Raw genomic sequence first — 72,089 nt, forward strand, 5'->3', positions numbered from 1 at the left:
GGATCAGATGGTGTGGTGTTTTGACTGATGTCACTTCCGGGTCGAACCTTGCTGTGATCATCAGTTTAACCTTCTTTACATGGGACAAATAGTGGTGTTAGGAGCCGCATCCATATATGATTATATGGTGTATATAAAATCGATATATTACCTTGGTAACTTTAAAAGATGAATGGTCTGGGTGACGAAGTTTGCCGGAGATCTACTTCCGTTCCGTGGAACGCATGGCTGGAGCGCACGCTGGATGGGTGCGCATGCGCCAGGCACGGTACCGGAAGTGCCGTGTCCATTTGATGGCGTAGAGGGAGACGTGAGCCGCAAGATGCGTTCCACTCACGGCACTTTCGGCATCGCTAACTAGTAAGGGGTGGTGACTAAAATATTTTGGGATAAAATCTCAAAAAGTAGAGGATAAATAAAATTATAAGGATAAAAATGGGGCCACTATATATAAAGAGGAACCATGGTATTAATAAATATAGAGTATGTAAAAGGAGTAGAGTTATTATATGAACATACATACAATGAATGGGGAAGTAAATTGGGAAGTACATTAGATATTGTATACACATACATATATAACCCAAGAATCTTCACAACTGGGTGTTGGATATCCATACAAGCTGTATCGTATGGTATATATAGACAAACTGTAAAAATCTAAACATATATATATATATATATATATATATATATAAAATATATACATATAAATACACAAACACATAACGAGTACAAATGGATAAAAAAAAAAATATATATGTATATAGTAAAATACACTTCTGTTGTGTACATCTTTCATACCAAATACAGTAAAATATATGAATAAATAATATAGTGAGATAAATGAATAATATTCGAGGATAATCATAAATGAATTATTAAAACTTATATTCAGGATTGATGAACCTCAAGTGTGGATTCAATGATCAATAATTAGTGTACTCCAGAGTTTCATTGAGTCCAAAAGGGGACAATGTATTAAGGCGATAAATCCAATACATTTCTTTCCGTGACAAACACTGATATGACTGGGGTATCCATTCGAGGGGAGTAACTTTTAGCAGTGCTGCGTCACTATTATGTGACTCCTGAAAGTGTTTGGGGACACTATGTGTGAGGGTCTGTCTTTTTATGTTCGAGCGATGCTCGTTCATACGTTCTCTAAGAGTCTGTGTTGTTCTTCCTACATAGAGAAGCTTACAGGGGCATTCTAGTAGGTAAATGACAGATCTTGTCCCACAGGTCATGGGTTATCATCTGGCAGCATTTACACCTTTTGGTGCCGCATTTGAAAACCCCTATCGTGGTGTCCCCATGATTAGTTTTTTTGTTTTTTGTAAAATTTGGGCACGACGGGGCCAAAATATTCTTGAGGGTGGGGGCCCTTCTGAACGTGAGGGTCGGGCCCCCACCCTCAAGAATATTTTGGCCCCGTCGTGCCCAAATTTTACAAAAAACAAAAAAACTAGGTTTTGAGGTTCATCAATCCTGAATATAAGTTTTAATAATTCATTTATGATTATCCTCGAATATTATTCATTTATCTCACTATATTATTTATTCATATATTTTACTGTATTTGGTATGAAAGATGTACACAACAGAAGTGTATTTTACTATATACATATATATATATTTTTTTATCCATTTGTACTCGTTATGTGTTTGTGTATTTATATGTATATATTTTATATATATATATATATATATATGTTTAGATTTTTACAGTTTGTCTATATATACCATACGATACAGCTTGTATGGATATCCAACACCCAGTTGTGAAGATTCTTGGGTTATATATGTATGTGTATACAATATCTAATGTACTTCCCAATTTACTTCCCCATTCATTGTATGTATGTTCATATAATAACTCTACTCCTTTTACATACTCTATATTTATTAATACCATGGTTCCTCTTTATATATAGTGGCCCCATTTTTATCCTTATAATTTTATTTATCCTCTACTTTTTGAGATTTTATCCCAAAATATTTTAGTCACCACCCCTTACTAGTTAGCGATGCCGAAAGTGCCGTGAGTGGAACGCATCTTGCGGCTCACGTCTCCCTCTACGCCATCAAATGGACACGGCACTTCCGGTACCGTGCCTGGCGCATGCGCACCCATCCAGCGTGCGCTCCAGCCATGCGTTCCACGGAACGGAAGTAGATCTCCGGCAAACTTCGTCACCCAGACCATTCATCTTTTAAAGTTACCAAGGTAATATATCGATTTTATATACACCATATAATCATATATGGATGCGGCTCCTAACACCACTATTTGTCCCATGTAAAGAAGGTTAAACTGATGATCACAGCAAGGTTCGACCCGGAAGTGACATCAGTCAAAACACCACACCATCTGATCCCTTATTGTTCTGACCCCATATTGTAGGTATAAAATGTCTGTTTGTCTGTTGTAACAACATTCTGCTCCTGATGAAGGGGACACATACTGTGCCCCGAAACGCGTAGAGCTCTTTGTTCCTGTTGTTATACCAATAAAAGGAATTTGCAAGAAGTACCAAGTCTGGAACTGCCGCCTCTTCCTAAAAACCTTTGAAGCGATCCAGGATTGGGAGGAAACTTTTTTGGGTGTCTTGAGCTTATCCCTCAAAAGTTCCTCCCTGTGAAGTGAGTGGAGAATATTATCATTTATATGTATTGTTTTATCCACTTATATGTTTAGGCCCCCAAGGGTCCAATATCTGGTAGTACCAGTTTTTTACCTGCACTTATTATATTTTTTTATATTTTTCTATTTTTTTCTGTATAAGATATTCACTCAGGATCTGAGTGTTTTATTTTATTATCCATTCCTTTTACTGCTTTTACCACGATCTGGTAAACATAAGGACTGATTTTAATACCTCTAGACCTACAGTGCGACTTTTTACTAACTTCCATTTATCACCGTTCCGTACTTATCTGATCACATTTTCCTTATAAATACGGCTATTGTCCTCTTTCTTCTTTGACTGGCGCCAATAATTGTGGTTTCTCCCTTTTTCTTCTTTATACCATATGCATGTGTTGAACCTGTTCACACCATTGACCACATCAGGCTGCCTATCTAATCACCTGACTTTACTCCTATACCTACTTTTTCCTACTTTTACTTCCTCTGGCGCCCTGCAATTAATTATATAGACTTCTTGGATTTAGTTCCAAACAAGTCTTGTGATTAACCCTCTATATATTTTTTTTCTCCTATACCTTTCTGGGACTTAGACATTGATGGTCTGTCTATACTGAGAATAAGGCAAGTTCCACATCTACAGTAGGGCGATCCGACAAGCTGTTGTGGATTCTCCGGATCCGGCATTGCCTGATACTGCCACCTGCTCACCAGACCCCATTGACTATAAGGGGGTCAGGCAGAGATCTGGCTGCAAATATGTTGAGATTCAACAGGAAGAAAACCGCTGCACGCTGAGTTTTTTTGTCCCAGACGATTCCCGACATTCTTTGCCAGAACGGATCACCCTTCCGTGAAACTAGCCTAAGTCATCAATATCAGATCGGCGGGGGTCCAGCACCCGACACATTCACCGATCAGCTGTTTCAGGCAGCCACTGATGCCAGAAACTATACAGTGGATGGAGCCTCGTGCTATTAGCTTTCTCCGCTGTACAGATTTAAGCACCAGCAGTGGGGGTGGTGGCTGTTGGACACTGACCAATCTGATAGTGATGACCTACCCTGAAGATAGGCCATCAAAATCTAAGTCCCAGAAAGCCCCTTTAACCACCTCCGGACCGCCTAACGCAGGATCGCGTTCCGGAGGTGGCAGCGCTGCGCACAGTCACGCATATACGCGTCATCTCGCGAGACGCGAGACTTCCTGTGAACGCGCGCACACAGGCGCGCGCGCTCACAGGAACGGAAGGTAAGAGAGTTGATCTCCAGCCTGCCAGCGGCGATCGTTCGCTGGCAGGCTGGAGATGTGTTTTTTTTAACCCCTAACAGGTATATTAGACGCTGTTTTGATAACAGCGTCTAATATACCTGCTACCTGGTCCTCTGGTGGTCCCCTTTGTTTGGATCGACCACCAGAGGACACAGGTAGCTCAGTAAAGTAGCACCAAGCACCACTACACTACACTACACCCCCCCCGTCACTTATTAACCCCTTATTAGCCCCTGATCACCCCTAATCACCCCTGATCACCCCTGATCACCCCATATAGACTCCCTGATCACCCCCCTGTCATTGATCAACCCCCTGTAAAGCTCCATTCAGACGTCCGCATGATTTTTACGGATCCACTGATAGATGGATCGGATCCGCAAAACGCATCCGGACGTCTGAATGAAGCCTTACAGGGGCGTGATCAATGACTGTGGTGATCACCCCATATAGACTCCCTGATCACCCCCCTGTCATTGATTACCCCCCTGTCATTGATTACCCCCCTGTAAAGCTCCATTCAGATGTCCGCATGATTTTTACGGATGCACTGATACATGGATCGGATCCGCAAAACGCATCCGGTCGTCTGAATGAAGCCTTACAGGGGCATGATCAATGACTGTGGTGATCACCCCCCTGTCATTGATTACCCCCCTGTAAAGCTCCATTCAGATGTCCGCATGATTTTTACGGATGCACTGATAGATGGATCGGATCCGCAAAACGCATCCGGACGTCTGAATGAAGCCTTACAGGGGCATGATCAATGACTGTGGTGATCACCCCATATAGACTCCCTGATCACCCCCCTGTCATTGATCACCCCCCCTGTCATTGATCACCCCCCCTGTCATTGATCACCCCCCCTGTCATTGATCACCCTCTGTAAGGCTCCATTCAGATATTTTTTTGGCCCAAGTTAGCGGAATTTTTTTTTTTTTCTTACAAAGTCTCATATTCCACTAACTTGTGTCAAAAAATAAAATCTCACATGAACTCACCATACCCCTCACGGAATCCAAATGCGTAAAATTTTTTAGACATTTATATTCCAGACTTCTTCTCACGCTTTAGGGCCCCTAGAATGCCAGGGCAGTATAAATACCCCACATGTGACCCCATTTCGGAAAGAAGACACCCCCAGGTATTCCGTGAGGGGCATATTGAGTCCATGAAAGATTGAAATTTTTGTCCCAAGTTAGCGGAACGGGAGACTTTGTGAGAAAAAAATTAAAAATATCAATTTCCGCTAACTTGTGCAAAAAAAAAAAAATTGCTATGAACTCGCCATGCCCCTCATTGAATACCTTGGGGTGTCTTCTTTCCAAAATGGGGTCACATGTGGGGTATTTATACTGCCCTGGCATTCTAGGGGCCCCAAAGCGTGAGAAGAAGTCTGGTATCCAAATGTCTAAAAATGCCCTCCTAAAAGGAATTTGGGCACCTTTGCGCATCTAGGCTGCAAAAAAGTGTCACACATCTGGTATCGCCGTACTCAGGAGAAGTTGGGGAATGTGTTTTGGGGTGTCATTTTACATATACCCATGCTGGGTGAGAGAAATATCTTGGTCAAATGCCAACTTTGTATAAAAAAATGGGAAAAGTTGTCTTTTGCCAAGATATTTCTCTCACCCAGCATGGGTATATGTAAAATGACACCCCAAAACACATTCCCCAACTTCTCCTGAATACGGCGATACCACATATGTGACACTTTTTTGCAGCCTAGGTGGGCAAAGGGGCCCATATTCCAAAGAGCACCTTTAGGATTTCACAGGTCATTTACCTACTTACCACACATTAGGGCCCCTGGAAAATGCCAGGGCAGTATAACTACCCCACAAGTGACCCCATTTTGGAAAGAAGACACCCCAAGGTATTCCGTGAGGGGCATGGCGAGTTCCTAGAATTTTATATTTTTTGTCACAAGTTAGTGGAAAATGCTTATTTTTTTTTTTTTTTTTTTTTTTCATACAAAGTCTCATATTCCACTAACTTGTGACAAAAAATAAAAACTTCCATGAACTCACTATGCCCATCAGCGAATACCTTGGGGTCTCTTCTTTCCAAAATGGGGTCACTTGTGGGGTAGTTATACTGCCCTGGCATTCTAGGGGCCCAAATGTGTGGTAAGGAGTTTGAAATCAAATTCTGTAAAAAATGACCTGTGAAATCCGAATGGTGCTCTTTTGAATATGGGCCCCTTTGCCCACCTAGGCTGCAAAAAAGTGTCACACATCTGGTATCTCCGTACTCAGGAGAAGTTGGGGAATGTGTTTTGGGGTGTCATTTTACATATACCCATGCTGGGTGAGAGAAATATCTTGGCAAAAGACAACTTTTCCCATTTTTTTATACAAAGTTGGCATTTGACCAAGATATTTATCTCACCCAGCATGGGTATATGTAAAAAGACACCCCAAAACACATTCCTCAACTTCTCCTGAATACAGAGATACCAGATGTGTGACACTTTTTTGCAGCCTAGGTGGGCAAAGGGGCCCACATTCCAAAGAGCACCTTTCGGATTTCACAGGCCATTTACCTACTTACCACACATTTGGGCCCCTAGAATGCCAGGGCAGTATAACTACCCCACAAGTGACCCCATTTTGGAAAGAAGAGACCCCAAGGTATTCGCTGATGGGCATAGTGAGTTCATGGAAGTTTTTATTTTTTGTCACAAGTTTGTGGAATATGAGACTTTGTATGAAAAAAAAAAAAAAAAAAAAAAATCATCATTTTCCACTAACTTGTGACAAAAAATAAAAAATTCTAGGAACTCGCCATGCCCCTCACGGAATACCTTGGGGTGTCTTCTTTCCAAAATGGGGTCACTTGTGGGGTAGTTATACTGCCCTGGTATTCTAGGGGCCCAAATGTGTGGTAAGGAGTTTGAAATCAAATTCAGGAAAAAATGAGGAGTGAAATCCGAAAGGTGCTCTTTGGAATATGGGCCCCTTTGCCCACCTAGGCTGCAAAAAAGTGTCACACATCTGGTATCCCCGTACTCAGGAGAAGTTGAGGAATGTGTTTTGGGGTGTCTTTTTACATATACCCATGCTGGGTGAGATAAATATCTTGGTCAAATGACAACTTTGTATAAAAAAATGGGAAAAGTTGTCTTTTGCCAAGATATTTCTCTCACCCAGCATGGGTATATATAAAATGACACCCCAAAACACATTCCCCACCTTCTCCTGAGTACGGAGATACCAGATGTGTGACACTTTTTTGCAGCCTAGGTGGGCAAAGGGGCCCATATTCCAAAGAGCACCTTTCGGATTTCACAGGTCATTTTTTACAGAATTTGATTTCAAACTCCTTACCACACATTTGGGCCCCTAGAATGCCAGGGCAGTAGAACTACCCCACAAGTGACCCCATTTTGGAAAGAAGAGACCCCAAGGTATTCGCTGATGGGCATAGTGAGTTCATGGAACTTTTTATTTTTTGTCACAAGTTAGTGGAATATGAGACTTTGTAAGAAAAAAAAAAAAAAATCATCTTTTTCCGCTAACTTGTGACAAAAAATAAAAAGTTCTATGAACTCACTATGCCCATCAGCGAATACCTTAGGGTGTGTACTTTCAGAAATGGGGTCATTTGTGGGGTGTTTGTACTGTCTGGGCATTGTAGAACCTCAGGAAACATGACAGGTGCTCAGAAAGTCAGAGCTGCTTCAAAAAGCGGAAATTCACATTTTTGTACCATAGTTTGTAAACGCTATAACTTTTACCCAAACCATTTTTTTTTTACCCAAACATTTTTTTTTTATCAAAGACATGTAGAACTATAAATTTAGAGCAAAATTTCTATATGGATGTCGTTTTTTTTGCAAAATTTTACAACTGAAAGTGAAAAATGTCATTTTTTTGCAAAAAAATCGTTGAATTTCGATTAATAACAAAAAAAGTAAAAATGTCAGCAGCAATGAAATACCACCAAATGAAAGCTCTATTAGTGAGAAGAAAAGGAGGTAAAATTCATTTGGGTGGTAAGTTGCATGACCGAGCAATAAACGGTGAAAGTAGTGTAGGTCAGAAGTGTAAAAAGTGGCCTGGTCTTTAAGGGTGTTTAAGCACTGGGGGCTGAGGTGGTTAAGTAATTTCCTATCATGATCATTCTAAATGTTCTCATCGTGTCATATGATGTCATATTGATGTCACAGTGGCATATGCTTAGACATCATGTCATCCAACTGTCTACTGAGCACATGGGCTATTGACTCTCACCTGAGCACGCATGTATATGGAAGTTGTAGGAGATAGTTGTCAGTCAATGTGTATGGCCATCTGTAGCACAGAACTCTCCTATTCAAACTCTGAATGCCCTTCGAAGCCCCTTAGACTATAGATCAGTGGAAAAATTAATGTCTGTCTCCTTTCCCATAATTCCTTTCATAGGGATCCTGATGGTATAAGTCTTGGATCAGATAACCTATGGATCCATATTCAGATCTAGTATAGTGATGTGCACAAAGTATATGTAACAACCCCACTAGATGTAAGAAGCAAAGATGATATTTTAGTGGCATGTACAGCAATGCAATACTGTCAATGGTGCAAAATATGCATTATGCATGGTGTGAACAGGACCTAACTGCATTTTGAAATAAAGTTGCACAAATAATCTGGGCTCACAAAGGACATTATATTCTATAGCATTACACACAGAGCAGATGTAAAAAAAAATGCAAAACAAATGCATAAAAAATACAGTGGGGTAATAAAGGTACCCATGGCGGTACCACAAACTTGATGAAATCCATCCAGACTTCATATTTGTGAAAAATAGCGTATCTGCCTATATAGGGAACTTAGATTGGGAGCCCCATTGGGGACAGCGAGATACTAATGTCTGTAGAGTGCTGCAAAAGATGTCAGCACTATATGAGTGAGCAAAATATAACATTTTAGATGTCTTTTACATCAACAATCATAAACTCTACCAGCTATGCTATAAAGGAAATTTAGTATAAAAATCTGTGAAATGTAATATATACATGATACATGACATATAGTAGTGTTGTATTGTTTATTAGGGATCCTTAATAATGCCTTAGGAGACCCTGGGAGCTTGATCATCTGTAATGGAAATTCCAGTCTATTGTCCTGCTACATTTGCAGTCCATCCAATTTTACATGTAGTTATACCAGTGTGCCATAAGAGGGCGATATAGTATCGCTGAAACTTAATGCTCTTCATGTCACAGTTACATACCATTTCCCCATTAAAAATAAATATTAATTCATTAATTACAATGCACGCTTGAAATGTTAATGATGTTAATTCACTGCTAGTTATGGAATCATGTCTGAATGTCATTCAGATTGCCGGCATCGAGAAGACCTACAAGGTGCCCCAGATCCTATTTCTTCCTTTGGTTACAGGTGCACTGAAGAGAACACAGGTTTAAATCTATATCCTCTCTACCCTGGGAAGGGTTTTCTTCTGCCCTCCTTGTCGACCACTACTGAGAACGAGCCGCCAAGTGGGGTAGAAGAAGTGATGACCACCCTAATAACATTTCTGGCCAATGACTTTAGATGTCAAACTAAAATTAGTATCTTTATTACACCAGTGACTACTGCCCCCTAATGGTCAGGCTATGAAGAATTTTGTATCTTGAATTTACCTTTTCTATGTTTTGTGGGTCCCATAATGTGCTACAGTGAAGCTTGAGTGAAGGACATGCTGATGATGTTCTCCAGAACTTCCTGTGGGGGATGAATAACATCACATGCATAAGCTACAGAATTATCTAATTCTGTCTGCCTGCAGCCACCACTAGGGGGAGCTAGGGGAAAAATGCATTAGTTCAATGTATAAAAAGTATACAGTGAGCTCCCTCTAATGATAGACAAAAAAAAGGGGTTACAGCCAGCTCACCTATATTATCCTGTGTAGCGGTGCACGGGGCGGACCCAAGCCAGTCCCGATATAAGTCCACATAGAAAGAAAAAGGCTCCAGCACCAGAGTAGACGCTTTAGCAATCCCGGTCTTTATTCACCAAAAATGTTCAGAGTAGATACAGCATACAGTGGCACTGGATCCCACTCACTCCCAGTAGATTTACGCGTTTCGAACAGTAGTGTTCTTAGTCATAATCCAAGGTGTTTGACCTGCTCCGATCTGAAATAGAGCTCATCTCCGCTGTCTCAACCTACAAGAGGAGGGGTTTGAGAAAACAGGGTGGACGCAGAATCGATCAGTAGCATGTGAAACACCTGTTCAAACACACAGACACCCGTGACATATATTATTCATTTCAATAATAGTAAAATAATATAAATCCAACATATTGGTGCAGTTTTTTTCTATTTTTATGATGTGATCCACCATATGGGTGCAGCCTGGGGGTTTTGCCTACAACATATATGCACATCAAGACTGATATTAAGTCAAAAAGCCCCTTGGACCATATTCACATAAAGAATTTGTCCCCAAAAGTCTGGATTGAAAACGCAACCACGGCAGATCCTCCCTATATAATCTATAGCAGGTATAACTGTTTATAGTGGACAAATAGGATCACACCGCAGGGACACTAGTATCACATCCAAAATAGGCACAAAAACTTTTAAAAAAATACCATGTGCTCATGCCGGGTTCCAGGAACTGGAATATTTGCAATAAGATTACCTATTGTATTGTGTTCCACCTCAGTTGGACAAAAATTATTTTCGCATGATTGGACTGGAGAAAAATTAAAAACACAGGATGCCCTATCTCCATCGGTTACTTGGAAATCTCTTCCCAAGTAAACTCCTTTTTACCCAGTTCACATCATGCAAATGGTCTTCCAACAGTCTTGAAGGAGTTCCCAGAGATGCTTAGCACTTGTTGGCCCTTTTGCCTTCACTCTGCGGTCCAGCTCACCCCAAACCATCTCGATTGGGTTCAGGTCCGGTGACTGTGGAGTCCAGGTCATCTGGCGCAGCACCCCATCACTTTCCTTCATGGTCAAAAAGCCCTTTCAAAATACTTTCAAAGTTTTCCCAATTTTTTCGGCTGACTGACTGACCTTCATTTCTTAGAGTAATGATGGCCACTCGTTTTTCTTTACTTAGCTGCTTTTTTCTTGCCATAATACAAATTCTAACAGTCTATTCAGTAGGACTATCAGCTGTGTATCCACCTGACTTCTCCTCAACGCCACTGATGGTCCCAACCCCATTTATAAGGCAAGAAATCCCACTTATTAAACCTGACAGGGCACACCTGTGAAGTGAAGACCATTTCAGGGGGGGGCGTGGCCTGTGAGAGCATGGAGTAAGACGCACCGCTCACTGCTCCTGCTAGAATCCTGCTCATTTATACTGGAAGCGCACTCAAACTACCTGAAAATACTTTACCTAGTGAGAGGAAGGTGTCCGGTGACTGCGGTGTTGAAATCGGGAGCCTGGAAATGCCGAGGAAATCGTCCAAATTGGTAAAACAAGACCGCCTGGAGATGGGCCAAGATGGCGCCGAAGGTGGAGAGGTGTCGGCGCTGCAGGAGACGGTGAGCCAGAGCGCGGCAGCTAAACTTAGCAAATATGCCAGACTTGATGGCGGAGTGGGCGATTCGGCTAGCGATAAAGGGACTGATATACCTACCTCCTCTGATCAGGAGGACGGTTCCATGGACGGCGACGATCCGGTTTCGGACGGTCAGCCGGTACTCAAATCTGCAGGCCCTGCAAAAGTTTCAGTAGGCCCGCGGGCTGATTCTGCAAGGGAGCCCACATTGAAAGATATAATGGCTGCTGTGGCAAGCTGCAACAGTACCCTTAAAGTGCTCACAGTACAAGTTGGCAGCCTGCGGTCTGATGTGTCTATAATCAGGCACGACCTGCACAAGATTTCTGAGCGCACTTCTGATTTCGAAAAGAGAGTGTCCTCATTGGAAGATGTTATTCAGCCTTTGCAAATGGCGTCTAAAACGAATGGGAAAGACATAGCTGCCTTATATGCCAAAGCGGATGATTTAGAGAACAGATCGCGGAGAAATAATCTGCGAATTGTTGGAATGCCAGAAAAAACAGAAGGGGCCAATGCTACAGAGTTTGTGGAGAAATGGTTGCACCAGTTATTCCATGAGAAGGGCCTATCTTCCCTGTACGCGGTTGAGCGGGCGCACAGAGTCCCTACGCGGCCGCTCCCGCCAGGCCGGCCTCCTCGTCCCATACTGGCGAAGATTTTGCATTTTAAAGATCGGGACACTATCCTACGCCAGTCAAGGGACAATGATGAGATGGTCCTGAACGGGGTCAGAGTGTCCATTTTTCCGGATTATTCCAATGAAGTGCAGCGGAGGAGGAGCAGATTTATTGATATTAAGAAAAGGCTCAGAGTGCTACAAGTTCCGTATGCCATGTTGTTCCCGGCCAGATTGCGAGTGGTGGCATTGGGATCCACCAGATTCTTTGAGGATCCTGATGAAGCGGCACAGTGGCTGGACGTCCACGAGTGGCAACTGAGGAGTAGAGCCTTGGACACTTGAAAGAAATAGTTTGTAGTTTGTGTTCACTTTATATGCATAGGATTACACCCTAATCTCACTTTAACGTTACACCAGTTAAAAAGTGTATTGAGTGTTGCTACCTCATGGTAGATCCTGATGCAGGAGTAGGAAGTTGGGGGATTGAAATGTATTTCCCAGTTGTGGAGAGGATTCTCTACCTGAGGGAGAGTGTTGGAATCAGTGATGATTACTGTTTAGCAATGGGCATGGTGCTTACAGATTGCCCTGTGTTAGAGTTGGATGTTGGGGAAATTGTTCAAAGTATCCTGATCACTGGGGAGGGGGATGGGTCAGAGATGGGTGCAGGGCGTGAATTATGAGAGAGTGACATGCGTATGGGGTGTGAGATTCAAATATGCCGTAATCTTTCATCATGACACAGGTGATTAAAGGGTTTCTGTCACCCCTCAAAACTCATTTTTTTTTTTTGGATAGTTAGATTCCTCATAGCGCGATATAGCAGAATATAATGCTCTTACTTACTTTCATGCGGCCGATTCTTTATAAAACGAACTTTTATAATATGTAAATGAGGGCTCTACCAGCAAGTAGGGCGTCTACTTGCTGGTAGCCGCAGCAGAAAACCGCCCCCTCGCAGTGTTGATTGACAGGGCCAGCCGTGATCTCCTCCTCCGGCCGGCCCTGTCAGTAATTCAAAAATCGCGCGCCTCGCGTCATTCGGCGCAGGCGCTCTGAGATGAGGAGGCTCGTCTCCTCAGCACTCCCTCAGTGCGCCTGCGCCGATGACGTCTTCTCTTTCGGTGATGTCATCGGCGCAGGCGCACTGAGGGAGTGCTGAGGATACGAGCCTCCTCATCTCAGAGCGCCTGCGCCGAATGACGCGAGGCGCGCGATTTTTGAATTACTGACAGGGCCGGCCGGAGGAGGAGATCACGGCTGGCCCTGTCAATCAACAAGAGGAGGGGGCGGTTTTCTGCAGCTGCTACCAGCAAGTAGACGCCCTACTTGCTGGCAGAGCCCTGATTTACATATTATAAAAGTTCGTTTTATAAAGAATCGGCCGCATGAAAGTAAGTAAGACCATTATATTCTCCTATATCGCACTATGAGGAATCTAACTATCCAAAAAAAATGAGTTTTGCGGGGTGACAGAAACCCTTTAAAGTGTTGAGCTGGAATGTGAGGGGAATGGCTGATGCACGGAAACGTCAGTGTATATTTCAATATTTGGGTCGGTTTCAGCCGGCTATCTGCTGTCTGCAGGAAACGCATTTGTCCAATGATAATGTGCAGTGGCTGAACAAGAACTGGGTAGGACATGTGGTACATGCAATCCATTCCTCTCACTCCAGGGGCGTAAGTGTGATCTTGCATAAAAGTATAAGGTATGAACATCTGCAGCAATGTGTGGATGCTGAGGGCAGGTATGTATGTGTTGTGTGCAAGATTGATGGGATCCAGGTGGTGTTGGTGTCAGTGTATGTACCTCCACCGTTTGCTTCTCCTTTGATACGGGATATTATGGCCTTTGTGGCGGACTTCCCTGGACTGCCGTGGCTGCTAGTGGGGGACTTCAATTGTACATTGACTCCTTAGATAGATGTCGGGTAGAAGGAGCCAGTGGATCACCGGGGAGTGTGGCTCTTAAGAATATTATGAGGGAAACCGGTATATTTGATGCATGGAGGCTGCGTAACCCGGATGAGCGGGTGTTTTCATGTAGATCTGCTATGCATCATTCATTATCACGCATAGATCTGGCTTTGGTTAATGATGTTATGCTACCACTGATAGGAGATGTTGTTTATCACCCTCGGTCGTTGTCTGACCATTCCTTGGTGCAGATTGATTTGTGCCTGGGCGTGCTTAGGCAGGGACCGAGGCTGTGGAAGTGTAACCCACATTGGCTGAATGTGCTTGGTGATTTGTCTGAGATTACTCTGGAGGTCAGGGAGTACTTTTCTATCAATGGAGGGACGGCTTCAATAAACGGAGTCTGGGATGCCATGAAAGCGTTTTTGAGGGGGGTACTGATTAAAGAAATTAGTAAGCATAAATCTAAATCCAGAGAGGCAGATGTTAAAGCCCATGTACAAGTAACAGAGGCTGAAAGGGAGTTTGGTAGATTCCCCAACATGGCTAATAGTGAAACACTAGCGGTAGCTCAGGAACAGCTGGGGTGTCACCTACTACAGGCCGCAGAGAGGAAACGCAGCTTTTATCGCCAAAGATCTTTTGAGGAAGGAGAAAAAGTAGGTCATCTGCTCTCAGTGGTTTCTCAGGCTCAGAGGGGTTCTTCCTGTATACAAGAACTAAGGGATGGAACTGGGAATTGTAGCCAGGATACAAAAGGGATATTAGATATTCTAAAAGGTTTTTATGTCTCTCTCTCTATGCTTCCAAGGCGTCCAGCTCGGAGGAGGCCTTGTCCACCTTTCTGGCTGAAGCTCAACTTTCAGTGTTATCAGATGAAGATAGAGAGAGACTAGAAGAGCCGATCACGCTTGAGGAATTGGAGGCTGCTCTTGGGGAGATGGCGAATGGTAAGGCGCCGGGGGGGAACGGCATACCAGTGGAGGTGTATAAAAAGTTGCAGGGGGTACTTCTTCCTGAATTACTTAAGGTCCTTGAATATTCTCTGGAGACGGGTTCGCTACCACATTCTATGCAGGAAGCAATCATTGTAGTTATTCCTAAACCTGGGAAAGATCCCAAATTTCCTGATTCCTATAGACCAATTTCGCTCCTAACAGCGAATGTGAAGCTCCTGGCGAAGGTCCTGGCGAACAGGTTGTCCAGGGTGATTCTGACTATAGTGCACCCGGATCAAACGGGCTTTATGCCTGGGAAATCGACTGCTATAAATATCCGCAGATTATATGCTAGTCTGAATATACCAGCTGATAATGGAGGAGATAGGGCCTTACTTGCGTTAGACGCCGCCAAGGCGTTCGACAGTGTTGAATTGAACTACCTATGGGAAACCTTGAGAGTTATAGGCTTTGGTGCTCGGTTCATCCAGTGGGTGAAGGTGTTGTATTCAAGCCCTAAGGCAAGAATCAGAGCTAATGGGGGGCTGTCAGATAGCTTTTCTTTGGCCAGGGGCACCAGACAGGGGTGCCCATTGTCACCCTTGTTGTTTGCTCTAGCAATTGAACCACTTGCAGCCCTTATCCGCCTGTCACCTCATATTGTGGGGTTTAGATATGGTGAGACGCAAAATAAAGTGGCAATGTATGCTGATGACACTATGTTATTTTTGGGTGACACTGGGGGCTCTTTGGATGCAGCCATGGCTCTAATAGATAGATTTGGAGGCTTCTCTGGGCTCCGGATAAATTGGCAGAAGTCGGCCTTGATGCCGGTAGACGGACAAGCTCTTTCAAGTGCGCAAGCCAATAGTTTGGTACCCTGGGTGGGGAAGTTTAAATATTTGGGGCTTTATATAACACCTAGATTGCTGGATTTTGAAGAACTTAATTTAACCCCCTTGCTAAATACTTTTAGGCTGAAGGTAAGGACATGGTGTAGACTCTTTTTATCGGTGGTGGGTAGAGTTAATCTCTTAAAAATGGTATTGATGCCCCAGTTACTATACGTATTGAATAATGCCCCTGTATGGATCCCTTTAGAGAGATTTAGGAAAATACATTCGATATTCAGAGATCTTATCTGGAAATATGGTCAAGCTAGGATTAAGCTGGAGACGCTGCAATATTCTAAGTCAGAAGGAGGTTTGGCTGTCCCTAATGCCTGGATTTATTTCTTAGCCTCCCAGTGTCAACATTTTAACCACCTCCCGACCGCCTAACGCACGGATGCGTCCGGAAGGTGGTTGATTCATTCCTCCTGGACGCATCCGTGCGTCATCTCGCGAGACGCGAGATTTCCTGTGAACGCGCGCACACAGGCGCGCGCGCTCACAGGAACGGAAGGTAAGAGAGTTGATCTCCAGCCTGCCAGCGGCGATCGTTCGCTGGCAGGCTGGAGATGTGATTTTTTTAACCCCTAACAGGTATATTAGACGCTGTTTTGATAACAGCGTCTAATATACCTGCTACCTGGTCCTCTGGTGGTCCCCTTTGTTTGGATCGACCACCAGAGGACACAGGTAGCTCAGTAAAGTAGCACCAAGCACCACTACACTACACTACACCCCCCCCCGTCACTTATTAACCCCTTATTAGCACCTGATCACCCCATATAGACTCCCTGATCACCCCCCTGTCATTGATTACCCCCCTGTCATTGATCAACCCCCTGTAAAGCTCCATTCAGACGTCCGCATGATTTTTACGGATCCACTGATAGATGGATCGGATCCGCAAAACGCATCCGGACGTCTGAATGAAGCCTTACAGGGGCGTGATCAATGACTGTGGTTATCACCCCATATAGACTCCCTGATCACCCCCCTGTCATTGATTACACCCCTGTCATTGATTTCCCCCCTGTAAAGCTCCATTCAGACGTCCGCATGATTTTTACGGATCCACTGATAGATGGATCGGATCCGCAAAACGCATCCGGACGTCTGAATGAAGCCTTACAGGGGCGTGATCAATGACTGTGGTTATCACCCCATATAGACTCCCTGATCACCCCCCTGTCATTGATCACACCCCTGTCATTGATCACCCCCCTGTAAAGCTCCATTCAGACGTCCGCATGATTTTTACGGATGCACTGATAGATGGATCGGATCCGCAAAACGCATCCGGACGTCTGAATGAAGCCTTACAGGGGCATGATCAATGACTGTGGTGATCACCCCATATAGACTCCCTGATCACCCCCCTGTAAAGCTCCATTCAGATGTCCGCATGATTTTACGGATGCACTGATAGATGGATCCGATCCGCAAAACGCATCCGGACGTCTGAATGAAGCCTTACAGGGGCATGATCAATGACTGTGGTGATCACCCCATATAGACTCCCTGATCACCCCCCTGTAAAGCTCCATTCAGATGTCCGCATGATTTTTACGGATGCACTAATAGATGGATCCGATCCGCAAAACGCATCCGGACGTCTGAATGAAGCCTTACAGGGGCGTGATCAATGACTGTGGTGATCACCCCATATAGACTCCCTGATCACCCCCCTGTCATTGATTACACCCCTGTAAAGCTCCATTCAGACGTCCGCATGATTTTTACGGATCCACTGATAGATGGATCGGATCCGCAAAACGCATCGGACGTCTGAATGAAGCCTTACAGGGGCATGATCAATGACTGTGGTGATCACCCCATATAGACTCCCTGATCACCCCCCTGTCATTGATCACCCCCCCTGTCATTGATCACCCCCCCTGTCATTGATCACCCCCCCTGTCATTGATCACCCCCCCTGTCATTGATCACCCCCCCTGTCATTGATCACCCCCCTGTCATTGATCACCCCCCCTGTCATTGATCACCCCCCCTGTCATTGATCACCCCCCCTGTCATTGATCACCCCCCCTGTCATTGATCACCCCCCCTGTCATTGATCACCCCCCTGTCATTGATCACCCCTCTGTAAGGCTCCATTCAGACATTTTTTTGGCCCAAGTTAGCGGAATTATTTTTTTTTTTTCTTACAAAGTCTCATATTCCACTAACTTGTGTCAAAAAATAAAATCTCACATGAACTCATCATACCCCTCACGGAATCCAAATGCGTAAAATTTTTTAGACATTTATATTCCAGACTTCTTCTCACGCTTTAGGGCCCCTAGAATGCCAGGGCAGTATAAATACCCCACATGTGACCCCATTTCGGAAAGAAGACACCCCCAGGTATTCCGTGAGGGGCATATTGAGTCCATGAAAGATTGAAATTTTTGTCCCAAGTTAGCGGAACGGGAGACTTTGTGAGAAAAAAATTAAAAATATCAATTTCCGCTAACTTGTGCCAAAAATTTTTTTTTCTATGAACTCGCCATGCCCCTCATTGAATACCTTGGGGTGTCTTCTTTCCGAAATGGGGTCACATGTGGGGTATTTATACTGCCCTGGCATTCTAGGGGCCCTAAAGCGTGAGAAGAAGTCTGGTATCCAAATGTCTAAAAATGCCCTCCTAAAAGGAATTTGGGCACCTTTGCGCATCTAGGCTGCAAAAAAGTGTCACACATCTGGTATCGCCGTACTCAGGAGAAGTTGGGGAATGTGTTTTGGGGTGTCATTTTACATATACCCATGCTGGGTGAGAGAAATATCTTGGTCAAATGCCAACTTTGTATAAAAAAATGGGAAAAGTTGTCTTTTGCCAAGATATTTCTCTCACCCAGCAAGGGTATATGTAAAATGACACCCCAAAACACATTCCCCAACTTCTCCTGAATACGGCGATACCACATGTGTGACACTTTTTTGCAGCCTAGGTGGGCAAAGGGGCCCATATTCCAAAGAGCACCTTTAGGATTTCACAGGTCATTTACCTACTTACCACACATTAGGGCCCCTGGAAAATGCCAGGGCAGTATAACTACCCCACAAGTGACCCCATTTTGGAAAGAAGACACCCCAAGGTATTCCGTGAGGGGCATGGCGAGTTCCTAGAATTTTTTATTTTTTGTCACAAGTTAGTGGAAAATGCTGATTTTTTTTTTTTTTTTTTTTTTTTATACAAAGTCTCATATTCCACTAACTTGTGACAAAAAATAAAAACTTCCATGAACTCACTATGTCCATCAGCGAATACCTTGGGGTGTCTTCTTTCCAAAATGGGGTCACTTGTGGGGTAGTTATACTGCCCTGGCATTCTAGTGGCCCAAATGTGTGGTAAGGAGTTTGAAATCAAATTCTGTAATAAATGACCTGTGAAATCCGAAAGGTGCTCTTTGGAATATGGGCCCCTTTGCCCACCTAGGCTGCAAAAAAGTGTCACACATCTGGTATCTCCGTACTCAGGAGAAGGTGGGGAATGTGTTTTGGGGTGTCATTTTACATATACCCCTGCTGGGTGAGAGAAATATCTTGGCAAAAGACAACTTTTCCCATTTTTTTATACAAAGTTGGCATTTGACCAAGATATTTCTCTCACCCAGCATGGGTATATGTAAAAAGACACCCCAAAACACATTCCCCAACTTCTACTGAATACGGAGATACCAGATGTGTGACACTTTTTTGCAGCCTAGGTGGGCAAAGGGGCCCATATTCCAAAGAGCACCTTTCGGATTTCACAGGTCAATTTTTACAGAATTTGATTTCAAACTCCTTACCACACATTTGGGCCCCTAGAATGCCAGGGCAGTATAACTACCCCACAAGTGACCCCATTTTGGAAAGAAGAGACCCCAAGGTATTCGCTGATGGGCATAGTGAGTTCATGGAAGTTTTTATTTTTTGTCACAAGTTAGTGGAATATGAGACTTTGTATGAAAAAAAAAAAAAAAAAAAAAAATCATCATTTTCCACTAACTTGTGACAAAAAATAAAAAATTCTAGGAACTCGCCATGCCCCTTACGGAATACCTTGGGGTGTCTTCTTTCCAAAATGGGGTCACTTGTGGGGTAGTTATACTGCCCTGGCATTCTAGGGGCCCAAATGTGTGGTAAGGAGTTTGAAATCAAATTCAGTAAAAAATGACGAGTGAAATCCGAAAGGTGCTCTTTGGAATATGGGCCCCTTTGCCCACCTAGGCTGCAAAAAAGTGTCACACATCTGGTATCTCCGTACTCAGGAGAAGGTGGGGAATGTGTTTTTGGGGTGTCATTTTATATATACCCATGCTGGGTGAGAGAAATATCTTGGCAAAAGACAACTTTTCCCATTTTTTTATACAAAGTTGTCATTTGACCAAGATATTTATCTCACCCAGCATGGGTATATGTAAAAAGACACCCCAAAACACATTCCTCAACTTCTCCTGAGTACGGCAATACCAGATGTGTGACACTTTTTTGCAGCCTAGGTGGGCAAAGGGGCCCATATTCCAAAGAGCACCTTTCGGATTTCACAGGTCATTTTTTACTGAATTTGATTTCAAACTCCTTACCACACATTTGGGCCCCTAGAATGCCAGGGCAGTATAACTACCCCACAAGTGACCCCATTTTGGAAAGAAGAGACCCCAAGGTATTTCGTGATGGGCATAGTGAGTTCATAGAACTTTTATTTTTTGTCACAAGTTAGTGGAATATGAGACTTTGTAAGAAAAAAAAAAAAAAAAATAAAAATCATCATTTTCCGCTAACTTGTGACAAAAAATAAAAAGTTCTATGAACTCACTATGCCCATCAGCGAATACCTTAGGGTGTGTACTTTCAGAAATGGGGTCATTTGTGGGGTGTTTGTACTGTCTGGGCATTGTAGAACCTCAGGAAACATGACAGGTGCTCAGAAAGTCAGAGCTGCTTCAAAAAGCGGAAATTCACATTTTTGTACCATAGTTTGTAAACGCTATAACTTTTACCCAAACCATTTTTTTTTTACCCAAACATTTTTTTTTTATCAAAGACATGTAGAACTATAAATTTAGAGCAAAATTTCTATATGGATGTCGTTTTTTTTTGCAAAATTTTACAACTGAAAGTGAAAAATGTCATTTTTTTGCAAAAAAATCGTTAAATTTCGATTAATAACAAAAAAAGTAAAAATGTCAGCAGCAATGAAATACCACCAAATGAAAGCTCTATTAGTGAGAAGAAAAGGAGGTAAAATTCATTTGGGTGGTAAGTTGCATGACCGAGCAATAAACGGTGAAAGTAGTGTAGGTCAGAAGTGTAAAAAGTGGCCTGGTCTTCAGGGTGTTTAAGCACTGGGGGCTGAGGTGGTTAAGGGTTGGATGGAATTTCAGCTTCCAGATGTGACGGGGAAGATACTGCAACACTGGCTGGGTAGTAGGGACCTTGGGGTGCAGGAATGCATGGGGGAAGAGAGAAAGTAACTCTTATAGAGCTCATGAAAAAAGTCTGGGCAAAGGTGAAATTGATCAGGGGTGTTGGTGGGGTAGGTGAGCTTTCCCCTGTTTGGAACAATAACTTGATGCCAGAATTAATTTCTCAGGAGTCCGGAATTGGGAATCCCATGGAGTAATGAGGATAGGTCAATTGATCGAGACTAATGTATTTAAATCATTTCAAGGCCTACAGCAGGAATTCAACATTCCTAAAGTTTGGTTCTATCAATATTTGCAATTGAGACACGCCTATGATGTCACAATGAAGAAGGGTTGCATTATAGCAAAAATGGATGTGGTCCACAAACTGGTTCTCCCAGCTGGAGGGAAGAGAGGTTTGATTTCACAGGTGTATACTCTGCTACTAGACAAATTCTTGGTAGGATTCCCTCTTATAAGGATGAGGAAATGGGAAAAGGATCTGGGGGACATATCTAAGGATCAGTGGGAGGATATACTGGAGGCAGTCCCCAGAGTGTCTGTAAGTGAACAGGGCAAGTTGTCACAACAATTTATCATCCACAGAGTCTATAAAACTCCAGTATTTTTACGTAAAATCGGTGTTAGAACTGACAACAAATGTCCAAAGTGCATGGAGGAAGGTGCTGATTTGCTTCATATGCTTTGGTCATGTCCAGTTTTAAGTAGTTTCTGGGATGAGGTGTTGACTTTGATCAATCGTAACTTGGAGTTGAGGGTGCAGAAGGACCCAAAGATCTGTGTGCTGGGATATGTGAAGGAGATTGGTGGGGGAGAGTCTGTCAAGGTGGCAGTTGGGAGACTATTGTATGTGGCCAGGAAGTTGATTGCTTTGAGGTGGATCCAGGGGAGTCCACCAACGATGGATGAATTTGTGAGAAAGGTGCATGATATGCTGACTTTAGAGAGGGGAGTGTTTGTTAGGAGAGGTTGTCCTCAGAAGTTTGAGAAATTGTGGAATGAATGGTTGTCTCACACTCATGTCGTAATATAGAAAGGTTTTGGGAATTCATGCTCTGATTCGTGGGGGGTGGGGGGGTCAGGTTGTTGGGGAGTGGGGGGGTCAGGTTGTTGGGGAGGGGAGGGGGGGAGTGGAGTGTTGGGGCTAAGTAATCAATAAATTCTGCAATTGTTTTTCTTTCTCTGCATCTATATTGTGTACAATGATTGATGGAGATGTACTAAGCATTTGGATATGTGATAATGTTTTATATATTTTTTGTACACGGAACGTGGGGGGGGGGGGAAGGAAAATGTGGACACAAATTGTCTTGTAATAAGCTAATTTTTATTTGAATAATAAAAACGATTTGATTGAAGACCATTTCAGGGGACTACCTCTTAAAGCTCATCAAGAGAATGCCAAGAGTGTGCAAAGCAGTAATCAAAGCAAAAGGTGGCTACTTTGAAGAACCTAAAATATGACATATTTTCAGTTGTTTCACACTTGTTTGCTATGTATATAATTCCACATGTGTTAATTCATAGTTTTGATGCTTTCAGTGTGAATCTACAATTTTCATAGTCATGAAAATAAAGAAAACTCTTTGAAGGAGAAGGTGTGTACTGTACATTATGCTGAGTTGACAAGTATACCGGCCGCACCCAGCCATTGTTATTCTTCAGCGCACTTTCTCTTTGCTCTCTTTTCCATTTCCCAATGTTTTGGGGCCTTCCCAAATTAATAAAAAATAAATAAATAAATAAAGGAAAAGAAACTCCTCCTCCTCCACCATTGCTTCCACCTACACCACCACGTCTACCGCCTCCTCAACCTCCTACTCCAGTTTGTCCTCCGCCTCCTAGTACAAGCTTTAAATTTTTTATATTCTATGTTATTTTAAGTCATTTCCCTATCCACATTTGGTTTGCAGGGTAATTGTCCAGATCTTACCCCCATTTTGCTTCTTTTTGCAGCCCCCTAGCCCTTACCATGACTATTTTACAGCCATTTTAGTGCACCAAATTTCTGGTCCCCATTGACTTCAAAGGGGTTTGGGTTCGAGTTCGGCTCAACTTTGACCCGAACTTGACCCGAAGTTCGGCCAAACCCAGCGAACCTGAACATCTACGGGTCCGCTCATCACTAATTGTTAAGTCCTGGAACAGATAACCTATGGATCCATATTCAGATCTAGTATAGTGATGTGCAAAAAGTATATGTAGTAACCCCACTAGATGTAAGATGCAAAGATAATATTTTAGCGACATGTACAGCAATGCAATACTGTCAATGGTGCAAAATATGCATTATGCATGGTGTGAACAGGACCTAACTGCATTTTGAAATAAAGTTGTACAAATAATCTGGGCTCACAAAAGGTATTATATTCTATAGCATTACACACAGAGCAGATGTAAAAAGCTGCAAAACAAATGCATAAAAAAAATACAGTTGGGTAATAAAGGTACCCATGGCGGTACCACAAACTTGATGAATCCATCCAGAAATTGAGCGTATCTGCCTATATAGGGAACTTAGATTGTGAGACCCATTGGGACAGCGAGATGCTAATGTCTGTAGAGTGCTGCAAAAGATGTCAGCACTATATGAGTGAGCAAAATATAACATTTTAGATGTCTTTTACATAAAAAATCATCAACTCTACCAGCTATGCTATAAGGGAATTTTTAAAAATACAAAAAAACTGTGAAATGCAATATATACATGACATATAGTAGTGTTGTATTATTATTAAGGATCCTTAATAATGCCTGAGGAGACCCCTGGGAGCTTGATTATCTGTAATGGTAAGTCCAGTCTATTCTCCTACTACATTTGCAGTCCATCCAATTTCACATGTAGTTATACCAGTGTGCCATAAGAGGGCGATATAGTACCGCTGAAACTTAATGCGCTTCATGTTTGGCACAGTTACATACCATTTCCCCATTAATAATTAAGATGAATTCATTAATTACAATGCACACTTGAAATGTTAATGATGTTACTTCACTGCTAGTTTTGGAATCGTGTCTGAATGTCATTCAGATTGCCGGCATCGAGAAGACCTACAAGGTGCCCCAGATCCTATTTCTTCCTTTGGTTACTGGTGCACTGAAGAGAACACAGGTTTAAATCTATATCCTTTCTACCCTGGGAAGGGTTTTCTTCTGCCCTCCTTGTCGACCACTACTGAGTACGAGCCGCCAAGTGGGGTAGAAGAAGAGAAGTGATGACCACCCTAATAACATTTCTGGCCAATGACTTTAGATGTCAAACTAAAATGAGTATCTTTATTACACCAGTGACTACTGCCCCCTAATGGTCAGGCTATGAAGAAGTTTGTATCTTGAATTGACCTTTACTATGTCTTGTGGGTCCCATAATGTACTACAGTGAAGCTTGAGTGAAGGACATGCTGATGATGTTCTCCAGAACCTCCTGTGGGGGATGAATGACATCACATGCATAAGCTATGGTCATGTCCAAACCATCAACGAACCCAACATTTAACCCACGAAAGATCTCCCTGAGCAGCAGATACTGGACATATCCATGGAAGTCACTGAACCGCTCCATGTCGATGTCCATGTCCCGGGCATTCTCCTCCTTGATGATCACCTTGGTCCTGGGGCTACGGATGAAGAGCCGCTCTACAGCCTTACGGACGTTAATGGCCGACCTGATGAAGACTCGTAGTGGGAAAGGCCTGAAGTGCTGTCCTAAGGTGAGGACAATGATTGTGTTTTCTCCTCCACCGACCTGGTCGATCTGCCGGGCCATGTATGCGTCCTCTTTGATGGAGTAGAAGGTTTTGCTGACAAATGGAAAAGTGTGTTTCTTCCACTGGATGTAGATAAACTTTTCCTGGTTTATTGCTAGAAGAGTCTTCTGCCAAGATTGCATCTCATCTTCTGTGTGGTTAAAATAATCTACAACTAAAAAGATAAAATAAGAGAGATAGATGGAAATACAGATAGATAGATAGATAGATAGATAGATAGATACAGGGGTGCACCACCAATGAGGCGAGGTGAGGCGATTGCCTCAGGCAGCTTGAAGTAGGGGCAAGAGGGGGGCAGCGGAAGGGGAATTATATGTTTCTGCGGTATGGTATTGGGAAGCACAGTGGGCACAGTATGTGGCGCTGTATTACCCTATATGTTTTAAAAATGTAATGGGGTGCACCGCAGTATTTCAGCGAAAATGGAGTGCCAGCGGCTGAAGAGGCGATCCACCAACCTCTTTTTATTTTCTAGATAGATAGACCGATAGGAGATAGATAGATAATACTAAGATGGAATACTCACTCTTAAGATTCTCAGCAAAGTGCCGTATATACTGCCGCACTGTGGAGTCCCCCATAAGAAGCAGTTTTTTCCCCTTCAGGAAGTCTTTCAGTTTGTCATTGTCCGTGAATGGCGACATCCGGCAGTGGACGGGATTCCACACATTGTGATGGAAATATCCGCTTGGGATCGGGTAATAGGACCCCAGGCCGCATCTCTCCGTCGGTGACAATATTTTTTCTATAGAAAAAACAAATATATATTGATTTCTGCTGATGTTGATGATCCATAGAAAATCAATAAAGAAAATAAACTTTGGCACTCCTTGAGATTTGTTTGATGTATTGTGCTTATCTTTATTTGGTTTTCATATGCAAAACAACTTTTAGCGGGTACATGTGACGTTTCGATCCTAACTGGACCTTTTTCAAACACTAGTTACCATGGAAAGAAAGAATGTAGATGGTAGCAGTATTCATTTATATTAGTTCAGACGATGCTGCAATCTTCAGATTAAAAAGGGCAGAGTCTGCTTAAAAGGGCGGTGAAGAATTTTCCTGCCATTACGACACACACATTCTGGGAAGACACGTGAAGAATGTTCTCATATGCTGCTATTCTACCTGCAGAACTGGCTTGGATCCTCATCCATGGAATTATTTATATGTTCCATAAACATGGCTGACCTAATTCCCTTTGCAGCTGCTGAAGGCCAACTGGAATCCCAATGTAATAGATAATAATAGGGAGCAAAGAGCGAGCTGCACGATGCCCAGAGGTAGGTGTACGTGTACTTACGGCCACAGTTCAGGACAGTTACTCGATCTAAAGCCTTAGAAATTTCCATGCCGATATTGGACCTAAAAAAAATAATAATCAACGAACAGTATAAGAAAAATATAGTAAAAGATTCCACAACCTACATCTACATTTCAAGGCGAGATCCACCATATTCATAACACAGTTACGGCATGGGATGTGCAGACTTTTGCAAAGGCCTCTCAATCCCCATAAAAGGTCTCATATGGAGTCCTAATCTGGACTATTTAACATTTTCACAGGTTCCCAATTCAAAATTTTGTTTAAGAGCCGCCGAACCCATCATAATAATAGCAACATCCGATGTGAAATAGGGAGTGGCCTAACAGATGGGGGTGTTGCCTCCAAATGAGGTGCGGTCTGCAAACAGGAACATGGTTTGTGCCATATTCTCCTTCTCCCCGATCCCAGATTGGAAAAGGTGGCAAGTATGATCAATAAGGTATGGGGAATGGCCTGATGGACAACAGCAGATCACGCTGATGATGGAGACCTGCTGTTGTCACCCACCATGTGCCTGGACCGTTGCTAAGCAACAACTCAAGCAATTTCAAGCCGATATCTTATTATGGAGAAAGAGCATAGCATTCAGACCCCATGGGTTCAGGGAAACATCAACTGATGTATGTTAAGCCAGTAGGGCGTGTATACTTTTTTTAATCCATTACACCTCGTGGTCACCTGTTGATCAGTAGCCGCTCCACCCTCGCTCAGATACGAGTGGTCTCGATTGACGGAGTTCATGTGGGTCAAGGCCTCGCACGGGTAACGCTTCGGCTTGACGCAGTAGAAGGCCTCGCGGTCTCTCTTGTCCACGTAATGGCAGATTTCCTTTTCCGTGTCCAACTCAAAGCCGCATTCGCTGTTCTCGTACTCCGTGGCGCTCGTGAAGTTTCCCGTGTACTTGATATTGGCAAAGCCCTGGTTTCCTCGCCCTCCATAGGGCAGAGGCAGCCTCGCTGGGGTGCATTAGTAATATAGATAAGTGTACAGACCCTGCCCAGAAGAGGGTGAATTTTACCAGGTAGGTCCCGTCCTTAGAGTCTGTGATGCTCCCGCTGGCGCTGCTGTTTGTATCGGGTGAGTATATTCTTGCCCTCAGGTAGTCTCCACCGTACGGTTTCCTGTTCCCCAAGTAGTCGTAGGCCGTCACCTTCACCTGCAGCTGGTCGCCGACGCAATACTCATCTTTGGGGTCGATGATGGCAGTCATGCTTTTTTCCGGGCTGGTCGCTTCATCGATGTCATCGATCGTCACCTGGGGAATCTGCTTGTCGATCTTGTCGAAGAGCTCTTCAATTTCGTCATCCGTTTCCATCGGGCGGGGCGAATCAAGGGGGGCATTGCGTGACTGACAGTTACACAACTGGAGCATGCTTATTTTGGAGATCTGAAACAGGAATGCAAAAACGTCACCATTTAAAAATCCTCGGAACCCAAAAATATTAATTTTGGTGGCAATTTTGCATATGTTTCTGGCTAATTTCGAGGGACAATCCCAAGAGGGTGGAACGGCTGGGAGATATGGTTGTAGATGTAATGGCAAAATTGCAATTTAAAAGAAGTGTCCCATGCTGCAGTCTACGATGTTTGAAGGGAACCCATCAGCAAGCAGGCTTCTTATTTTATAAATTAAATAAACCCCTCCCCTTTCTAGACCTCTCAGCCATTCAGTGAAGCTAAAACTGGGCTCATGACACCTAAGAATATGGAAATGTCCCAATACTCAATATTCAGGAGAGAGGGGGCTCATTTCCTACAGTTCCCAGCATATTATGGTGACCCCCACACCCTTCCCCCGGTACAATTTTTGGTGTTTTTAACCTAAATCGCTCCAATATGTCCAAATCCCTTGTACCGAATTATATAATTCTGTCTGCCTGCAGCCACCACTAGGGGGAGCTCAGGAGAAAATGCATTAGTTCAATGTATAAAAAGTATACAGTGAGCTCCCTCTAATGATGTCTGCAGGTATTACATCTTCTATAATGTAACCCTGTGCCTATGGAGGGGATATGGAGCCTTGTCACCATATCAAATTTTTGGGCCCTGGAGGTACCTGCACTTTTTTCTGGTTAAAAACACCAGAAGAACAGATGTCAGGACTGCCACCACCAGCACCGTTCTCATGGAAATCGTCATTTTCCTCCGTCCCGACATCTCCTGGAAAACAAGAAGCTGGAATATAATTGTGTAGTGGAAGAACCCTGACATGTGGATAGCGTACCTCATGATTGCATCTCTTGACACTGGACCAGTAGTTCAGTGGGCCCTTTCATAGTGGCACCAGTATCAGGCTGGGGGCCCATGGGTATCTTCTGCACCCAGCTGCTATACAAAAGTTCTGAAGAGATGTCTTACCTGCTCAGTATTTTGGAGCTTCACATAGGATAGGAGCATCTCTAGTCCACGACGACTGCAGTCACTGACATTGGGAGGGACCTCCAGGAAGGAGAGACAAGAACTATTGACAAAAACCTGCAAATATTCTCTGATCAGTTGGAGAAGGGAGACTTCAGGAGATGCTTTCGATTTCAGGATATTTCACACACCAAAATCTTATTTACCCCCTGGTTTCCTTTATATTCTATGGCTCCTGAGATAGGATGCAATTTAGTGGAGATCACAGATGCTCCCCCTCCATGGTGCCCTCCACAAATGCTCCCCCGCCATGGTGCCCTCCACAAATGCTCCCCCTCCATGGTACCCTCCACAAATGCTCCCCACCATGGTGCCCTCCACAAATGCTCCCCCTCCATGGTGCCCTCCACAAATGCTCCCCCGCCATGGTGCCCTCCACAAATGCTCCCCCTCCATGGTGCCCACCACAAATGCTCCTCCTCCATGGTGCCCTCCACAGATGTTCTTTCTCTATGGTGCCCTCCACCATGGTGCCCTCCACAAATGCTCCCCCTCCATGGTGCCCTCCACCAATGCTCCCCCTCCATGGTGCCCTCCACAAATTCTCCCCCTCCATGGTGCCCTCCACAAATGCTCCCCCTCCATGGTCCCCTCCCACAGATGTTCTTTCTCCATGGTGGCCCTCCACAAATGCTCCCCCCTCCATGGTGCCCTCCACAAATGCTCCCCCTCCATGGTCCCCTCCACAGATGTTCTTTCTCCATGGTGCCCTCCATAGATGTTCTCCCTCCATGGTGCCCTCCACAAATGACCCCCCTCCATGGTGCCCTCCACAGATGTTCTTTCTCCATGGTGCCCTCCCACAAATGCTCCCCCTCCATGGTGCCCTCCAGAAATGCTTCCGCTCCATGGTGCCCTCCACAAATGCTCCCCCTCCATGGTGCCCTCCACAAAATGCTCCTCCTCCATGGTCCCCTCCACAGATGTTCTTCCTCTATGGTGCCCTCCACAAATGCTCCCCCCTCCATGGTGCCCTCCACAAATGCTCCCCTCCATGGTGCCCACCACAAATGCTCCTCCTCCATGGTGCCCTCCACAGATGTTCTTTCTCTATGGTGCCCTCCACCATGGTGGCCCATCCACAAATGCTCCCCCTCCATGGTGCCCTCCACAAATGCTCCCCCTCCATGGTGCCCTCCACAAATTCTCCCCCTCCATGGTGCCCTCCACAAATGCTCCCCCTCCATGGTCCCCTCCACAGATGTTCTTTCTCCATGGTGCCCTCCACAAATGCTCCCCCTCCATGGTGCCCTCCACAAATGCTCCCCCTCCTTGGTCCCCTCCACAGATGTTCTTTCTCCATGGTGCCCTCCATAGATGTTCTCCCTCCATGGTGCCCTCCACAAATGACCCCCCTCCATGGTGCCCTCCACAGATGTTCTTTCTCCATGGTGCCCTCCACAAATGCTCCCCCTCCATGGTGCCCTCCACAAATGCTCCCCCTCCATGGTGCCCTCCACAAATTCTCCCCCTCCATGGTGCCCTCCACAAATGCTCCCCCTCCATGGTGCCCTCCACAGATGTTCTTTCTCCATGGTGCCCTCCACAAATGCTCCCCCTCCATGGTGCCCTCCACAGATGTTCTTTCTCTATGGTGCCCTCCACCAATGGTGCCCTCCACCATGGTGCCATCCACAAATGCTCCCCCTCCATGGTGCCATCCACAAATGCTCCCCCTCCATGGTGCCCTCCACCAATGCTCCCCCTCCATGGTGCACTCCACAAATGCTCCCCCGCCATGGTGCCCTCCACAAATGCTCCCCCTCCATGGTGCCCTCCACAAATGCTCCCCCCTCCATGGTCCCCTCCACAGATGTTCTTTCTCCATGGTGCCCTCCACAGATGTTCTCCCTCCATGGTGCCCTCCACAAATTGATCCCCCTCCATGGTGCCCTCCACAGATGTTCTTTCTCCATGGTGCCCCTCCACAAATGCCTCCCCCTCCATGGTGCCCTCCCACAAATGTTTCCGCTCCATGGTGCCCTCCACAAATGCTCCCCCGCCATGGTGCCCCTCCAACAATGCTCCCCCTCCATATGCTAGCGCATATGCAAGACGGCCTAAGAGGTGCTTCTACAAGAGGAATAAATACTTGAACACAGTTTCGTACGTACAACCATCATTGAATGCAGCGACAGGTCTACTAAGATGCCAACAATTTACTCTGCTCAACCATCTCACATAATAACTACTTGCTGAACAGGTCAGGCCGTAGGTGCGCAACCACCTGACACAATCATTGCGCACTCTATACGAAGCAGTAAGCAGACAATGTTATATACTACAACGATACCGCTGACCTTAACAGTGACAATATAACTACCTGTTATCGCTGCATTGTACATGTGGTACTATTCCAAAGAGTAACAACCTAAATCATTTAATAACACTATAACAAGAAAGCATGCATCCTTAAGGCTCTGCATTAACTCCTCCTATACTGCGGTGGAACATTTTAACGGATTTTTTTCAACAGAGCCCTGCCAAGGCTGTCTTCATTGAACCTGCCCATAAAAAAAAAAAAATAGCCAATGGGGATTTCCACCGGTGTCCTCCAAAGTATCTGACAACTATACAAAACCCCTTCAGGGGTCCTAACTATATATGTATCTAAAACTATCAATCTTTTATATATTCACTTAATACTGCTATTGTAGAAAAGAAAAATGTGTATAATTAAAACTATTGAGACTAAGGCGAGAGGTTTATCAGTTTTAACACAGTATATGGCAGTAAAGAAGATATGTGCTTTATGTTGTACACTGTGTTTGATAATAATGCTGCATGTTAAAAAAACGGAGCGGTGTGTAGTTTTCTTATTCTTATAATATCAACACTCCCATATATAATCTTTTTGTATATTCCCTTTGCACCCTATATGTTATTGCGGTGCATAGTGTAATGTGTTGCTGGTAACAGCAACAATATTTTCTGGGGGGTGGTTATTATCGGGGTGGTTATTATTGGGTGGTTATTATGGGGGTGGTTATTATGGGGGTGGTTATTATGGGGGTGGTTATTATGGGGGTGGTTATTATTGGGGTGGTTATTATGGGGGTGGTCATTATGGGGGTGGTTATTATGGGGGTGGTTATTATGGGGGTGGTTATTATTGGGTGGTTATTATGGGGGTGGTCATTATGGGGGTGGTTATTATGGGGGTGGTTATTATGGGGGTGGTTATTATTGGGTGGTTATTATGGGGGTGGTTATTATGGGTGGTTATTATGGGGGTGGTTATTATGGGGGTGGTTATTATTGGGTGGTTATTATTGGGTGGTTATTATGGGGGTGGTTATTATGGGGGTGGTTATTATGGGGGTGGTTATTATTGGGTGGTTATTATGGGGGTGGTTATTATGGGTGGTTATTATGGGGGTGGTTATTATGGGGGTGGTTATTATTGGGTGGTTATTATGGGGGTGGTTATTATTGGGTGGTTATTATGGGGGTGGTTATTATTGGGTGGTTATTATGGGGGTGGTTATTATGGGGGTGGTTATTATTGGGTGGTTATTATGGGGGTGGTTATTATTGGGTGGTTATTATGGGGGTGGTTATTATTGGGTGGTTATTATGGGGGTGGTTATTATGGGGGTGGTTATTATTGGGTGGTTATTATGGGGGTGGTTATTATGGGGGTGGTTATTATTGGGTGGTTATTATGGGGGTGGTTATTATGGGGGTGGTTATTATGGGTGGTTATTATTGGGTGGTTATTATTGGGTGGTTATTATTGGGTGGTTATTATTGGGTGGTTATTATGGGGGTGGTTATTATTGGGTGGTTATTATGGGGGTTGGTCATTATTGGTGGGTTGGTTATTATGGGGGTGGTTATGTAGTGGGGTGGTCATTAGCAGTGTGATTCAGCGGCGATATTGATCGTTTGATGTACTATCACCTACACACTTGTAATCCACTACTCTTACTATAACAGTAGTCCGTTCAGTGCTTTATTTTATAGCACTATGTTGTTAATAAACACTGTTTTCAAGGGACGAACAGTGTGTTATTATTATGTGATATCACCCCCCCCCCCCCATATATAGCCTTTTAATGTATTGACATTTGCAGCCTGTTTAGACTTGCGGTGTATGACGCTCCCCTGACGAAGCCGTAAGCAGCGGTGAAACATGTCGAGAAGGGGGAGTGTTTGCTGTTGTATTTTAGACAGGGAATAGCAGAGGGCACTGAACGGACCACTGTTATACTGACAGAGTAGCGGATTACAAGTGTGTAGGTGATCAATCTCGCCGTTGAATCACACTGCTAATAACCACCCCCAGAACATATTGTTGCTGTTACCAGCAGCACATTACACTATACACTGTGATACCATATAGGGTGCAAAAAGTGACTATACAAAAAGGTTATATATGGAGGTGTCGATATTATAATAATAAAAAAAAACTACCCACTCGCTCCGTTTTCAACAAGCAGTAACACAGTGTTACAACAAAAGCACATATCTTAGTACTGCCATATACTGGTGTAAAAACTGATAACCCTCTGCTTAGTCCTCATAGTTTTAATTTTACACATTTTTTATTTTCTATAATAGCAGTTTTAAGTGAATATAATAAAAGATGTACAGTAGTTTCGTTCGATCCGGCCCCGCCCGCAGCTGGCAGGTTGCAGGAACCAAATCCGCACAACCGCCCATGCTGTCACGCTTGTGTTGTGTGTTCGATTCCGCGCCCGCCCGCAGCTGACAGGTTGCAGGAACGAAAGCCGCACAACCGCCCATGCTGTCACGCTTGTGCTTTTTGATTGGCTGCTGGGACCGCCGATGTCCCGGCAACCAGTGACGTCACAGGTGCGGCACCTCCCCTCTTCCCGCCCGCTGTTTGAAATAACAAATCCACGTGTGTAGCAGCGGGGCGGGAGGTCGGGACTCAGGAGTCCAAGAAGAAAAAAAAAAGAAGAGGAGCAGAAGCCGGCTACAGCGGAGGCAAGTGTTGCACAACGCTGATGGGGGACACAATGGGGAACGCTGACATTGCTGTGCTGCGCTGATGGGGACACAAGCTGCTGAGGACACATACTGATGGGGATATTGCTGTGCTGCTGGGGACACTGCTGATGGGGACTTTGCTGTGCTGATGGGGACATTGCTGTTCTGATGGGGACACCGTTGATGAGGACACGGGTGTCCCCATCAATGGTGTCCCATCAGCACAGCAATGTCCCCATCAGAGGTGTCCCCATCAGCGATGATGGGCACACTGCTGATGGGGACAATTCTGTTCTGATGGGGACATTGCTGGGGACACCGCTGTTTGGCACACTGCTGATGGGGACATGGGTGTCCACATCAATGGTGTCCCCATCAGGATAAGCAATGTCCCCATCAGCGGTAACCCCATAATCGATGTCCCCATCAGCACAGCAATGTCCCCATCAGAGGTGTCCCCATCAGCGGTGATGGGGACACATGCTGCTGGGGACACCGCTGACAGGGACATTGCTGTGCTGATGGGGATGTTGCGGTGGACACTGCTGATGGGGACATTGCTGTTCTAATGGGACATTGCTGGGGACACCGCTGATGGGGACATGGGTATCCCCATCAGCGGTGACCCATCATCGGTTTTCCACATCAGCACAGCGGCGTCCCCATCAGCAATGATGGGGGACGCTGCTAATGTGGAAACTGCTGATGTGAACATTGCTGTGCTGATGGGGACATTTGCTGAGGACACCGCTGATTGGCACACTGCTGATGGGGACAAAGGTGTCCCCATCAATGGTGTCCCCATCAGTACAGCAATGTCCCCATCAGCGTCCCATTCTGATGGGGACATTGCTGTTCTGATGGGGACCACCACTGATTAGGGACACGGGTGTCCCCATCAACCGCGTCCCCAAAGGCAGTGTCCCCATCAGTGGTGTCCCCATCAGCTGCTAATGGGGGACTCCGCTGAATGGGGACATTGCTGTTCTGATGGGGTACATCATTAATGGGGACATTGCTGTGCTGATGCTGACATTGCTGTTCTGATGGGGACATTGCTGTGCTGATGGGGACACCGCTGATGGGGACATTGCTGTGCTGATGGGGACACCGCTGATGGGGGACATTGCTGTGCTGATGGGGACAACGCTGATAGGGACACGGGTGTCCCCATCAATGGTGTCCCCATCAGTGGTGTCCCCATCAGCACAGCTATGTCCCCAACAGCAGCGTCCCCATCAGTGGTGTCCCCATCAGCACAGCAATGTCCCCAACAGCAGCGTCCCCATCAGTGGGTGTCCCCATGATGGGAATATTGTTTTTCTGATGGGAATATTGTTTTTTTGATGGGAATATTTTTTTTTTTATGGGAATATTGCTTTTCTGATGGGGACATTGCTGTTCTGATTTGGCCATTGCTGTTCTAATGGGGACACCGCTGATAGGGACACGGGTGTCCCCATCAATGGTGTCCCCATCAGCCGCGTCCCCAACAGCAGTGTCCCCATCAGTGGTGGCCCCTATCAGCTGCTAATGGGGACTCCGCTGATGGGGACATTGCTGTTCTGATGGGGACATCGTTGATGGGGACATTGCTGTGCTTAAGGGTGACACGGCTGATGGGGACATTGCTGTGCTGATGCTGACATTGCTGTGCTGATGCTGACATTGCTGTGCTGATGGGGACATTGCTGTGCTGATGGGGACATTGCTGTGCTGATGCTGACATTGCTGTGCTGATGCTGACATTGCTTTGCTGATGCTGACATTGCTGTGCTGATGGGGACATTGCTGTGCTGATGGGGACATTGTTGTGCTGATGGGGACATTGCTGCGCTGATGGGGACATTGCTGTGCTGATGCTGACATTGCTGTGCTGATGGGGACATTGCTGTGCTGATGGGGGACATTGCTGTGCTGATGGGGACATTGCTGTGCTGATGCTGACATTGCTGTGCTGATGCTGACATTGCTGTGCTGATGGGGACATTGCTGTGCTGATGGGGACATTGCTGTGCTGATGGGGACATTGCTGTGCTGATGCTGACATTGCTGTGCTGATGGGGACATTGCTGTGCTGATGGGGACATTGCTGTGCTGATGGGGACATTGCTGTGCTGATGGGGACATTGTTTGTGCTGATGCTGACATTGCTGTGCTGATGGGGACATTGCTGTGCTGATGGGGACATTGCTGTGCTGATGCTGACATTGTTGTGCTGATGCTGACATTGCTGTGCTGATGGGGACATTGCTGTGCTGATGGGGACATTGCTGTGCTGATGGGGACATTGCTGTGCTGATGGGGACATTGTTGTGCTGATGCTGACATTGCTGTGCTGATGGGGACATTGCTGTGCTGATGCTGACATTGCTGTGCTGATGGGGACATTGCTGTGCTGATGCTGACATTGCTGTGCTGATGCTGACATTGCTGTGCTGATGGGGACATTGCTGTGCTGATGGGGACATTGCTGTGCTGATGGGGACATTGTTGTGCTGATGGGGACATTGCTGTGCTGATGGGGACATTGCTGTGCTGATGCTGACATTGCTGTGCTGATGCTGACATTGCTGTGCTGATGGGGACATTGCTGTGCTGATGGGGACATTGCTGTGCTGATGGGGGACATTGCTGTGCTGATGGGGACATTGCTGTGCTGATGGGGACATTTTTTGTGCTGATGGGGACACCGCTGATAGGGACACGGGGTGTCTTTGCGTTGTTTTGCTAAAGTTTTTTCTCTTTTGTTCTCAGTCATATCATGCTGATTACAAAAACGATCCATGTAAAATATATACATTTAATTTAATACATAACTGATTTTTTTTTTCCGGCCCCCGAATACTTGTAAAATCTTCAATGTGGCCCTCCTGTTGAAAAGTTTGGAGACCCCTGATCTAAGCTAATAGATAAGAGACTGGGCTGCAGTCACATCATGCCATTAACCATCTCAGACTGTACTGCTATAAGACTTGTTTACAGTGTAGATTATTGTCCGCATTACGGACAAGGATAGGACTGTTCTATTAGGGGCCAGCTGTTCTGTTCTGCAAAATACGGAATGCACGCAGACAGCATCTGTGTTTTTTGCAGACCGCAAAACACATATGGTCGTGTGAATGTAGCCTTAGGCCTCATGCACACGACCGTTGTGTGCATCCGTGGCCGTTGCTCCGTTTTCCGTGATTTTCTGCGAACCCATTGACTTTCAATGGGTCCGTTGAAAACTCGGAAAATGCACCGTTGTTCATCAGCGGCCGTGATCCGTGTTTCCTGTCCGTCAAAAAAATAGGACCTGTCCTATTTTTTTGACGGACAACGGTTCACGGACCCGTTCAAGTCAATGGGTCCGTGAAAGAACACGGATGCACACAAGATTGGCATCCGCGTCCGTGATCCGTGGCCGTAGGTTACTTTCATACAGACGGATCCGAAGATCCGTCTGCATAAAAGCTTTTTCAGAGCTGAGTTTTCACTTTGTGAAAACTCAGATCCGACAGTATATTCTAACACAGAGGCGTTCCCATAGTGATGGGGACGCTTCTAGTTAGAATATACTACAAACTGTGTACATGACTGCCCCCTGCTGCCTGGCAGCACCCGATCTCTTACAGGGGGCTGTGATCCGCACAATTAACCCCTCAGGTGCCGAGTTAATTGTGCATATCATAGCCCCCTATAAGAGATCAGGGGCTGCCAGGCAGCAGGGGGCAGACCCCCCTCCCTCCCTAGTTTTAATTTCATTGGTGGCCAGTGCGGCCTCCCTCCCTCTATTGTATTATTTTCATTGGTGGCACAGTGTGTGGCCCCCTCCCTCCCTCTATTGTATTATTTTCATTGGTGGCACAGTGTGCGCCCCCCCCGGCCCACCCTCCCCTCCCTCTATTGTATTATTTTCATTGGTGGCACAGTGTGCGGCCTCCCCTCTCCCCCCCCGATCATTGGTGGCAGCGTAGAGTTCTGATCGGAGTCCCAGTTTAATCGCTGGGGCTCCGATCGGTAACCATGGCAACCAGGACGCTACTGCAGTCCTGGTTGCCATGGTTACTTAGCAATATTAGAAGCATCATACTTACCTACTGCACTGTCTGTGACCGGCTGGGAGCGCCTCCTACTGGTAAGTGACAGATCATTAAGCAATGCGCTGCACAGACCTGTCACTTACCAGTAGGAGGAGCTCCTGGCCGGTCACAGACAGCGCAGCAGGTAAGTATGATGCTTCTAATATTGCTAAGTAACCATGGCAACCAGGACTGCAGTAGCGTCTTGGTTGCCATGGTTACCGATTGGAGCCTCAGCGATTAAACTGGGACTCCGATCGGAACTCCCCGCTGCCACCAATGATCGGGGGGGGGGAGAGGGGAGGCCGCACACTGTGCCACCAATGAAAATAATACAATAGAGGGAGGGGGCGCCGCACACTGTGCCACCAATGAAAATAATACAATAGAGGGAGGAAGGGGGGGGCCGAGGGGGGTCTGCCCCCTGCTGCCTGGCAGCCCCTGATCTCTTACAAGGGACTATGATACGCACAATTAACCCCCCTCAGGTGCGGCACCTGAGGGGTTAATTGTGCGGATCACAGCCCCCTGTAAGAGATCGGGTGCTGCCAGGCAGCAGGGGGCAGTCATGTACACAGTTCTTAGTATATTCTAACTTGAAGCGTCCCCATCACCATTGGAACACCTCTGTGTTAGAATATACTGTCGGATATGAGTTTCACGATCTAACTCATATCCGACAGTATAATCTAACATAGAGGCGTTCCCATGGTGATGGGGACGCTTTCAAGTTGAAATATACCATCGGAAACTCAGATCCGATGGTATTATAGGGACTCCTGACTTTACATTGAAAGTCAATGGGGGACGGATCCGTTTGCAATTGCACCATATTGTGCCAACGTCAAACGGATCCGTCCCCATTGACTTGCATTTTAATTCAGGACGGATCCGTTTGGCTCCACACGGCCAGGCGGACACCAAAACGACTGTTTTTTCATGTCCGTGGATCCTCCAAAAATCAAGGAAGACCCACGGATGAAAAAACGATCACGGACCAACGGAACTCCGTTTTGTGGACCGTGAAAAAATACTGTCGTGCGCATGAGGCCTTAATCAGATTTTTTTAAGCTGTAGCTCCTCCTATACTATTAATCAGAATTAGATGTAGCTCCTCCTGCACTATTAATCGGATTTTTTAAGCTGTAGTTACTCCTGCACTATTAATCAGATGTTTACAGTGGAAAACCCCTTTGATTTAGTTCCTAACTTATTATTACGGCCTCTCTATAATAAATAAGGAAATTAATTTGCAGAGCTGAATACGTTCTTCATCTGAGATTAATCCAAACAAGTAAACCTGCCTTGGACAAAGGTTATGTCATAAAATGCTCTAAACTGCCGTGTGTTTTATTACTATATCCCATATAAGGTCCAAAATATTTATTGCTTTTATAAGTGTGCAGTAAACCATATCCTGCGTCACTGCTGACATTTTTCTCACCTGCACATGGAAAATGTAATGGGTGGTTAGAGCTATATGCCCGATATACATACATAACAGCCTACCAAACAGGCAAATAACCACATGGAATAAAATGTTTATTGAAAAATAAATACAAATAACATAGTAGTCATATTACAGGGTAAGACAGAGCATAGCCCCGCTCAGCTGCTGCAAGTAAGGCTACTTTCACACTAGCGTTCGGAGCGGATCCGTCTGATGTTTCATCAGACGGATCCGCTCCGATAATGCAGACGTTCGCATCCGTTCAGAACGGATCCGTCTGCATTAAAACTTCGAAAAATTTTCTAAGTGTGAAAGTAGCCTGAGCGGATCCGTTCAGACTTTACATTGTAAGTCAATGGGGAACGGATCCGCTTGAAGATTGAGCCATATGGTGTCATCTTCAAGCGGATCCGCCCCATTGACTTACATTGTAAGTCTGGACGGATCCGCTCGCCTCCGCACGGCCAGGCGGACACCCGAACGCTGCAAGCAGCGTTCAGGAGTCCGCTCACTGAGCGGAGCGGAGGCTGAGCGCTGGCAGGCGGATGCATTCTGAGCGGATCCGCCTCCATTGAGAATGCATTAGGGCCAGACGGATGCGTTCAGGGCCGCTCGTGAGCCCCTTCAAACGGAGCGCACGAGCGGACACCCGAACGCTAGTGTGAAAGTAGCCTTAGGAGATACACAAGGTCCGAAGCCGGACCAGTATATACAGATCTGCCTATTCTAACAGGACACATAAACATTATGTCCAATGATTAGTAAAGATCATATAAAGTGACCGACTAACACACATCAATGGACGCCGCACTATATATATATATACGAACAGGGAGCAGTCAAAGTGATATAAAATACAGCAATATGAACAGGGACGTGGCTGGAGTGGCCGACCACTATACCACAAATGAACTAATAACTGTGGCAGTTCGTACAGAAAATGGTTAAATATCCATGATGATGCCCTGTGTCAGGCAAGACTATCGACGTGCGTTTTACCACGAAGCTGGCTCCGTCAGGATTTTTTTTATATATTGAGGGGTTCTCAGTCTATGGGTTATCGGGTGTGTTTGGTGGGCTACTGAGTTCAACCCGACCCCTATAACTGGTTGTCATGTTCTGAGGTTTTCACTCGTTACCCCCCACCATATACATACATATAACATGCTACGATGTGCACCCCCACACATACTATCTACCTATCTATCTATCTTGTATCTATGTATCTATCTATCTATCTATCTATCTATCTATCTATCTACCTATCTATCTATCTATCTTGTATCTATCTATCTATCTATCTATCTATCTATCTATCTCATATCTATCTATCTCATATCTATCTATCTATCTATCTATCTATCTATCTATCTATCTTGTATCTATCTATCTTGTATCTATCTATCTTGTATCTATCTATCTTGTATCTATCTATCTCATATCTATCTATCTATTATCTATCTCATATCTATCTATCTATCTATCTATCTATCTATCTATCTATCTATCTATCTCCTATCTATCTATCTATCTATCTATCTATCTATCTTGTATCTATCTATCTTGTATCTATCTATCTTGTATCTATCTATCTATCTCATATCTATCTATCTATTATCTATCTCATATCTATCTATCTATCTATCTATCTATCTATCTTGTATCTATCTATCTATCTTGTATCTATCTATCTTTTTTATTTTTCTACCTGTCTGCGCCGCTCTTCCCTATAACTGTTGCTTCACCCTCTTAGTTTCTATCCCTATCGGCTGATTTTACTACATTTATACATTTTACTTTGGTACAGGACAACGGATGTCAGCAGAAAAAACAACAATGTCAGTGGTGGCGAAACTATGGCACGGGTGCCAGAGGCGGCACCCAGTTAAATTGCCGTGTTGGCACTTTGCAATAAATAAGTGGGTTTTGGGTTTCAGTCTGGGCACTCAGTCTCTAAAAGGTTTGCCACCACTGCCCTATATAATCGGCACTGTGATGGGCTGGACACAAATCACATTTATCGAAACTAGTGTTGATCGCGAATATTCGAATAACGAATATTAATCGCGAATATCGCAACTTCGCTAATTCACCAATATTTCGAATATAGTGCTATATATTCGCTATATCGAATATTCGTCATTTTTTTACATCTGAAAACATGATTCCTCCCTGCTTCTTTCTTGTGGGTCAATGAGTCATTGGCCCACAAGCAACTTAAGCAGGAAGGAATTATGTTTTCATATGGAAAAAAAAATTACGAATATTCTAAAAAACTAATATATAGCAATATAGGGAATATATTCGTTATTTAGAATATTCGCCTTTTGTTTTCCAATCTGTACAGTTGATCGCATACTCCTCCTCGACAAGCGTCCCCGTCACCATGGGAACGCCTGTGGGTTAGAAAATACCATCTGATCTGAGTTTTCCCTGAGATCGTGAAAACTCAGATCCGATGGTATATTCTAACCCACAGGCGTTCCCATGGTGACGGGGAGGAGTATGCCAAAGTGGACTAACAGTACAGATTAAAAAAAAAAAAAGACGAATATTCTAAATAAATATATTCGCTATATTGCTATAACTTTGTTTTTTTTAGAATATTTGTCATATTCGTAAAATACACATATAGACTGCAATTTAGCTAATATAGTGCTATAGTATTTTTTTTAATAGTGTAAATTTTTTAAGTTTAGAAGAGACAAAAAAAATTTGACTATAAAAAAAAAGATTATAGCACTATATTAGCTAAATTGCAGTCTATATGTGTATTTTGCGAATATTCACTATATTGCTATAACTTATTTTTTAGAATATTTGTCATATTCTAAAACAAGAATATATAGCAATATAGCGAATATTCGTAAAATACACATATTAGTCAATAGCCTTATACAGTTAAAAAAATAAAAATAAAAATCGCAATACGCGAATAATTAAATCGCATATTTTTCGCGATAAATAGAATAATGACGAATATTTGACGAATATAAGATGAATATTCAATCGAATATTTGCGAAATATCGCAAAATTGAATATTGCAACCTCCCGCTCATCACTAAATTCGAAACAATCTATTATGACATTTCTAAAGACTCAAAGTTAAGTCTATTTTATTGTCGACACCGTAAAACCTACAAGACACACCGAGAATCGGAATTTCATGTCTCTCTCAAACCCATGGCGTGACTTGTGACTACTATCTTTATTACATGCTTTTTTTCAGTTTAACCCCTTCTTGCAATGGTAAGAGGTATAAGTGAAGGTGGGAATGTTCTTGTTTCACCGCCGATCGTCCTCGTCAACCGTGAACCATGTAAATAACTTTTTTCTGTTACATTGCACCATTATAACCTGTTTATAAAAATCTAAATTTCTATGTACCAAAAGGGCAAAAAACTGTAAAAACTGTACACAGCTCTGACGATGAAACTGTAGGATTGTTAGGGTCGTTGGCATGAAAATGACTGTGTAAATATATACAGTATATATAGAGTATATAGGAGAGTATATAGGAGAGTATATACAGTATATATAGAGTATATAGGAGAGTATATACAGTATATATCGAGTATATAGGAGAGTATATACAGTATATAGGAGAGTATATAGGAGAGTATATACACTATATATCGAGTATATAGGAGAGTATATACAGTATATAGCGAGTATATAGGAGAGTATATACAGTATAGATAGAGTATATAGGAGAGTATATACAGTATAGATAGAGTATATAGGAGAGTATATACAGTATATATAGAGTATATAGGAAAGTATATACAGTATATATAGAGTATATAGGAGAGTATATACAGTATATATAGAGTATATAGGAGAGTATATAAAGTATATACAGTATATATAGAGTATATAGGAGAGTATATAGGAGAGTATATAGAGTATATATAGAGTATATAGGAGAGTATATACAGTATATATAGAGTATATAGGAGAGCATATACAGTATATATAGAGTATATAGAGTATATAGGAGAGTATATGCAGTATATATAGAGTATATAGGAGAGCATATACAGTATATATAGAGTATATAGGAGAGCATATACAGTATATAGGAGAGTATATACAGTATATATAGAGTATATAGAGTATATAGGAGAGTATATACAGTATATATAGAGTATATAGGAGAGTATATACAGTATATATAGAGTATATAGGAGAGCATATACAGTATATATAGAGTATATAGAGTATATAGGAGAGTATATACAGTATATATAGAGTATATAGGAGAGTATATACAGTATATATAGAGTATATAGGAGAGCATATACAGTATATATAGAGTATATAGAGTATATAGGAGAGTATATACAGTATATATAGAGTATATAGGAGAGTATATACAGTATATATAGAGTATATAGGAAAGTATATACAGTATATATAGAGTATATAGGAGAGTATATACAGTATATTAGTAATATATAGGAGAGTATATAAAGTATATACAGTATATATAGAGTATATAGGAGAGTATATAGGAGAGTATATAGAGTATATATAGAGTATATAGGAGAGTATATACAGTATATATAGAGTATATAGGAGAGCATATACAGTATATATAGAGTATATAGAGTATATAGGAGAGTATATGCAGTATATATAGAGTATATAGGAGAGCATATACAGTATATATAGAGTATATAGAGTATATAGGAGAGTATATGCAGTATATATAGAGTATATAGGAGAGCATATACAGTATATATAGAGTATATAGGAGAGCATATACAGTATATAGGAGAGTATATACAGTATATATAGAGTATATAGAGTATATAGGAGAGTATATACAGTATATATAGAGTATATAGGAGAGTATATACAGTATATATAGAGTATATAGGAGAGCATATACAGTATATATAGAGTATATAGAGTATATAGGAGAGTATATACAGTATATATAGAGTATATAGGAGAGTATATACAGTATATATAGAGTATATAGGAGAGCATATACAGTATATATAGAGTATATAGAGTATATAGGAGAGTATATACAGTATATATAGAGTATATAGAGTATATAGGAGAGTATATACAGTATATATAGAGTATATAGGAGAGTATATACAGTATATATAGAGTATATAGGAGAGCATATACAGTATATATAGAGTATATAGAGTATATAGGAGAGTATATACAGTATATATAGAGTATATAGGAGAGTATATACAGTATATATAGAGTATATAGGAGAGCATATACAGTATATATAGAGTATATAGAGTATATAGGAGAGTATATACAGTATATATAGAGTATATAGGAGAGCATATACAGTGTATATACCCATGTTTTTACAGTAAAGATAGACAGTAACTACTCCATTCATCTTCTGATCATCCCTCTAAGGATCATCTCTGTTTACACCTCTATGGATACAAATTAACAATCCTGATAATAATAACATCAATAATCATTCAGATCCCTTCCCTGGGTGGATTACCTGAGCTCCGCTCCTCAGCCCAGTTCTCCTCTCTCGCTCCTGGCTGACATGTCCGCCTTCTTCCCGGTCACTGCTCTCTACCTGGATGCACAGGGCTTGTACTTTGTATATTATTATCAAGTCCAACCTGCTCAGGCAGCAGAGTTTACGTGTCCTGAAGATCACAGGAGGACTCGATCATCACAGAAAGACGCTGCTTAATAACACGGGAGAAGATTTAAAGGAGATGCAAGCCTTCACACACCTCCCACGAGAAGAAAAAGACATGTGCTGTAATAAGGACTATAAATTACACCGTACAGAAAACAACACCTAGGCACCAGAGGACTTACAGGGTGTGGGCATTGTCCAGCCAAGGACCCAAAATAATCTGGAATTAACATAGAGTGTTTGAGGACTTGCATCATTTAATTTACAGAACATGCCGACAACTGTGAAGATGTTTGTTTGTTTGTTTTTTATCTTGAAGCAAACAACAACTAGGACAAAAATAACAGAAAAAGTCAATGTGCAGAACTATTCACCCCCCCTACAGTCAGTACTTTGTAGAGCCGCCTTTTGCGGCAATCACAGCTCCAAGTCGCTTTGGATAAGTCTCCATGAGCTCGCCGCATCTTACCACTGCCCATTCCTACTTGCAAAACTGCTCCAGCACCTTCAAGTTGGATGGTTTGCTCTGGTGAACAGCAATTAGAGATGATGAGAGAATCGAAGCTGATGTAGTGGAATTCTATCTGAATTTCAGAAAAAATTTGATTCGCACCGAAGCCGAATTTCCTCCCGCTTCGTGGTAACGAATCACATTTTTTCCTAAAATGGCCGCTGCATGTGTGAGGACATGGAGCAAGGAACTCTGGGAAGGCGGGATCACCCGGATTGACATGCATGCAGCCAATCAGCAGCCAGCCAGCCCTGTGATGTCACAGCCCTATAAATAGCCTCAGCCATCTTGGATTCTGCCATTTTCCAGTGTACTTAGTGCAGGGAGAGGCGCTAGGGACAGTGCTAGGAAAGACAATTTATATGTGCAGAAAAAGTGATTTACCAGTGCAGGGAAAGATAATTCAAGGTGTAGGGAAAGGATAGGGAGGATTCATTCCACAGCGTTTATGTAGAACAGGGTCCAATAGGGAGGTTACAGTCTGGGTAATAGGAACAATCCTATTACACCTTGCTGCACTGACTGCCATTATACTGCTCTGTAATTCCAGCAAACCGTTCTTGTTATTAGGGTGCAAGTGCTGAGTGATACGGGAATTAACAGGGTTTATTACAAGGAAATATTTCTACGTCTTATTTGCCCTCGTGCGGTGCAGTTATATGTTCTAAAGCATTTTTTGGCTTTTATTAGTGGGAAGAAAAGAACTTATTAGCCGTTATGTGGTGAAGTGCGAAAATTACAGCCCTTTTTGTCATGTAATAATGGCATAACAAAAATATATTTGCCGCTCAGCGCTGCAGTTACCGTATATGTTTTAAAGCCTTTTGTGGCGTGTATTACCATAAAAACTAAAAATATATTTGCCGCTCAACGGTGCAGTCTATGCTTGAAAGCCTTTTGTGGCGTGTATTACCGTAAAAAGAAAAAATATAATTGCCGCTCCGCGGTGCTGTTATCTGTTTTAAAGCCATTTTCGCTGTGCATTAGTGGCAAAACCAAAATATATTTGCCGTTTAGCGGTGCAGTTACCGTATATCTTTTAAAGCCTTTTGTGGCGTGTATTAGCGGAAAAAGAAAAACTATATTTGCCACATTTTTATAATAGGAGGTGCAGTCTTGTGTACAGTATTTCTTTTTGTTTTTTTTGTTGGCTCATGTTTCAATACCGTGGCTTGCACTCCGTCTAGCTGATTGGGTGTGCCCCCTGCATTTGGTTTTTGTATTCAGCGGTCCGTTTGTGACGTGTCTTAGCGGAAAAAGAAAAAATATATTTGCCGCTCAGCGGTCCACTTGCAGTGTCCTGAAACACCCTGCTTAATGTTGTGATTGTGTTTCATGTAAACTGTACTTGTAAATGTGTTCTCATAAAGTTGCATAGGGAGGGGGAGGGGCTAACAGGCCTCCCAGGGCTGACTCCGCCCCTCACTCAGTGCAGGAAGAAGAAGGTCAGTGTGTCTTATCTGAGGACAAGCTGAACCTCAGCAGCCATTTTTGTGAGTTATCCAAACTCCTTACTTAGGCTACTTTCACACTAGCATTTAGTGCGGATCCATTCAGATAATACAAACGTCTGCATCCGTTCAGAACGGATCCGGTTGTATTATCTTTAACATAGCCAAGACGGATCCATCTTGAACACCATTGAAAGTCAATGGAGGACGGATCCGTTTTCTATTGTGTCATAGAAAACGGATCCGTCCCCATTGACTTACATTGTGTGCCAGAACGGATCCGTTTGGCTCAGTTTCGTCAGACGGACACCAAAGTGGAATGGAGACTGAACAGAGACAAACTGAGGCATTCTGAGCGGATCCTTTTCCATCCAGAATGACAGTGGGCACAAAGGCGGATGCCGGAGTCCCACTATGGTGTCATTGAGCATGATGGGTGTAAGGGCCGGGCCGACACAGAGGCTGGGGAGGCTCCAGCCTCAGGGCGCAGGCCAGCTCCCCAGCCTCTGGGCGGCAGGCAGGCCACTGACCACGTCGCTGCCGCTGCCGCGCCTGCCGGGCTGCCGGCCGCACTGGAGGACGGAGGGAGTAGTGAGCACTTGGCACTAACTTACGTGCTCCCTCCCTGCTCCGCCTCCTGGCTCGGCCGCTCCGTTGCTCTGGTCTCTGCTCAGTCGCTTGCCTGACTGGCTGCGTACAGCGCGCACTTTGACCTGACGCGCTGTACGGTTGGTTATGGGGTGGATGTCTGATTAATAACAAACATACATATCTAAATGGCGGGGGGGGGCTTGACTTGAGTCATCTACTGATCAGTGATCATCAGAGCATTAGAGCTGCAGGAATAAATAACATCTAAATGTCTGGTGGGGTAGATGGGGGGGTCGAGGGCTGGTGGGGGAGGGGGGGTTAGATGATTTAACCCAGCCCCCCTTCCCCCATCAGCCCTTGTCCTACCACCCCATCTACCCCACCAGACATTTAGATGTTATTTATTCCTGCTCTGATCAGTAGATGACTCAAGTCAAGCCCTCAACCCCCCCCAGCCATTTAGATATGTATGTTATCAATCATCATCCCCCACCCCCCCCACCGCTGCCTTCCTTGTAATTTGCTGGCCCCCAATATCCATTGTGAATCACAACCCATAACAGTGTCATCCACAGATCCCCCCATAACACTGTCATCCACAGATCCCCCCATAACAGTGTCATCCATAGATCCCCATAACAGTGTCCTCCACAGATCCCCCCATAAGAGTGTCATCCACAGATCCCCCCATAAGAGTGTCATCCACAGATCCCCCCATAACAGTGTCATCCATAGATCCCCCATAACAGTGTCATCCACAGATCCCCCATAACAGTGTCATCCACAGATCCCCCATAACAGTGTCCTCCACAGATCCCCCCATAAGAGTGTCATCCACAGATCTCCCCATAACACTGTCATCCACAGATCCCCCATAACAGTGTCATCCATAGATCCCCCATAACAGTGTCATCCACAGATCCCCCATAACAGTGTCATCCACAGATCCCCCATAACAGTGTCATCCACAGATCCCCCATAACAGTGTCCTCCACAGATCCCCCATAACAGTGTCATCCACAGATCCCCCATAACAGTGTCCTCCACCGATTCCCTCCATAAGAGTGTCATCCACAGATCCCCCATAACAGTGTCATCCACAGATCCCCCATAACAGTGTCATCCACAGATCCCCCTATAACAGTGTGTCATCCACAGATCCCCCCCATAACAGTGTGTCATCCACAGATTTCCTCATAACAGTGTGTCATCCACAGGTCCCCCATAAGTGTGTCATCCACAGGTCCTCCATAACAGTGTTCTCCACAGATCCCCCATAACAGTGTCATCCACAGATCCCCCATAACAGTGTCTCATTCACAGACCCCCCATAACAGTGTCATCCACAGATCCCCCATAACAGTGTCATCCACAGACCCCCCATTGAATGAAGGCAAGAAAAGTTGCACTGTAATTTATACCCGTATCTGTTTTGCACTTGGAATTTTGCTCTCACTCCTTTGGAGATAAATGACCACAAAACTATGCCGTTTTTGATGCAAAACTTGCTAGTTTTTATTCTGTCTTGTTGACAGGATTGTGTTTATTCATATTAAGATTATGTGGTTATTGTCTTGTTTTTGCACTTTATTTCTATCTTTATATGGATCTAAAGAGGTTGTGCATTTGTTTACAGCTATAGTTAATTGGTACATTAAACTGTGCATATTTATGTGTGTTTGCAACAGTAAGTATTTAGTAAAGACTCCACAAGTTGGGGGGGGGGGGGGGCAGGGCCGTAGATAATTATTTTTCCTGGGGGGGTTCAGCTTTCTCAAATTATAAGAGTCATCATCCACATCCAGAGATATCTCCCCCCCCCCCATAACAGTGTCCCTGACAGTGTCCCTATTGTAAGACGGACCCGCCGTTCCTTATGTAAGTGACTAAGTGAGCTACTTGTGCAAAGTATATGTACAACTACTATCTAATAATCTATCACTAACTTACTGGGACTGTCAGGACTCCAGATAGGCTCCAGGCTGGCTCCCGCTCTTCAAACACTAAAACTAGGCGGCCGGCGGCAGCGTAACGTGACGTCACTCACTACGTGACGCTCCTCCCACTTTATTAATGAAGGCGGAGCAGGCGCGTGACGTCGGAGTGAGTGACGTTACGTGGCCGGCCGCCGGGAGACGGAGTCACGGAGGCGGCGCACAGGAGCAGTGGGGGTGGACTGAATACACTGTCTACAGTATGTGTCTTTGTGTCATAGTTACCATCTGTGCGGTCGCTGGTCGGACACTGGTGTGGGGCTGGCAGGCGGAGCACAGGGGTGTGAATCACTGTGAAAGCTGCCGTTATGTAAATGACTGTTACATACCTTGATGATCTGTGGATCAGCTTCAGTAAAGTACTGGAAGTTTTTTAGAAGTGTGCTGGCGTCACGAACCAGGGGCCCAGCTGCAAAAGCACCTAACACCAATTATCATCAAGGGCACCTCAACTTCCCTCTGGCTGGTCTTCCCCGCAACCGAGAGTGCCCCGGAGGATTTCGTGCTGTCTTCCCATCCGCTGTACGCCAGCCCAGGGAGGCATCTGCTGAGTACATGAACTATTGCACCCATCGGCCCACCGTGAGCCTCACATCTTTTCCCCTGTGGTTTGGTATGCTACAAAACGAATCGGCATCACTACGAACAGGATTCGTGAAATATAACTGTGTGCCATTGCCTTAGGAGAATAAGCCCCACTTGTTTGCCTAAGAGACTGTCAATGTGCTTTAATACAGTGCAAACTTTAAAAGTTTTATTGGGCTGCAGAACTGTTTAAATTGCTTAAAATTGCATGGACGTATGCTACAAGTCGCCTGCAATCAAATCGCTGCGTTAAGAGTGGAAAAATCGCATGTGTCCGTGTCACTATCACTGCTTGCTGTCAGTGAATAGACTTTAGCATTGAAGCTAAAATGGCCACCGGAGGCCTTCTTGATTAATTTACTGCGCCATCTTTGTGTAAACGCCTTGCTAGCGTCGGGAAAACTGAGTGTCACGCCCTATAGAGCGGGAAAAGAGAAGCCAATCCTCTTATGTAAAATAACTTATTAAAATTGTGCCAATACTATCGCTGCTGCTAATACTTGCAAATCAGCGCCGCCCCTCCTGCCTTGCAAACGGACCTTGGATGGAGGGCCGTGCCTGAGAACGGAGCGTGACGTGCGCACGTACGAAAAAAAGAGACGCGAGACTGCGTGAGGGTGAACGGAAAAAATAGGCAGATCAACATCCTTTCTCCTGAGAACAAATATAATAGTGAGAGCCGCTGGGAAGAAGCGACCTCAAGAGGGATTGTTTGGGAACATAATCTGCCTTACAGAGCGCCATACTGCTCTGTATTAAGTTGTCACAACGTCTCTTAAAGGGCCAGACACCTACGAAGTAGCGGTTGCCCATAGCAACGCAACGCAAAAAGTGTGTAAAACTATATTGAAGTCCTGTCACTGCCATTTCTGAACAAGGAGATAGTGTTCAGCCTGACCACAACAGGTCCCCGGCAGTACTTGCAGCTGGTCCTAGTGCATCACCAAGCATGATGCCTTTAACACTGCCTTATTTCTTTGGAGCACGCTGGTTCCCACGATACGCAGGGGAAGCTCATACTTTAAGGGAATTTAAAGAAAAACTGTTGTACCCCGTGTTCGCAGAACTGCAAATGGAAATCCTCCTTCTACAATTGGAAGGAGCGGCCCGCAGAGAAGTGAAATCCTGGCCCAGCTCAAATAAAACAACAATGGAGCAGATATTTGAACGACGCCGGGTGAGTCACTTAGAGACTTTGCCTTGACCTTACAGGAAGCCCTGAGAGCTGTCATACAGGTAGACCCTCTTGAAGCAGAGGATCAAGATAAAACGCTAAGAAAACAATTCATTGAAGGTGTGTGGTGTAAAAGGACTCCTGTACTCCACTTTGAGTTTCAGTATAAAGCTTTATTTAGTGCGGTTCCAGTCAAAAAAACGTTTTCGGCTTAATAGCCTTCTTCAGTATAACTGGAAAGGCATACAAGATATCACAATAAATACGTGTACAGTGATTACAATACATATGCAAAAAAACTTACAGCATTGAATTTTTAAGGAAAATCGTACACTGTATATAGTGTTATAAATAGGTGCGGAATAGACATACAGCATATAACATATCGATAGAATTGTGTACAGAAAGAGGAAGACGTGTCGATATGGCATGTCAAGAGAGCGTCGTCTGTCATCCGGGGATCCTGTGGGGTCATCTCCATCGGGGTAATCCATGGTGGGTAGGTGGCTTTGGTCGTGGGTTTATTCTATGGTGAATCATTCCGTGCTCAACCCAATTTAAAGTGGGGTGATAGGCAGTAATGGTGGAATTAAGGAATGAAAAGTAAAATCTGACAAGGCACAAGAGAGCGGATCCCTGTAATACGTGTACTGTGGAGGTAAAACCTGTTCATGCAATTGGCTGGTCCAGCCCCATGCAGCATCCAATTGGTAAATGTCGCAAAGGACATAAAGACATATCGGTGCTCAATCTGATATAGCGCAAATAGATAAAACCCTATACTATGCATGTTCTAGGGTTTAAAAGTCATGCTGTTGTAACAAGCTAGTCTAGCCAAGTGCAATTACAGGTACTTAACAGACATGTTCATGCAGGGTAGCAAAATAGCAACAAATATACAGGTAGAGAGGCAATTATGTACATGCAATATTGATGCGGTATAAATCATTGTCTGTCCTTACCCGAATTGTTGCCGCAAGGTGTGTAAAGCTGGGTGGGGGTGGATTCCCTCAGTGGGTGGCAGAAAACGCTGCTCTTGGTTGGGCTCTATGTCCCTAAGGCACGTGGTCCGGGAGGCTGAGGCCTGTAGTCCGGGTAGCCATGCTGTATGCTGTGTCTCCGTTCCCCTTTATGAGGAGGTTCGGCTGCGCTGCATGATTGGGGGGCGGATACTGGCTGGCATACTTCCGGGTATGCCAAGATGGCGTCCGGAGCTTTCAGTGAGGATATGCGCATGCGCGTGTCGTGTCTGGGCGGACGTTGGAGCGGCCTGTTTCTTCTATCATTGCGCATGCGTCGGGTGTTGGATCTGCCAGCTTTTTCAATATTTGCGCATGCGCCAGGTCTCTTTGCCGTGTTAGTAGCTGTCTGTGCTGGGGAGGCGATGTGGCTGGGATTTAGGAGAGTTTGTTATAGTTACCTATACATAACGCTGTGGCTGGGATTTAGGAGGGTTTCTGTTATAGTTACCTATAAATGACCACCAGAAGGATGAATCTCAAAAAGGATATGATCTAGTCATCTCTTGTTAGTGAACTTGGATGAAGTTCAATATCTGCTCTAAAATCGGAATAGAGGTATCATTAGTATTGTATCTGTTGAAAGTAATGGTCCAAGTTTATAAAGATCAATATATATAAAAATAATTTATATAGAAATTCATAAAGAATTCAATATATACACAAAAAGGAGTGGTCTAGTTTTCAGTGCTCTATGCAGATAATACATGTAGTTGATTTGCATTGGTACAGTCATGCGGTTAAATTGCATTAATACAGTCATATATATATATATCAAATGTACATGTTGCATGTTAAATTGTAGACCATTTGCCCCGGATTCACCGTCGTTTGCAATTCCAAAATACTTTCTAGCAAAATTTACAGAATTTTACATTATATTGAACATATCGTCCGCCGGTAGTGTTCATATGATTAAGATAGATAGCCTGTTATTTGTGAACATTGATGAAGGGGAGGAAAGAAAGGATTTACGTTACTGTAGGAGCTATATAAAGCTCCCTATTTCATAATCCCGGTTGAGTCCCTTGGGTTCCAGCGTTTGCAGACGGTGGATCCACATGGCTTCCCTGTTCATGAGGAGACGTGATAGGTCTCCGCCCCTTCTGGGGACCGTTACCTGTTCCAATACTTGGAATCGCAGTTGGGCAATAGTGTGGCGTTTGGCCGCAAAATGTGCGGGAATGGGCAGGTGATTGTTTTCACATCGGATGTTGGACTTATGTTGGCATATCCTGTCCCTAATGGTCTGGGTTGTTTCGCCTACATAAGTTAGGCCGCAGGGGCATTTAATGACGTAAATTACGTTGGTAGAGTCGCAGGTGAAAAAACCTTTTATAGGGATCCCTTTCCCTGTTAAAGGGTGGAAGATCTTGTCACCTTTCGTGACGTGCGAGCATTGTGCGCAATGAAGGCACGGAAATGTGCCTTTGCGCTGTGTTTGTAGGAGCAACTGTCTCGGCTTCTTGATATTGGAGCCCACATCAGCCCTTACAAGCATGTCTTTCAGGTTCTTGGGACGTCTATTGCATGGGAGAAAGGGAAGTGAGAATGCCTCGATGTGTGGATACGCCTGGTGAAGGAGGTGCCAGTGTCTGCGTAAAATGTGTTGAATTTTATGCGAGAAGGGGTGAAATGTGTGTACGAACGGTACCCTTTGGGTCTGTTTCACCCGAACCTTCTGGCTAGTGTCACGGAACCATGAACCAGACGTACAACAAGAGATAAATGAAAATAAGAAGGCTTTATTGAAAATAAAGCTGTAAATCAAAAGTCCAAACGGATGGTGAAACCGAGCAGAGTCTTTGCGAAGCCAGAGGTCAGGAACCAGAAGGGTAGTCAGACGAAGCCAGGATCAGGAACCAGCAGGGTAGTCAGACGAAGCCAGGATCAGGAACCAGCAGGGTAGTCAGACGAAGCCAGGATCAGGAACCAGCAGGGTAGTCAGACGAAGCCAGGATCAGGAACCAGAAGCAGCAGCAGTCTTAGAAGCATGTGAACACAAGAGGACCAAGCAAGGAACTGAAGCCACAGACCTCCTATATATATGAGCTAGGCATCCAGCTCCTCCCAGGGGAAGGAGGAGTCGCAGGGTGGAAGGCTACAAGAAACCCAGGACCCAAGATGGCCGCCAGCACATGTCAAACGAAGGAGAGCAGCAAGCAGGTAAGACCATGACAGTACCTCCCCCTCAAGGGCCCCTCCTCCGCGGAGCACAAAACGGTTTCTGAGGGAAGCGTGCGTGGAAGGCTCGGAGCAAGGCAGGAGCATGGACATCTGCGGAGGGAACCCAGGAACGCTCCTCTGGACCATAACCACGCCAATGGACCAAAAACTGCAACCGACCGCGGACCAGGCGTGAGTCCAGGATATTGCTCACCTCATATTCCTCACGATTGCCCACTTGGACCGGACGAGGCCGAGGAACCGAGGAAGTGAAACGATTACACACCAGTGGCTTCAACAGGGAGACATGAAACACGTTGGAGATCCGCATGCCAGGAGGAAGCGCAAGGGCATAGGCTACCGGGTTTACCCTGCGAAGCACTCGGAAGGGACCAACAAAGCGAGGCGCCAGCTTGGGAGTGGGCACTCGAAGGTTGAGGTTGCGGGTGGACAACCATACACGGTCTCCGACCTGGTAGGAAGGAGCAGGCGCTCGTCTGCGATCAGCCTGGAATCTCTGGCGCTGCGCAGAGACCTCAAGGGACTTCTGGATCTGTACCCAAGAAGCACGTAGGACGGAAAGGTGATCCTCCACAGCCGGAATATCCTGGCGAGAGAATACCTCCGGTAACACGGCAGGTTGGAACCCATAATTGGCCATGAAGGGAGACGTCCCAGAGGAAGAGTTCACCGCCGTGTTCCTGGCAAACTCAGCCCAAGGCAGGAGGTCAACCCAATTGTCTTGGTGATCGGAGACATAGCAACGAAGGAATTGCTCCAAGGCCTGATTGGATCGTTCTGCGGCCCCATTGGACTGAGGGTGGTAGGCCGAGGAGAAGGAGAGATGAATCCCCAACTGGGAGCAAAAGGCGCGCCAGAACCTGGACACAAACTGACTCCCCCGATCCGACACAATCTCCTTAGGCAAACCGTGCAACCGGAAGACCTCCCTGGCAAAAATCGTGGCCAACTCTTGTGCAGAGGGTAACTTCTTGAGAGGAACACAGTGGCACATTTTGGAAAACCGATCCACAATCATGAGAATGACCGTATGGCCTCGGGATGCAGGGAGGTCCACAATGAAATCCATCCCCAGGTGTGACCATGGGCGCTCCCCGGTGGCTATGGGTTGCAGAAGGCCCAACGGAAGGTGCCGAGGGGACTTACTCTGGGCACAAACGGAGCATGCCACTACATATGCGGCGATGTCGGAACGTAGGGAAGGCCACCAGAACAGACGTGAAACAGCCCAGGACAGCTGATTCTTTCCAGGATGCCCCGCGGTCTTGGAGTTATGGTAGGTTCGCAACAACCGAGTGCGCAACTCCTCAGGCACAAAACATCTGCCGTTGGGTCTCCCAGAGGGAGCACCAGATTGAGCCGCCAAAATCTGCTCACCCAGGGGAGAGGTCAGGCTGGTGCGAATGGCGGCCAGGATCTGATTCGGAGGTATGACCGAAGTCGGAATCGACTCCTCCCTGGACAGCTCGGAGTACTGCCGTGATAAGGCATCCGCCCTGATGTTCTTGGAACCGGGTAGGTAGGAGACCACGTAATTAAAACGTGACAAGAACAGAGCCCATCTGGCCTGACGTGGTGTCAATCTCTTGGCCTCAGAAAGGTAGGTCAGATTCTTGTGGTCCGTCAGGATGAGAACCGGAACCACCGAACCCTCGAGCAAGTGCCTCCATTCTTTAAGGGCCTGCACGATGGCCAATAACTCCCTGTCACCAATCTGATAGTTGCACTCCGCGGAAGACAGTTTCCGGGAGTAAAACCCACAAGGAAGCAGAGGACCCTCTGGTGTTCTACGCTGAGACAGAAGGGCGCCTACTCCCGTCTCAGACGCGTCCACCTCGAGGACAAAGGGCAACCCAGGGTTGGGATGCGACAGAATCGGAGCCGACACAAAGGCGGACTTTAGGGCCTCAAAAGCTCGGATGGCCTCGAGCGGCCAGACCTGGGAATTACTGCCCTTCCTGGTCAGATCCGTGAGAGGCTTGGCCAGCATGGAAAAGTCCCTGATGAACTTCCGATAATAATTGGCGAAGCCCAAAAAGCGCTGCAGGGAACGAAGACCACTGGGCTGGGGCCACTGTAAGACAGCCGAAACCTTCTCAGGATCCATGGAGAACCCCTCAGCGGAAATGATGTAACCTAAGAAGGTTACCTGGGATCGGTGAAATTCGCATTTCTCAAGCTTACCGAACAGCTTGTTCTCTCGTAACCGTTGCAACACTCGTCTGACATCCAGAATGTGGGCCTCCATGGATTCAGAATATACCAAGATGTCATCCAAATAGACTACCACACACTGCTGCAACAGGTCACGGAAAACATCGTTGATGAATTCCTGAAAGACTGCGGGCGCATTGCACAACCCAAAGGGCATAACCAAGGATTCGTAATGACCGGTCCTGGTGTTAAACGCGGTCTTCCACTCATCGCCCGCCTTGATCCTTACCAGGTTATATGCCGCCCTCAGGTCGAGTTTGGTAAAGACCGTGGCCCCTTTAAGGCGATCGAACAGCTCGGAAATCAAGGGTATCGGGTAAGCGTTCTTGATCGTGATGCGATTGAGACCCCTGTAATCGATGCAAGGCCTCAACTCACCGCCCTTCTTTTTCACAAAGAAAAATCCAGCCCCTGCCGGGGACGAAGATTTGCGAATGTGTCCGCGTGAAAGCGCCTCCCTCACGTACTCCTCCATGGCCTCATTCTCCGCTACCGACAGTGGATAGACTTTGCCACGAGGAGGAACGGCACCAGATTGTAACTCTATGGCACAATCGTATGGGCGGTGCGGAGGTAGGGCAACCGCGCGCACCTTATCGAATACATCCCGGTACTCCTCGTATTCAGGAGGCAACAGAGAGTCCGAGGAAGTACACAGCAACTTGACAGACCCATGGATGCAACTAGCCCCACACTGCGGTGACCACGAGAGGATCTCGACCGATCTCCAATCGAAAGTCGGATTATGCTTCTGGAGCCAGGGGTACCCCAAGACCACCGAGTAGTGTGGAGACGAAATAACCTGGAGGCAGACCGACTCTCTGTGAACGGCACCAATGGCTATCCCCACTGGAAGGGTCTCATGATTCACGTGTGGCGGCAGAAGGGGTCTGCCGTCTATCGCCTCAAGAGCCAGTGGGGAACCTCGAGCCTGCAGAGGAATGGAATTGGCGGCAGCGAACACACTATCAATGAACAAACCACCAGCACCAGAGTCCACCAACGCCTGGGTCGTCACCGAGCCCCCGACCCAGGAGAGGACAACAGTGATCAGTGGTTTGTCAACACGGGAAACCGGGGACGAGGAGACTCCACCCAAGATCTGCCCCCGACAGGATCTCAGGGTACGAGCGTTTCCCGGACGGTTCGGACATGCCAACCGAAAATGCCCACCGAGACCACAGTACATGCATCGGCCCTCGCGTCTCCGGAGTGCCCTCTCCCCCTCGGACAGGCGAGCAAACCCCAGCTGCATGGGTTCACCCCCAGACAAGTCATCCCCAGGAGGTGTGGGAGGAGAGGGAGGCACGGGTGGGACAGCAAACGTAGGCACCAATCTGTTAGAAGACCTCCGCAGGTTCTCCTTAAAGGAAGGTCTCTCCCTGAGTCTGGTGTCAATCAAAATCAGGAAAGAAATAAGAGACTCGAGCTCAACTGGTAGGTCCTTAGCTGCAACCTCATCCTTCAAGACATCCGAGAGACCATGAGAGAAAGCAGCGACCAGAGCCTCATTATTCCAGCCCACCTCTGCTGCCAGGGTACGAAACTCAATGGCGTATTCAGCTACGGATCGTGAACCCTGTCTGATGGACATAAGGAGCTTCGCAGCAGAGGCAGCACGAGCCGGCACATCGAATACCTTCCGAAGAGAAGCAACAAAACCGGAAAACTCGGCAACCACCGGATTGTTGTTCTCCCATAAAGGGCTGGCCCAGGCCAAGGCCTTGTCCGAGAGCAGCGAGATCAAGAAGCCCACCTTTGATCTCTCAGTAGGAAAGGCATGTGGCAGCAACTCGAAATAAATGCCCACCTGGTTAAGGAAACCTCGGCACTGAGTTGGCTCTCCCCCAAAGCGCTGTGGAAGAGGGGCAGAACCGGTCATACCCCGAAACACCGCAGGCGCAACAACAGGTGTCGGGGTAGACTCTGGCGCAACAACCGGAGCGGCAGTAGGAGCGAGCCCAGGAGCGACAACCGACCCATCGGCAACGGGAGCGAAATGAGCCGTGCGTTCAAGCAGGGTTTGCAACGCCACAGCGAACCGACCCAACAGGTGATCCTGCTGATCAAGTCTGGCAACCAGCGTGGGTAGCGAGGATGGCCCTGTACCGTCAGAATTCATGGCTTGGTCCTAATGTCACGGAACCATGAACCAGACGTACAACAAGAGATAAATGAAAATAAGAAGGCTTTATTGAAAATAAAGCTGTAAATCAAAAGTCCAAACGGATGGTGAAACCGAGCAGAGTCTTTGCGAAGCCAGAGGTCAGGAACCAGAAGGGTAGTCAGACGAAGCCAGGATCAGGAACCAGCAGGGTAGTCAGACGAAGCCAGGATCAGGAACCAGCAGGGTAGTCAGACGAAGCCAGGATCAGGAACCAGCAGGGTAGTCAGACGAAGCCAGGATCAGGAACCAGAAGCAGCAGCAGTCTTAGAAGCATGTGAACACAAGAGGACCAAGCAAGGAACTGAAGCCACAGACCTCCTATATATATGAGCTAGGCATCCAGCTCCTCCCAGGGGAAGGAGGAGTCGCAGGGTGGAAGGCTACAAGAAACCCAGGACCCAAGATGGCTGCCAGCACATGTCAAACGAAGGAGAGCAGCAAGCAGGTAAGACCATGACAGCTAGGTTGTAAGCATTCTTTTATCACAGTGCTAGGGTAGCCCCTGTTGAGAAAGCGTGTGGACATTTCATTTAGTCTCATTTCTTTTGTTGTCGTGTTGTCGACTATGCGGGATATCCTTTGAAATTGTGATCGTGGGAGGGATTTTTTCATGCTGGTGGGATGAAAACTGGAATAATGCAGTAGACTATTACGGTCTGTGGGTTTTGTGTAGAGGTCAGTATGTAGAACACCATCGGGTTCCTTTGAGACTATGGTGTCGAGGAAGTTAATTGATGTGCTGCTGTGGTGTAGGGTGAACTGGAGTTCAGGCCAAATGGAATTTAGGTATGTGAGGAAGTCGTGTAATGATTCTATCGTGCTGTTCCATATGCAGAAGACATCATCGATGTATCTTTTCCAGGTTGTTATGTGTTGTTGAAATTCTGTGTTCGTATAGATGTGGTCTTCCTCAAACATAGCCATGTAGCAGTTAGCGTACGGGGGCGCCATGTGTGCCCCCATCGCGGACCCCACAGGATCCCCGGATGACAGACGACGCTCTCTTGACATGCCATATCGACACGTCTTCCTCTTTCTGTACACAATTCTATCGATATGTTATATGCTGTATGTCTATTCCGCACCTATTTATAACACTATATACAGTGTACGATTTTCCTTAAAAATTCAATGCTGTAAGTTTTTTTGCATATGTATTGTAATCACTGTACACGTATTTATTGTGATATCTTGTATGCCTTTCCAGTTATACTGAAGAAGGCTATTAAGCCGAAAACGTTTTTTTGACTGGAACCGCACTAAATAAAGCTTTATACTGAAACTCAAAGTGGAGTACAGGAGTCCTTTTACACTATATATCTGGTGTGGAACCATCTCCTAATACCCACGCTATCCAATTGGAGAGCTATCCAACCTTATAACGTCACAATTCATTGAAGGTGTTAGGACAGAAACCTTAAAATGAGTTCTATATTTAGTGATTGCTGAATAAATGTAGTCGTCTCTTAGTTTGCGGTATATAGTTTTTCACCGCTTCAACATTGGTTTCACAGTTGCAGCCCTGCAAACCAATGTTAAAGCGGTGAAAAACTATATACCGCAAACTAAGAGACGACTACATTTATTCAGCAATCACTAAATATAGGGAAATTTTCTACATTGAATAAACCGCAGGTATACCGCAGACTACTAAAGAGACTGTACTCACTAATTTATTGGCTGAAACTTAGAAACTTTGAACTAGGCACTGAATCTAAGATTGAAGTCCGCAATTTAATTATACATTAACCCTTAGTGTGATTTCATGTTATTGTTTTAACAATTGTATTTTATGCTATTTTAGTGTGATCAATTAGGTACCTTATTTGTTATATATATTACAAACCGGATTCCAAAAAAGTTGGGACACTATACAAATCGTGAATAAAAACTGAATGCAATGATGTGGAGGTGCCAACTTCTAATATTTTATTCAGAATAGAACATAAATCACGTAACAAAAGTTTAAACTGAGAAAATGTACCATTTTAAGGGAAAAATATGTTGAATCAGAATTTCATGGTGTCAACAAATCCCCAAAAAGTTGGGACAAGGCCATTTTCACCACTGTGTGGCATCTCCCCTTCTTCTTACAACACTCAACAGACGTCTGGGGACCGAGGAGACCAGTTTCTCAAGTTTAGAAATAGGAATGCTCTCCCATTCTTGTCTAATACAGGCCTCTAACTGTTCCATCGTCTTGGGACTTCTTTGTTGCACTTTCCTCTTTATGATGCGCCAAATGTTCTCTATAGGTGAAAGGTCTGGACTGCAGACCGGCCATTTCAGTACCCGGATCCTTCTCCTACGCAGCCATGATGTTGTGATTGATGCAGAATGTGGTCTGGCATTATCTTGTTGAAAAATGCAGGGTCTTCCCTGAAAGAGATGACGTCTGGATGGGAGCATATGTTGTTCTAGAACCTGAATATATTTTTCTGCATTGATGGTGCCTTTCCAGACATGCAAGCTGCCCATGCCACACGCACTCATGCAACCCCATACCATCAGAGATGCAGGCTTCTGAACTGAGCGTTGATAACAACTTGGGTTGTCCTTGTCCTCTTTGGTCCGGATGACATGGCGTCCCAGATTTCCAAAAAGAACTTTGAATCGTGACTCGTCTGACCACAGAACAGTCTTCCATTTTGCCACACTCCATTTTAAATGATCCCTGGCCCAGTGAAAACGCCTGAGCTTGTGGATCTTGCTTAGAAATGGCTTCTTCTTTGCACTGTAGAGTTTCAGCTGGCAACGGCGGATGGCACGGTGGATTGTGTTCACTGACAATGGTTTCTGGAAGTATTCCTGAGCCCATTCTGTGATTTCCTTTACAGTAGCATTCCTGTTTGTGGTGCAGTGTCGTTTAAGGGCCCGGAGATCATGGGCATCCAGTATGATTTTACGGCCTTGACCCTGACGCACAGAGATTGTTCCAGATTCTCTGAATCTTCGGATGATGTTATGCACAGTTGATGATGATAGATGCAAAGTCTTTGCAATTTTTCGCTGGGTAACACCTTTCTGATATTGCTCCGCTATCTTTCTGTGCAACATTGTGGGAATTGGTGATCCTCGACCCATCTTGGCTTCTGAGAGACACTGCCACTCTGAGAAGCTCTTTTTTTTTTATAAATTGTTTATTTTATTGATTTTTTAATCAATGAAAAAATAGTACAGGTACATTGTCTCATTGCACAATCGTAAGAGGCAATACAGGTACAATACTATGTTGCATAACGTCAGTATCAACAAATGTATTTTAGTATACAAAACATACATTTTGCATCTGAGGCCCATAAATGCACCAAGGGCTGAAACCACAAAAGGACATAAGACAATCACAATGACACGACACATAGGGGAAATTAAAGGAAGGGGGAAAAATAACAGTCTAACTGGTAATCAAAGGTCTTTTATTGTAAGTGATCAAAAGCGTCATCCCATGTTTGCCAGATCTTTGTAAATCTATCGACTGAGTTAGTAATACATGCAGTTAAGTATTCCATTTTTCTAACTTCTCTTACACTATGCATGAGGTCCATTCGGGTAGGTGCGTCTGCCCTCAACCAAAACCTCGCAATTAGGCGTCTGGCCGCCGTTAACACCTGAAGGACTAATAGGAGGAATTGTTTTTTTAATGACATTTTTGGCATATTCAGTAAATAAAAAAAAGGTGTAAAAGGAAAACGAATTGCGAGGAGTTGAAAAAAGACAGACTCCACCATTCTCCAGAAGGGCACAATCACAGGACATTCCCAGAAAATGTGAAGGTGGGTCCCCTCACCTGTCGTACACCTCCAACATCTATCAGAGATATCCTGGCTAAAGTGTTTTAATAGCTGTGGGGTATGATACCAAAACATAAGCACTTTATATGTGTTTTCCCTATATGTGACACATGAGGACGACTTCGCTGCCCGTTCCCATATCTGTTTCCACTCTGCATACGTTAATAATCCTGAAATAAGTTGGAAATGACCTCTGGGTCATACACTATTGCCCCATCCCCTCGCCTCATTGCAGTCGGAGTGTTTATAGTGCCAGGTCCCGAAGCTGTCGAGCCAGGAGGGTATGCGGTTTGTTTCCCCACATATAAAATCTTTGACGCGAATATAGTAATTTTTTCTCAGTTTTATAAAACAATAATTCCTTCAATCTAGCACGCAGGGTTATAATGCGCCTAAGCAAAGGCCGCGAGCAACGGGACTCTAGCATCTTTTCTAAATCCTTCAGCTGTGAGGTGATATTGTGTTGTTGCATAGTACGGTCTTTTTTCAGTCGAGACCCCATCGCTATACATGCGCCTCTAAAGACTGCCTTGTGGGCTTCCCATATCATAGATATAGGGGGTCCTGAGGACTGATTTAAGGTGAAGTATTCTGTAAGGCCCTCACGTAACTCCTGCCTAAGCGGCAACTGGTGTAGGAAGGATTCATTAAGGCGCCAATGACATACTCTAGGGTAGTAACCTGATGTTTTAATGTTAATTGACACCGGAGCATGGTCCGACCAGGAAATTGGTCCTATGTCGGCATCCGCAAGCATCCTTAAGATTGGGATATTACCAAAAAAGTAGTCTATACGGGAATGTGTATTATGTGGATGTGAGAAGAAAGAAAATGTTTTTGCAGTGGGATAGTTAATTCTCCAGAGGTCATATAATTCGAATTTTCTAATAAGACGTCTAAAAAGACGTGAGTTTCGACACTGATCCTTAGTAGGCGGTCTATTCTGAAGGGTTAATCTATCTAGACGCTCGGAGAAGGAGAGATTAAAGTCTCCTCCTACTAGCAATGCAGCTGGGAGCAACTTCGATAGTTTTAAAAACACCTTATTAAGGAAAGGGATTTGGGCAGTATTCGGAGCGTATAAATTGCACAGTACGTGTGGGCTACCATTGAGTGTGGCTTTTAGTATGATATACCTGCCAGCTGGATCAATAATAGCATCTTCCACCTGTAAAGGGCAATCAGCAGACATGAGAATGGCAACACCTGCTCTCTTTCTCCCAGAGGAAGCAGAATATATACGAGGGAATAAATATTGCGCAAACTTGAAAGAGCCCTGGTGATCAAAGTGGGTCTCCTGAAGAAAGACTATGTCAGCTTTCTGAGACTTGCACTCAGTAAGTGCCAGGCGTCTCTTCACATTAGAGTTAAGACCTTTTACATTAAGCGATACATACTTAATCATTTTCAAAGCATGGAATATATGTACTTGCTATGTGGTTGCAATGGATCCTTTTCAAGGACACTGTCATAGATGAAAACACCTTAAGGCATTCAGTCGCTTGTGATTTGGAATCTGGAGACCTGAGTATAAAAAACAATAAGAAGAGACACAAAAGGGAAGGGGGGGAGACACAGGACCATACAAACATAAAGAATACACCATTTAGTATCCGAACATTGGGTGTTGCCACCCAGATACAGATCAGTGAGCAGCAACTAGTGATATTAATATCAGCAAACTGCCGCCCCTCCAACCCCGCCAACAGAAGCTGGGGGGGGGGAGGGCGAAACTACTGGTCTGCTTATTGGAAGCATGACTGGACCGGCACAGGATGGGCCAGGTTTCAAAGCTTATTAGAGCATGAAGTAACCAGAGAATTGAACAATAAACCAATTCTACTAACATAGGACCTTAAACAGAGAACCATAAGGCCGTCGCCTCCTGGCGAATAAGAACAGTAGGAGATACAATTTAAGCTAATGAAGTCCATGCAGCAATCATGGGGGTTCATCTTGTGGTTCACGTAGAGGGGTCCCTCCAGTGGGGGAAGATCTTCTTCTCTTCTGTCTGGCAGGTTGCCAAATTGGACCCAGGGCAGGTTGTGGATCCGGTAGTTCCCAGTCTGTGATGGGTGGAATCTCAATCTCCAAAGCAGCACAAAAATCAGGGAGGTCTGAATGCTGACGCAAGATGGAGGATCTGCCATTTTTCGTGACTATTAATGCAAACGGGAACCCCCATCTATAAGGGATCTTCTTTTCCTTCAGCAGTTGCAATAAAGGCTGTAATACTCTTCTTTTTTGAGTGTCCACCAAGATAAGTCCTGGTATAAATGAACAGAAGCACCGTGAAAATCAATGGAGCGTGCTTCCCTGGCTTTGGACATAATGCTTTCCTTCACCTGAAAATCGTGCACGCAACAAATTACGTCTCTGGGCTGCGTGGATGAGGACTTAGGCCGCAGCGCTCTGTGAGCTCGATCAAGCTTAATAAGCTGGGGTGGCTGTGTGCCTAATAAAGCATTAAAAAGTTCAGATAATATTTCCTGCAGATTTTCTTCCGCATTAGCTTCTGGCAAACCCCGTACACGGATGTTATTTCTGCGCCCTCTGTTATCTAGGTCTTCCAGATGACGTGCATTGTCCCTGATAACTTGGGATTGAGAAGCAATAACAGATTGTAAATGTGCCACACTTCTACGGGTGTCATCATGGTCTATTTCAATAGTGTCCATGCGGTCTGCTAAGTGCTTCAGATCCTGCCTTAAAGTTGAGATTTCCGATTTACAGGCATTTCTGACTTCTGAGACCAGCATTTTAAAATCATCCTTAGTAGGCAAATGTTGTAATGTCTGCTGAAGTATTGTAGGGCCCTGGGAGGGTTGCAGAAGATCTCCCTCTCCCTCGTCCTCATATTCACTTCCCTGCTCCCAAGTAACAGCTTCTCCTCCCTCTCTCCTTCTATGATGCTGCTGACTGGGGGGATCCTCAGAGGATTCGGCCCAATCTCGCCGTCTCTGGGACGGAGTGGCCACTGGTTTGGCTTGTTTAGCTGCCGATTTTGGCGCCATAATGGCGGCTATGCCTCCTGTTAGGTGTAGCCCCTCTCCTGCCCCTGTGCGCTTTAGTTGCGTCCCCACAGCGCTAGTGGGTAGGAAAGTCTTTGCTAGTGGGGACAGGGAGGAGGTAGGAAGCCGTAAGGCTGGATTGCTGCTCGTACCTGTCGGCGGCTGTGCGCTCTTCACTTCACCCTCACACGCGTCGGAGGCCTGAGATGGAAGCAGGCCGCAACCGGACGGAGCCGCGCGGAGTGGACGGCTGAGGTAGGAATCAAGCGTCTTATTCCCCCAGGCGGATGGTCGGGACGAGGTGGAGGGCTTGCCCAGCAATTTTTTCCCCATGTGCTGCAGTGGCGCGGTAGGAAAGTCTCCTTTAGAAGCTAATGGCGGCGGAGCTCTGTCTTCACGCGGCCATTCCTGAAGACGTCCAGGCCACGCCCCCTGAGAAGCTCTTTTTATACCCAATCATGTTGCCAATTGACCTAATTAGTGTTAATTGGTCTTCCAGCTCTTCGTTATGCTCAAATTTACTTTTTCCAGCCTCTTATTGCTACTTGTACCAACTTTTTGGGGATTTGTTGACACCGTGACAATTGGAATCAACGTATTTTTCCTTTAAAATGATACATTTACTCGGATTAAACGTTTGATCTGTCATCTACGTTCTATTACAAATAAAATATTGACATTTGCCATCTCCACATCATTGCATTCAGTTTTTATTCACAATTTGTTTAGTGTCCCAACTTTTTTGGAATCCGGTTTGTATATTAAATACATTTTAAAATTTTTAATATATTGGCTAGTAATCTGTGTGAATCCAGATGTAGGTGTGCCCCCCTATCCTATTGTATAATTTATTTCCCTCAAAGGTTTTGGGTTACCTTTTTTAGGGGGAGCACCCACTCCCTGCAATTTGGAGGGTGAGCCATTCCAACATATCAAATATATATACATATAGACGAACACACCACAGTACAGTAATACAACACAGCAATCACCTAGCTACACTACACAATACACAGTACAATATAATACAAAATTCCACCCCACAAACTAGCTATACAATACACTCCCACATACATAAATACCAGCAACCCACCCACCTGGCTACACACTGTCCCTATGGGGATAAACACAATGATGGCACTGCAAGGGTTAAGACAATGCAGGCCAGAGACATTTACAGGGAAAGGGTTAATGGTCAGGGTTCAGGGAAAAGGTTAACCCAGGGTTGGTGGGTTAACATAGGGACCCCAGGGGTATACAGGGAGTGGCACAGCAAGGGTTAACCAAAGAGTAAAGAGTTACTGGCAGGGATGACTGGGGCTGCTGGGAATGCAGGGGTATAAGGGGTGGCTATTGGTGGTTCAGGGGTTAATACTTAGCCACCAATGCTCGTCTTCCAGGGGTTGCTCGCTTCTCCCAGGGGATGATTCTCAATCAGGCTGCTCGGCTTCTGAGCGCTGAGCGCTGCCTGCGCTCTCCTTCTGGGGCTGGTCCCCCTGGGGCTGCGAGGGTTAACTGGCCTGAGCGCTGGCTGCGCTCTCCTCCCCCCTGAGCGCAGTGCATTGTGCGCTCTATTACATGCCAGTCTGTGGGGGTGTTAACCGAGCTGTGCAGCGCTGCCTCCTCAGCGCTGCCTGCGAGTGGGGGGCCCGGTCTTCTGACTTCCTGAGCGCCGCACGTGCTCTCCGGAATAGGGGGGGTTCTTTTCCTGGAAGGGGGAACAGGGATTCTTCTTTCTGAGTGCAGGGTGTGCTTTCCCTCCGCTAGTGAAGCGCAGCCCGGCACATGGCTGCCTGCGCTCTCTTTCTTACGGGGGGGTGTCCAGCTTCTTCTTTTGAGCGCAGTGCCGCTGGGGTATTTAAACCCTGCGGCACTTGCTCCCGTTTCCCGCGCTGCAGGAGATGTTATCAAAGGGCAGAGGATCTTTATTGATCCTCTGTCCTTTGAAGTGGCCGAAACTGGACATAATTGTCCAGTTGTTGACCTCTCCTCAGCTGGGAGGGGGCACCGCGATTGGGGGGAAATACTGGCCGCATTATAAACATATATATATATCTATGCTTGGGGCACATCTATAAATATATATATATATATACATATAAAACCGGGGGTATAAATGGGCAGTTAATAAGTCTATATATAACCTGGACAGACCTATATACTGGGTCCACATACAGGGGACCCATATGTCCCCACTGGCCATACACGGCCAATATATATGTGCATATATTAGACACATATACATACTGTATTTATTCAAATCTCACCCTTCCCTCTACAATCCCCCTGTTGTCCAGTACACAACAATAACTTGAGAGAAGGGTTGGGATATATTTGCCCCCTCAACCCCAATCTTGGTGACAGTTCAGGACGGACTGAAGTATAATCCGGCCCTTAGGTACCTAGACATCGCCCATCGCGAGCGACACCTCCGACCTGCCCTTCACCGTAACCAGTCTCCATCCACAGAATAAACCGTCTTCTCTCTGGAATGGAACTTTCTTGGCATCTTTCGTCACGATCTTCAGTTGTCAGCCACTCTCAATGACTCTGGAATGTCCTCACCCTCACAGTCTCTAAGCTTTCTGTCAGTGCCGATCTTCAGTTGTCAGCCGCTCCTAATGTACTCTGGAATGGCATTCCTCCCCCTCCCAACACCGCCAAATTAAAATTTGTGTGTGTACCCATAGAGACTCATGCAACCAGGCATAACTCTCTACACCTCCAAAGACACAGATAGCTCACAGACCCCCGTGTTAATGGGAAATGACTATAGGATGCAAATATGTGTGCAGCCTCGTTGTAACTCACCGTGGTACGTTGGGCGAGTTTCCTTGAGTATAGGCTGTCACACATTTGCACCTAGAGTGTCCATGGGTACACAATTAACAAACATACAAATATGACATTATAGGTAGTGTTGAGCGAACAGTTCGAGCATAGTTCGGGTCCGTACCGAATTTTGGGGTGTTCGTGACACGGACCCGAACCCGAACTTTTTCGTAAAAGTTCGGGTTCGGGTTCGTCGTTCGGCATGTATTTTGGCGCATTTTGAAAGGCTGCAAAGCAGCCAATCAACATGCATCATACTACTTGCCCTAAGATGCCATCGCAGCCATGCCTACTATTGGCAAGGCTGTGATTGGCCAAGTGCAGCATGTGACTCAGCCTCTTATAAGCTTGTGCGCACGTCGGGACGTGCTCACTCCCGATGTGAATAGAACAGGGATAGACGCAGCTGATGCTAGGGCGAGAATAGGCAGGGATAATTGAATAACTGGAAGCAAATTTCTCTCCTCCACCTGTGATTCATCTGAACAACTGCAGCTGAGCTGCTTTTTTGATAGGGATTGGCTATTTTTAGAGTGGCCAGAGTGATTTTTCCATCCACATGTACCTGGGCTGACCGCCGGCCGCCATTTTGCGACTTGTAGTGCTGCAGCAGAAGCTGCCACAGTGTGCATTCCAAAGCTCCAAACAAGTCAGACATCTACACCTGGGATTCAGACCAATAGCGATTTAGCAGCACAGTCCAAGGCTATTTTTTTTAAAGGTTGTGCAGACCATTTTGTGGCACATGTTACTGGGCTGATAGGCGGCGGCCATCTTGGGACTAGTGCTGCAGCACAATCTCTCCCAACGTCCATTAATCACTTGTAATAGTGGTCTGTGCCATAGAAATCCTACATCAGGGACTTGGGTGTGCTTGTGTCACCCCTACTAATACCAGTCCACCTGTAATCCATACAGTGAAAAGCCATAAAGTATTCCAGTGAGGGAATTTTTTTTTTATTTAAAAAAGGCCAAGTTAGTTTATCTGGCGTTCAATATACTAGATACAGTTAGGCCTGCGTTTCATACATCTGGAATTAGCAAACTAATGTGCTGGGGTTGGGAAAACATATATGTACCCATACTAGAATCTGTCAAAGAAAGCGGTACTCACATATAACAGTCATTCCATCTGTAATCCATACAGTCAAAAGACTGAAAGTATTCCAGTGAGGGAATTTTTTTTATTTAAAAAAGGCCAAGTTAGTTTATCTGGCGTTCAATATACTAGATACAGTTAGGCCTGCGTTTCATACATCTGGAATTAGCAAACTAATTTGCTGGGGTTGGGAAAACATATATGTACCCATACTAGAATCTGTCAAAGAAAGCGGTACTCACATATAACAGTCATTCCATCTGTAATCCATACAGTCAAAAGACTGAAAGTATTCCAGTGAGGGGATTTTTTTTATTTAAAAAAGGCCAAGTTAGTTTATCTGGCGTTCAATATACTGGATACAGTTAGGCCTGCGTTTCATACATCTGGAATTAGCAAACTAATGTGCTGGGGTTGGGAAAATATATATGTCCCCATACTAGAATCTGTCAAAGAAAGCGGTACTCACATATAACAGTCATTCCATCTGTAATCCATACAGTCAAAAGACTGAAAGTATTCCAGTGAGGGAATTTTGCTTATAAAAAATAATATATTTCATTGTGGTGCGAGTTGAATCGCAACAATGAAGAAAAATACTATTAAGGGACGAGGACGCGGTCGTGGTGGTGTCCGTGGAGCCTCTGTTGCTGGTAGAGGACGTGGCCGTTCGGCCCCAGGCGCACACAGTAGGGAACGAACTCCCTCAACTAGCCGGCAGAATGTACCGCAATATCTCGTGGGGCACAATGCCGCTCTTAGGATGGTAAGGCCTGAGCAGGTACAGGCATTAATCGATTGGGTGGCCGACAGTGCTTCCAGCACGTTCACCACATGGTCTTCCACCCAGTCTTCTGCGGAAAGCGCACAGGTGGCACCTGAAAACCAAGCCCATCAGTCTGTCACATCACCCCCAAGCATATCAGGGAAACGGTCTGAGCCACAAGTTATGCAGCAGTCTCTTCTTCTGTTTGAAGACTCTGCTTCCAGGGTTTCCCAGGGGCGTCCACCTAGCCCTTCCCCAGTGGAGGAAGACATACCATGCACTGACGCACAACCACTTATGTCTCCAGATGAAGAGGACATGGGAATACCACCACAGCAGAGTCACCGACTCTCTGATGATGACGAAACACAGGTGCCCACTGCCGCGTCTTTTTGCAGTGTGCAGACTGAACAGGAGGAGGTCAGGGAGGGAGACTGGGTGGAAGACGATGCAGAGGACGATGAGGTCTTAGACCCCACATGGACTGAAGGTCGTGGCGATGACTTTCACAGTTCAGAGGAAGAGGTAGTGGTGAGACCGAGACAACAGCGAAGCCAAAGAGGGAGCAGGGGGCCAAAGCAGACGAGCCGCCGCCCCCAGAGTTCGCCTGCTACTGGACATCGCCAACAGGGACCCAGCCCCACAAAGGCAGCTTCAAAGAGTTCCCTGGCATGGCACTTCTGTAAACAATGTCCTACCGACAAGACCCGAGTGACTTGCACGCTCTGCCATCAGAGCCTGAGGCGAGGCATTAACGTTCTGAACCTCAGCACAACCTGCATGACCAGGCATCTACATGCAAAGCATGAACTGCAGTGGGGTACACACCTTAAAAACCAGGCACTCGCTGAGGCTCCCCCTGCTCCCTCTACCGCTGCTGCCTCGGCTTCCGCCTCGAGAGGAATGTTGCCACCTGCCGAGCAGCAAACAGAGGATGTGCCACCGACACCACCACCACCGCCACCGTCAACTAGCGTCTCCACTATATCACACAGCAGCGTTCAGCTCTCAATATCTCAAACCTTAGAGAGGAAGCGCAAATTCCCCCCGAGTCACCCTCGAGCCCTTGGCCTGAACGCCAGCATTTCTAAACTGCTGGCCTTTGAAATGCTGTCATTCCGGCTGGTGGACACAGACAGCTTCAAAAAGCTGATGGCCATGGCTGTCCCGCAGTATGTGGTTCCCAGCCGCCACTACTTCTCCAAGACAGCCGTGCCTTCCCTGCACATGCAAGTGTCCGATAAAATCAAGTGTGCACTGCGCAACGCCATTTGTGGCAAGGTCCACCTAACCACAGATACGTGGACCAGTAAGCACGGCCAGGGACGCTATATCTCACTAACTGCACACTGGATGAATGTAGTGGCGGCTGGGCCCCCGGCGGACAGTTCCTTGGCGCACGTCCTTCCGCCCCCTAGGATCGCAGGGCATCATTCTCTGCCTCCTGTAGCCTCCTCCTCCTACTCGGCTTCCTCCTCCACTGCTTCCACCAGCTCATCCGGTCAGCCACACACCTTCACCACCAACTTCAGCACAGCCCGGGGTAAACGTCAGCAGGCCATTCTGAAACTCATATGTTTGGGGGACAGGCCCCACACCGCACAGGAGTTGTGGCGGGGTATTGAACAACAGACCGACGAGTGGTTTCTGCCGGTGGGCCTCAAGCCAGGCCTGGTGGTATGCGATAATGGGCGAAATCTCGTGGCAGCTCTGGGACTAGCCGGTTTGACACACATCCCTTGCCTGGCGCATGTGCTGAACTTGGTGGTGCAGAGGTTCATTCACCACTACCCCAACATGTCAGAGCTGCTGCATAAAGTGCGGGCCGTCTGTGCGCGCTTCCGC

At 45.3% G+C, this 72,089-nt stretch overlaps 1 protein-coding gene across 1 annotated transcript; it reads right to left on the reverse strand.

The window, feature by feature from the left end:
* Positions 1–23,946: 23,946 nt before the first annotated feature.
* LOC121008380 (NXPE family member 4-like) lies at positions 23,947–44,946 on the reverse strand. Its single transcript, XM_040440882.1, is given in 9 exon segments — positions 23,947–25,149; positions 25,522–25,740; positions 26,299–26,360; positions 27,001–27,023; positions 27,025–27,246; positions 27,248–27,709; positions 28,379–28,482; positions 28,681–28,797; positions 44,703–44,946. Coding segments are annotated over 6 exon segments (1,521 nt in total). The 5' UTR covers positions 27,695–27,709; positions 28,379–28,482; positions 28,681–28,797; positions 44,703–44,946; the 3' UTR covers positions 23,947–24,601.
* Between the last annotated feature and the right edge of the window lie 27,143 nt (positions 44,947–72,089).

This window comes from Bufo bufo, chromosome 7 (genome assembly GCF_905171765.1).
Source record: "Bufo bufo chromosome 7, aBufBuf1.1, whole genome shotgun sequence".
NCBI lineage: Eukaryota > Metazoa > Chordata > Amphibia > Anura > Bufonidae > Bufo > Bufo bufo.